The sequence below is a fragment of the Phodopus roborovskii genome, unplaced genomic scaffold (genome assembly GCF_943737965.1).
Source record: "Phodopus roborovskii unplaced genomic scaffold, PHOROB, whole genome shotgun sequence".
Taxonomy (NCBI): Eukaryota; Metazoa; Chordata; class Mammalia; order Rodentia; family Cricetidae; genus Phodopus; species Phodopus roborovskii.
Genome location: NW_026126636.1, coordinates 10,596,089 through 10,668,177, shown reverse-complemented (window position 1 = coordinate 10,668,177; position 72,089 = coordinate 10,596,089). Strand labels below are relative to the sequence as shown.

The window sequence follows — 72,089 nt, the reverse complement described above, 5'->3', positions numbered from 1 at the left end:
CCCATGTCTCTCTCCTGCGTGCTGGGATTATAGGCTTACACTGGCACACGTAACACTGGGAGTCCTTCAATGAAGAGAGCCCCACATTTCAGGAACTGAGAAGGGGAGAGTCCAGAGATGCGGGTTGAAAAACTTGAGGCAGGAATGACTGTGGATGAGGAGAACCTGGGATAAGACTATGGAAATCAAACTGGGTCTCAGAGGCCACGCCTGGGTACAGGTTATACTTTGGTTTTGTCCTCAGCCTGTCTCTTGAAGCCCAGAAATCTTGGGGGGAACTCCCAGGATCTGGGAACAGTAGGTGAGACCAGAGTCCTATTCCAATGGAAGTTCTCACAGCTCTAGAGACAACACCTGAGGATCATGCATGTTGTAGCATCTGTTTAGGTCGTCTTTACTGCAGCCAAACATTATTTCCCTTCCACCCACAGAGCTTTAAAAAGAAGTTTGTCCTGGAGGGCTGGTTCTCTATTGGGCAGTTTCTGAGCAAGCATAGATTATCATCAGATCTTCAGACTGCTCTGGGTGCTGAAGAAGCCTGCATAGGACTTTGACTTGCTGTCTATCTTCTCTTCTCACTTTAGACTATCCACTTGTCTTGTTTTTTCTCCATCTTAGAAAATCACTGTTGTCCCTAAGAGTCTTCTGTGTTCATGGATGTCTTTGTGTTGTTATCATTTTGACAAGTAAGTTACGGCAGGTGCTCCTGCCATGCTTAGCTTTGTTTAGCCATCCTTCTGTGTGTATTGTTTTGAGTACAGTGTGGGGTCTCTGTGGGAATGCATGTTGAAACATAGGTGTATTAACCACTATTCTGTTGCTTGATAAGACACTATGTCCAGGACAAAGTACGGAAGTTTATTTGGGCTTATGGTTCCAGAGGGATGATAGTCCATTGTGGTGGAGATGCATGGTAACTAGTGGCAGGCACCGTGGCAGTAGCCTAAGGCTGAAAGCTCAGCAATTGAGCCCCAAGCACAAAGCAGAGAGAGCAAAAAAGAAGTGGCATGTAGTCTTTTAATATTAATATTGCAGTTAAATAAGGATCAGGATAAACAAATAGGCCGAATAGATGTTTATTCAGAGAGAAATAACTTACAACCTAGACAGAAGAACACCAGCAAGCTCCACCGGATGCTCTCCTCTCCCCATCCCACCACCAAGAGAGTTCCCTGGCTCCTCCTCAGACCTCCTTCCACAGGTCACTTCCGCCCATGGCTCCGCCCCCCAATGGGCGTGGTCAGTGCCACAGAAGGAGACAAAGTGAATATCCTACTACATATTAAGTCCAAGGCTCAGAGACACACTTCCTCCAGGTAGGCTGTACCAGGAAACCTCCTCCAAAGGAGCCACAAAGGTTGGGAGACATTTCTCATTCAAACTACTACAAGGCCCATGATTATTGATTAAATCTTATATTTACTAGTCTTAGTTGGATCTTATGTTTACTAGTCTTAGTTGGATTCATCTTGGAACATAATCAGTGGTCATACACTCCATGTATACATCTTCACATGTATGTATCTGAGGGTATGTGTGTCCATGGTCATCTGTCTCAGCATGTAAACATCTTAAATACATGCATGCCTTAGGATGGAACCCCTGCTGCATGTCTACCATGTGTATGTATGTTCAGTGTGGTGCCATCTCCTCAACTTCTCTCATACATGGAAGATAACAAACTTTTAACACCCGTGTATAGTACTTACAGACAGCAGGCCGGTGGTGGGTGAGGACAGGTCTCATTTCATGAATGGGTTTTTTTTCTCTCAGTTTCCTGAAGGAACCTATAACAATCTGGGGAAAATATTATTTTAAAGGACAGAGAAGAGAACATGAGGAATCAGGAAGATTGAAAGGGGAAATGAATAGAGGAGAGCAAGAAAAGAGACACATCAATAGAGGGAGACATTATAGGTTTAAAGAGAAATCTGGCACTAGAGAATCTAAGCAATAGTGGAGAGGCTACCTAAAATGGCATTCCCTTATAATGGGAATGACGACTACCTTATGTGCAATCCTAGAGCCTTTATCCTATAGCTAATAAAAGCAGAGGCAGAGATCCACAACCGAGCACTGAGCCAAACTCCTGGAATCCAGTTCCAGAGAGGGAGGAGTGATGAACAAAGGGGTCAAGACCATGCTGAGAGAAACCACAGAAACAGCTGACCTGAGCAAGTAGGAACCCATGGACCCCAGCAGGACAGCTGGGGAACCAACATAGGACCAGACCAAATCCCCTGAACGTGGGAGTCAGCTAGGAGGACTGGGTAGTTTCTGGGGCCTCTGACAGTGGAACCAGGATATATCCCTAGTGAACGAGCAGACTTCAGGAGCCATTTCCCATGGAGGGATACTCCCTTAGCCTGGAGACACAGGCAAGGGCCTAGACCCTGCCCCAAATGACTTGACTGATTCTGATGACCCCTCTTGGAAGCCCTCACCCTCTCTGCGGAGTGTATGGGGGATAGGATTGGGGGAGTCAGTGGGGAGCATGTGAGGGTGGGAGGGAAAGGGAACTGGTATTGATATGTAAAAATAAGATTGTTTCTAATTTAAATCAAATTTATTAATGAAAAACAAAAACAAGAAATTATCCAGGCAGTGGTGATGCATGCCTTTAATCCCAGCACTTCGGAGGTAGAGGCAGTCTTGTAGTGAGATACATACTTTGTCCGCATCTGTGACATTGACCACGCCCATTGGCGGTGGAGACATAGGCGGAAGTGACCTGGAGAACTAGGTCTGAGGAGGAGCCCAGGAACACTCTCTCGCTGGTGGGATACTAAGAGGAGAGCAACGGGTGGAACCTGCTGGTGTTCATCTGTCTAGATTGTAAGTAATAATTGCCTGAATAAACATCTGTTCGGTCCATTTGTTTATCCTGATCCTTATTAAACCACGATATCTGGTGTCAGAAGCTTCAGAGGCAAGTGTGTGCTTGAATCACCCATAGCCCTGTGCACTGTCCACATAGGGCTATGGGTGGTTCAAGCACACACTTGCCTCTGCAGTCAGGAGACAGGGACCGAAGGGACCTGGGTGGGGTGATGCAGTGGGCGTGGTGGGGAGGAGGGTTGCAGGTGCAGGGCTGCAGTTCTTTGAGTAGGCTGCTAATTGCACCGTGTTGGTGGTGTGCCCATGGCTGGTGTCTTTTCCCATGTGCTGGGCATGCGCTGTCGGACTTGATCGCTGGAAGGCGGGATTGTAGATGGAGCCTTAGAGGGTAAAGCAGTATAGAGCCAGTTTTGTTTAGTTTTGCGACAGGGTCTCACTACATAGCCCTGGTTGTCCTGGAACTCTCCATGTGAGCCAGGCTGTCTCCTGGTCTCCCACAGATCTGTCTGCCTCTGCTCCTGAAGTGCTGTGATTAAAGGCATGTTGTCACCATACCCAGCTCGAGAGGCATTCTTTATGTGGCAGCTAACTAGCTTCATAACACCAATTTGGAAATAGCTGTGTTTTTACAAGATGAGATGATTCACATATATTTAAAAGAAAGCTGAGATTTTGTTCACATAAATTACCTTGAATTATAACTTTGAAATGCTCAGCAAGTTTTAATCTGGCCTTTATTTGTATTCTTGCCCTGGCCCTGCAAACACTAGTATAGAGATAAACGACAGTACCTACAGACAAACGCAAAACTGGTAATTTAAAGAAAACAAAGTCATCAAGCTTTTATTTCAAGAGTATGGTAGAATATAAATGGAAACAGATCACCCACAAACTTTTGCTAATGAGGGGCTCTATATTGGCATAGGCCAAGTAGTTCAAAAAGGAAATGGCTCACACACAGAGTTTATCTAGCAACCCGGCCCTGGTGTTGAAGTCAGGTGGCTACTGTTCTCTGGCTTTAGGGACACAAGAAGAAGCAATTGAAGAGTGTTGTGTTTGTCAGCATTCTCTAGATAAATAGAATTAAAAAGAATGTGTATGTGTATACACATATACACATGTAAATGCACACACATACTCAACAAGAGTGGCTTACAGGCTGTGGTCCAGCAAGTTCAGCAATGACTATCTTCTGATGAAAAGTTCAAGAATCCAATAGTTGTACAGCCCACAAGGCTGGAGGGTTCAGCTGTCTTCAGCATAGTCAGAATCCAGAAGAAGTAGGTTCCAACATCAGTGAAGGAATGCCTCAGCATCAGGATATACGTATGAACTGGCCAGTGAGAATGAGGGGGAGCAGGCAAAAAGCAAAAGCTTCTTTCTTCTATGTCCTTTATATAGGCTGCCATGAGAGGGTGTGCCCCAGATTAAGGGTGGTCTTCCTACCTCAAGTGATCCGATTAAGAAAAAAAATCCCTCCTGGATGTGCCCTGCAATGCAATCACATTGGCCACCAAGAATAGCCATCACAAGTATCAACTGGAGATTACCAAAATTAAAAATGTCTCTTTCAAAAAAAAAAAAACATCAAAACTGGGCACATAAGACCCAAACACGATGAGAGAAAATTCTCTGCCAGTCTTACACAGCCTGAGATCTCTGTGAATTAGAAACCATCCTGATCTGCAAGAGTTAGTTCCAGGACAGGGAAACTCTGTCTCGAAAAACAAACAAACAAACAAACAAAAATCACAGGAAATTACTATTTAAAGAAATAACCTAGTGCTGTCAAAGAAAACAAAGTCCAAAGTATTTACATTTTCACATTCACAGTCAAAAAGGAGGAGGCTACTATCTCTTATTTGGCTCAATGGGCTGTGAATTCTCTTCATTGACTTCATTTGTCTTCATTGTTTTTGAGCTTGCTGTTTAACCTGAACAACTTTCATCTGGGGACTGTGTGGTTGGTTCCCCACACATGGTTCTCATCACCTGGAGGTGGGTGTTCGTCAGCTCCGGCAGCGTTAGTTTCTGCTGCAATTACTATGAGCCCCTCAGCTGTCAGCTCCTCTGCCCACTCCCATTTTTTTCTTTTATTACTGAGATTATAATATAATTATGTCACTTCCTCCCATTCCCTTTCATCCTTCCAAACGTGCATGTACATCCCATTGTTCTCTTACAGTTCATGTCCTCTTTTATCATTAATCATTGTCAGGTGCATATATGTATGTCTATTTGCATATGTCACTACTTGCCAGTGTTCACGTCGCCACTATGATCAGCATCTTCTCTGGGAGTTGAGACTCTAGTACTTTGTCACTCTGTGGGCAACTCCCTGTAGCCCACCAACTCCTGGAAGTAGGACCAGAATATGCCCATGGGGACTCTTGAGGTCTTGTATTTTTAAAATGATATTTGCAACAATTTTTATGTTAAGACTCAAATATAATCACAGCGCTTTGGTACACATTCTGTTTCTCTGTTTATATAACATGCATTCTACTCTATTTCTTACTTAAGATCTTTTTAATTGACAAAGAGCAACAGGATATATTGAAGATGTACAATACAATATTTGATATGTTATATATTGTAGAATGCTAAATCAGGGTAATTAGAATAATAATACATCACAAGGGATTTTGTATCAGAACACCCAGAATCTTACTGGTATTCTGGGACATGATAACTTGTTATTAACCACGGTCTCCATGTTGTAATGATATACCCATTTATGTCTCCAGCTTACCTGATATTCAGCGCCTTTGGCCACTGCCAGTCTTTCTCTTCTCCTAAAAGTTCAGCTTTCTAAGTGAGATCATGTGTTTGTCTTTCAAGAAATAGGTTTTTTATGTGGAGGAAGATATTGCAAATACTTTAATGGGATTTCCATTTCTGGCAACGGTTGAGTGAGTTCCTATTGAATCAGTGAGCAAAATATGTACACGATGAAAAATATTTTAAAAAAACTCCACCAGTTGACCGAAATTCCTAGAGAGTGGAAAAAAGAAGATAATGGAAGATTTAGATGTAGTTTTTCCCAATTTTGGTCTTCATTGCCTTTGTTCTGAGGGCAGGCCATGAACAGCACCTGTGGGATGCAAAAAACAAACTTCATCATTTCTTAAATTTCTGGAGACAGGCAACAGGGCTCACTGTGAAGGATTGCAGTTCAGCTGGTAGGGATGTTTTAATCTCTAAAGAGCCAGAGAAAACGGGTGATAGAACAAACGCTATGTATAAATCGTGTCCAAATTTCGACTGATTATTTAGGAACTCATGAACTGAAACCCAGTTAAGACCAGAAGCACCGAGGCAGTGTTTCATTTTAGCTGGGTCAGCTGTCTCTAAACAATAACAGTAAAACAATATACTCCAATGGAACAAGGCAGAATCCAGAGTCTCTAAAAGATCTCATTTCTAGTGCACAGGGTAAAAATCCAAACTTAGCAGGTGTTTGAAGATATGGGGAAATATGACCTCTAAAGAAAGACCAAGTGATGCAGATAAACCCCCATGGTGACTTTGATGTCAGGATTTAGCTGGTAGATGTTCAAAACTTTTTAAGCAGACAGTCCTACAGATTGCCCTGTTATGATTTATATACACCATGTATAATGATAAACCAGAATAGTCAATATCAAAGGTGTTAAACATGGCACGTTTTACTTTTGATTTATGTGTATGAATTTTTAATCTATATGTGTGGATGTATACTATATTCATGACTGGTGCCCTTGGAGTCTAGAAGAGGGGATCAAATTCCTGGAGCTAGAGTGACAGATGGTTGTGAGTCCCCATGTATGGGCTGGGATGGAATCTAGCTCCTCTGGAAGACCAATAAATACTCTTAACTACTGAACAATCTCTCTGGTCCCTGATTTTTGACACCATTTGAAAATGTGAAAATATCTATAGTTTATAATTGAAGAAACTTAGGCCTGAGCCATTCCCCTGATCGCTTATTTAATTTTGACACATTTTTGTGCTGTCACAATATCTATAGTTTATAAATAATGAAACTGATGTTATCAACTTGTAAAATACACTGTCATGATTAGAGTCTGGGTCTCTCTGTTTGCAACACTATCTCCATCAATCATTATATCTAATATCAATTTAGAGATAATAATGGAGCAAGGACAAGTTTAAGTGAAATCAGTTAGCACAATGCTCCATTGCAAAAGATAAATTCACTTCATTTAAATCATTAACTAAATTGTACATCCACGTTGGAAGACAGGGTGGCTTCAGATCTTCGCAGTGTGTTTGTCTTTGCTTCTGTCCTAATTTATTTTTAACCTCATTTGACTCATCAACAATTCCTAATTTGTTGTTTCACAGAGTCATTCCTGTGACATAGTTTCAACTCTGAGCTAACATTGTTAAAAAACAAGATAGAGAACATGGCCTTAACCCTTGGGAAAGTGCATACAACTTAACAGGCATTCCCAATAATTCAAGGGTTAGGAAGGAGTTTTGTCTCTCTCTATCACTTCATCTTTTTCTGCTAAGACACGAACATAAGGAGAAAGATGTGGAGGTCAAAGAGAGGAATATTCAAGTTTGGAGATAACTTCCATATTTTAAGAAGTCGAGAAAGCATCGAAAGTTAAGGAATCTTGTGCCTGGGGTAATGGTTTTGTGGGCAAGAGCTTTTGCCTCATAAGCATGATGACCTTTTAAATTTGAATCCCCACAAAACAAATAAAATCTCAGGCATGTCTGCATGTGCTTTGGGGTAGGGCCAAGCCCAAGCTGATCCAAAGAGTTTCCTTCTTGGCCAGTAAGTCTGCCTGAAATGGTGATTTTCCAATTCACTCTAAACCCCTGTGATGAATCTTTAAGATGGAGAGAACTTGATGAATACTCTATATTCTATTCTGGCTTCTGCATACACATTGGCATGCATTCATAGATGAGGGAGACAATCTGAAGTTATTTCATTAGTAGAGTCTATGCCTCTGATTCATGGTATTGCGGGTTTAATCCCCAGTAGACACAGACACAGACACACACACACACACACACACACACACACAATTTTAAGACTTATGAGAAACCTAGGTGTCATGGTGCATGATTGCCGTCCCAGAACACTAAAGATGGGGATACCAGGAACTACATATGAAATTTGAGCAAAGCCTGGACTGCATGTGAACATGTTTCGATGCCCCACCCTTTACAAAAGTAGATCAATAAGGACTAACGTCCTTATTTACAAATCAAAATAACCAATGACAGAAAAAGAAGGTAAAGATGCCAAAAAGGCACTGGACACTGTAACACACACCTTTCATACCAGCAATTTGGAGACTGGAGCTAAAGGATTGGGAGTTCCATTTCAAATTGAGCTACATTGTAAGGCCATTACAATGGCGAGTTATTTTGTTTACAATGGTTGCATGTGTGTTTCTCCTCTAAAATGCATGTTTTATAACTCAGTACCCAATGTTCTGATAGCAGCAAATGGAGGTTTACTATAGAAATGAGTGTGGAGTTTCCAAAAAAATCTAAAAACAGAGCTTTTACATGACCCAGCTATGTCAGTCCTGGGCATAGACTCAAAGGACTCCACTCACACAACAAAGAGACCTGTATATCCATTTCCATTGCCGTTCTATTCACAATATTTAAGAAATGGAAACCAGTCTAGACATCCATCCAAGTTCATCAACTTATGAATTATAATGAAAATGTAGTACATATATACAATGGGATATTAGGGGATATTTAATCACACTGTGAACTTTGAGTTTGCATTTGCATTAATTAAATTAACCTTGGGTCAGAAGATCGAGTTAGCAAATAGTTGACATGAAGTAATCATAGAGCATAAAGGGCTTCCAGGATATATGGATAGTCACAGCTTTTTAGGGGTTGACAAAGCGAATGCTTGGGTATTTCCAAGACATCAGCAAAGAAAGAAGGTTTGCTAGCTGCGAACCAGCATTTTCAGTCTTGCTTATAAATAGAATGGTAGAGATTTAGCTAAACTTACCTTCAGCACTGGCAGAGCTGGTGCCCATGGGAACAGAATCCCTGTCATGCCTGAGTGGCCAGGCCTCTGCTAGAGAAGCAGGCCAGTACTTGTGAAGTGGCATTTGGTGGCTGAAATAGCATTAGATTAATGTGCAGCCACTGTGCCTAAGTTAAACCAATAATGGGATTCTACGCAGAGTTAAAGAAAAATACAAATATGAAATTTGAAGCAAAATGAATGGTACTAGAAAACATTAAGTTGGGTAGGCCAAGAACCATATATTTTTCTACGATTTAGAGCCTAGTTTAAATTTTCATATTTATGTGTGATTATCAGGAGAAAGCCAGGAATCAATAAAAGACCCATGAGAGGTAGGGGGTTAAAAGGTGATGTTGGGGGGATAGTAAAATACAAGTGATGGAAGGAAAGGGTGAATAATAGGGGTGGAAAAGCTTAAACAGGATGGGGTGAGGGGACAGGGAAGGGTGATGAGGGGTCATCAACAATTAGGGATTTATTAAAAAGACATATCAAAACCTTATCATTTAAAAACTACAAATTGAAAGATTAAAGAGAGTTTGAAAGAAGTAACCTACATAGGTGGATAATGGTGTTTACATAAACTATGGGTTGCCAAATGAAATCTCAGGCATAGAATATACGTCATGCTTTGTTGGTCAGGGAGACTCCAGAAGCCTCTATTGGCAGCTATTGTCCTTGTTCAGGGTTGTCCACCAGAACTTGATATAAGACCCTGTTATTGAGGACAGCATGTGCATTGGTTCTAATGCATAGAAAGAACTTTTTGGGTCAGGGATGGGAGTTTCCTTCCTTCAGGGTATTTTTACCATGCCAAAAGGTGCTACATTAGATTCAATTTGAGGTCCACGTCACAGAAGGGAACTCATAGCTGGTACTGTAAAACTGGTCAAAACTAGAGTTTAAAAAGAGGGTTATGGATATCGGAGGAGGACATCTCATTGTTTTTTTCTAAACAGATGTGGCATCAAACTGCCTTTGTGCCCATAGATTAGTCCTGTTGTCAACAAGTCAAGACAAGCTATCTTTGTAGTGGTCAGCACTTAACACAGAGACTCAGAATTTGTTCAAATGTTGAAAATAAATCACTAGTGAGTACTCAGCTATGGTAGAAAATTTACATCCCTCCTTCCCAAGGCTCAGAGGACATTTTAGAGTAGGGGAAGGTAAGAAAGTAAGAGCCATAGGATTTAAATTGAGATGAATGGTATGGCATGCTCTCTTCTGGACATGACATTGCCTTAGCACTCACACACTCCCTGTGATTATGGATACCTGCACAACTTGGATCCTGTCAACATGTGGCCCAGATGGGTGTGGAGCATAGGAGGCTCTAATTCTAGCTGGAGACCTGTGGGTAGGCTACAATTACCTTGGTACCCAAGCCACACAAAGACACAAGTAAGAAAGAGAGCTACATACCAATATCCTCATGGACAGTGATGTAAAAATACTCAACAAAATGCTGCCAAATCAAATCCAAGAACACATCACAGAAATCATCCACCATGACCAAGTAGGCTTCATCCCAGGGATGCAGGGATGGCTCAACATGCAAAAATACAACAATGTAATCTACCATATAAACAAACTGAAAAAGAAAAAATCATATTATCATCTCACTAGATGCTGAAAAAGCCTTGGACAAAATCCAACATCCTTTCATGATAAAGGTCTTGGAGAGATTAGGGATAACAAGAACATAATAAAAACAATATACAGTAAACCAACAGCCAACATCAAACTGAATGGAGAGGAGCTTAATGTGACTCCTCTAAAATCAGGAACAAGACAAAGCTGTCCACTCTCTCCATATCTCTTCAGTATTGTTCTTGAAGTTCTAGCTAGAGCAATCAGACAACAAAGGGAGACCAAGGGGGTACAAATTGGAAAGGAATAAGTCAAACTTTCAAAAATGAGTGTTCTACTATCTACTTGTGTCACTTTGATGCACAAACTAGCGTTATTTGAAAGGAGGAGACAATAACTGATAAAATGACTCCAAACGTTCTGGCTTTAAGTTATTTTCTTAATTAGTGATTGATGGAAAGGGGGCATCCTATTGTGGGTGTTGCTATTTTGATCTTTGGTCCTGGGTTTTATATGAGAGCAGGCTTGGCAAGCAATGCAAGGCAGTTGAGTAAGCAGCACCCCTCCGTGGACTCTGCATCATTTCCTACCCTGACTTCCCTGGATGATGAACTCTATAAAGTGGGTATCCAAGCAAAAATACCTTTTTTCTTCAAGTTTCTGTCATCATGGCATTTTGTCACAAAACAAAAACTATAAATGAAATAGTTTCTGATTACTGTGACTAATAAGAAATGTTTTATTTTGTCCTACTGGCTATCTTCTGCCCCTTGCTCTTGCTATTATGTGGGATGTCCTTCTTTATGCTGTGAATATGTGTTGTTTTTATTGGTTGATGAATAAAGGTCATTTGGTCAATGGCCAGGCAGAATAGGATCAGGGAGAAAAATGCAAACAGAGATATAGGGAGAAAGAAGGTGGGGTCAGAAAGATGTCATGCAGGCACCAAAGTATAAGATGCTGGAAATTTAACTGTAAGCTTGGTGTTACACAGATTAGTAAAAATGGGTTCATTTAATTGTGAGAGCTAATCAGTATTATGCCTGAGCCATTGACCAAACAAATCAAACAAATATAATTAATATTAAGCCTCTGGGAGTTTATTCAGTAACTGGTAGATGGAAAATGGTGTCTAACATCTGGGGTGGATAAAAGAACTCTAAAAGCTTTAAAATTTTCATATATATATATATATATATATATATATATATATATATATCAGAAACAATCTTATTTTACATACCAATCCCAATTCTCTCAACTTCCATTGTCCCCCACTGACCCTCCCATCCTACCTCCCATCCACTCCCCAGGGAGGGTGAGGCCGTCTATGAGGCTTCATCAAGGTCTGTCACTTTATTTGGAGCAGGGCCTAGGCCCTCCCCCATATATCTAGGCTGAGGGAATATCCCTCTATGGGGGAGTGGGATTCTAAAGTCCATTTGTGCACTAGTGATAAATAGTGGTTCTGCCCCCAGAGGCCACATGCACTGCCCAGACCTCATAATTAACACACATTTTCAGGTTAGATCCTATGCTGGTTTCCCAGCTGACTGGGATCCCTGATGCCCCACTCCCTCAGGTGAGCGTTTATGTGGGTTTCCCCCAGTATAGTCTTGACTCCATTGCTCATCACTCATCCCTCTCTACAACTGGATTCCAAGAATTCAGCTCAGTGCTTAGCTGTAGATCTCTGCAGGCATTTAAGGTAGTCATTTATCTCATTATAGGAGATGGACATTTAAGGTAGCCTTTCTACTATTGCTTAGATTCTTAGTTGGGATCATTCTTGTGGATCTCTGAACATTCCCCTAGTGCCAGATTTCTCTTTAAACCTATCATGGCTCCCTGTATTAAGCATCTCTTTTATTGCTCTCCTCTCTTCTTCCCTCAACACAATCTTCCTGATCCCTCCATCATGTACTCCTCCCTCCTCTTTTCCCCTCCTCTTTCTCCTCCATTCCTCACCCATAATCCCATGATCCCAATTTTTCATGAGGTACTGACCCATTCCCCTTCTCCTGACAACCATGTATGTCTCTCTTAGGGCCCTCCTAGTTTCCTAGCTTCTCCAGAGATGTGGATTGTAGAATGGTAATCCTTTTCTCTATGTCTAATATCCATATATGAGTGAGTAAATACTAATTTCTTTCTGTAACTGACTTAACTCACTCAGGATGGTTTCTACTGATTCCACTCATTTGTCTTCAAATTTTAAGATTTTTATTGTTGTTTTTCAACTGAGTAGTACTCCACTGTGTAAACATACCACATTTTCTTTACCTATTCTTTGGTTGAAGAGCATCAGGGTTGCCAGGGTTGCTTCTAGGTCCAGGCTATTACAAATAATGCTGCAATGAACATAGTTGAACAGATTTCCTTGTTGGATGTATCCTTTGGGTTTATACCTAAGAGTGGAATCGCTGGGTCTTCCAGTAGAATGATTCCCATTTTCCTGAGAAACTGCCATATTGATTTCCAAAGTGGCTGTACAAGTTTGCACTCCCACCAACAATGGAGGAGCATTACCCTACTACAATTCTCTCCAGCATAAACTGTCATGGTGTTTTTGATTATAGCCATTCTGACATGTGTAAGATGGTATCTCAGAGAGTGTTGTCTTGACTTGCATTTCCCTTATGGCAAAGGATGTTGAGCAATTTCTTAAGTGTCTTTCAGCCATTTTAGATTCTTCTATTGAGAAGCCTCTATTTGATTCTGTACCCCACTTATTAGCTGGATTATTTAATGTTTTGGTGACTAGCTTCTTGAGTTCGTTTAATATTTTGGAGATCAGCCCTCTGTCAGATGTGGGGTTGGGGAAGATTGTTTTCCAATCCTGTGTGCTGCTGTTTTGTCTTGTTTGACTGTATCCTATGCCTTACAGACGCTTCTCAGTTTCAAGATGTCCTGTTTATTAGTTGTTGATCTCAGTGTCTGTGTGTGATGTTCAGAAAGTGGTCTTCTGTACCAATTTATTTAAGCCCACTTTCCACTTTCTCTTCCAAGAAATTCAATGTGACTGGATTTATGTTGTAGTCTTTGATCAAATAGGAAAATTGGACTTAAGATTTTGCGTGGCAATAGATATGGCTCTATCTGCAATCTTCTATATGCCAGCATCTTATTATGCCAGCACCATTGTTCTAGATGCTTTCTTTTATCCATTGTATATTTTTACCTTCTATGTCAATAATCAGATTGTCATAGGTGTGTGGATTAATATCCAGGGTTTTCCATTGGTCTTTAAAATTTTCTGAATGCACAGAAAAGGAACCACAGTAGGCTTCATAATCTCACAGTCTCAGGCGGGCTGTGATTCACATATGCCATGGTATTCAGGCTTGAGCACAGCATGGTGGTCTAGAGAGGCATCACAGCATGCTGTGTGGCAGGGTTAGCTTTTAGTCATATAGGCAAAACTGTTTTATGGACAATGTGCTACATGTTGCTTGGTGGAGGCATAGACCAGAGTTGTTGCTATGAGCATGGCTCCCAGAGCTGGTGATAAATGCAACCCCACCATGTTGGAAAACTGAATGGAGCAGTGCCAGCAGCCAAAGCTGCCACTTAGTTCTAGCCATGCCCACTTAATATCTAAAACACTCTCTCCTTGTCAGAAAAAGGAGTACAGACACACAGGAAGAACAAATTCAGACCAAAAAAGCCTTCTAAATGGGTCACAGTGTGTTTGATAAATGTGCTTGGGCTTTGGAAAGAGAGGACATAAGACAAGAGTCATAGATTAAAAAATAATTTAAGGATAATAAACTGAGGTCCTTAATGGTCAAATAAAATTAAAACAATAAAATGGGACATACAAAGAGGGATAATACACAGAGAGTCGGGATTATATATAATGTATGTTTTCCTTAAGTTTTAACTGTACAGAGACATTTTATTGTGGGGGCTGATAATCAATGCCAACATGTGTGTGTGTTTGTGTGTGTGTGTTGACTTTACAACTTGAGTCAAAGTATATGTTTGTTTGGAAAAGAGGTTTTTTTTTATTCCACAAAAGAAGAGAAGCTATGGAGTCCTTGTTAGCTAATATGTTTTGATCAAACAAGATTCCCTGAAATGATGGCCTGCTTCAAAGATAAATCAGCCAGACACTACAGGCATATAGTTTGACAATGGATGCCCCAACATTATAGAAGAACTGTTGATGTCTGTCCACACAGACAAATATATCTATCATTGCTAGAGTTTCATCAGTTTCTTACAATGCACTTCCTGTTTACTCAGGTAATATTATACCCTTCTGGGATCTTTGAAGGAGTTTCCTAACTTATGATAAAAGATAAATTAGATATAAAACTTCAGACTCAGAGAGGGGGCTAGGAGAAAGAGAAGGGGAGGAGAAGAAATCACGTGGGGCTAGAAAGATTGAGTCCGAGGAGGAATAGATGAGGGAGAAGGTGAGAGAGAGAGAGAGAGAGAGAGAGAGAGAGAGAGCCATTAGAGGTTTCAAGAGAAAACTGACTCTAGAGAAATGTCCAGAGACCTACAAGACTGGCCCCAACTAACAATTTGAGCAATAGCAGAAAGACTACCATAAATGCCCTTCCCTGATAATGAGATTTATGACTAACTTATCCACCATCATAGAGCCTTCATCTAGTAGCTGATGGAAACAGAAGTAGGCACCCACAGCTAAACCCTGAGCCAAACTGGAATCCATATGCAGAGAGGGAGGACAAGACCAGACTACAGAAACACATAGAGACAACTGACCTGAACAAGAAGGAGCTAATGGCCCCCAGACTTATAACTGGGAATCCAGCATGGAACTAACTCAGACCCCCTGAACATTGGTCTCAGTTAGAAGGCCTGGGCAGTCTAAGCAACCTCTGGCAATGGAACTAGGATGCATCCCTGGTTCACAAAAGGACTTTGGGAGCATGTTCCCCATGAAGGGATACTCCCTTAACCTAGAGGCAGGAGGGAGGGCTTAGTCCCTACTCCAAATGACTTGACAGATTTAGATAACCCCTCCAGGAAGGTATCACCCTACATGTGGAGTGGGGGTAGATGGGATGGGAGGGTGGTCAGGAGCATGAGAAAGTGGAAGAGAGGGAGGGAGATATGGAGAAGAAACTGGGATCTATATGTAAAATAAGAAAAATAAATAAATAAAAAGGGGAAACATCAGAAACAAAACTTCAGACTCATAAAGATACAATAGATGATGGACTATTTTCTTTAATTTTGTAACTATAATTCTTGTTTTATAACTCTTTTGTTATATGTAATTTTACTGTGTTAAAATTAAAACTTCATCAACCAAGAAAAGGGAAGATGATGAGATGTCATTCTGTATGCTGCAAATATGGTTTGCTTTTATTTATTGATGAATAAGGACCATTTGGCAAATGGCTAGGCAGAATAGGGTCTGGTGGGAAATCCAAACAGAGAAACAGAAATAAACATGGCAGATTCAGAGAGATGTCATTTAGCCACCAAAGGGATAAGATGTCAGAAAATTACTGGTAAGCCACAAGCATGTGGTTTGAAATAAATTAGAAAAAATGAGTTAGTATAATTGTGAGACCTAGTTGGGAGTATTCCTAATTAATTGGACAAACAATTATAATTAATATTAAGCTTCTGAGTGTTTATTTGGGAACTTGTAGGCAGGAGAGAAACCCCAATTTACATTGGCATTTATCTCTGACAATTTTACTGCTCACCTCTTGGCCTCTGAGACTGTCTTAGTCTGTATTCTGTTGTAGTAGAATACTGGAAACACAGTAATTATATGATTAGAATTTTTTAATCTGTGGTTCTAGAAGATGTCATTTGCAAGAACACAGAGCCAGCATCTGGTGAGGCCCTTCCTCTATAACATGACAAAGGGCTCAGCAACTATACCTGCTAAGACTGAAGGAAAAAGATAAAATGGTAACTGGACATTCTTAGCTACTCTACCACTATGATGATGATGACTTTAATCCATTCACAAAGTTTTATTTTTGAATGTGAAATCTGTCACAGGTTGACAAGTAACATTTTGTACCTAAAGTAATATTATTTGATGAGTTGACAGGACATCCTAAGAGGTAAACCTTGCAAGATTGAAGTAAGTTGATATCCTTTGCTTTACCTCTAACATCCCAGTTATGAATGAATACAAACTCTGTCTTTCTAGGTCTAGATTACCTCACTCAGGATGGTTTTTTCTAGATCCATCCATTTACCCGCAAATTTCCAGATACCATTGTTTTTCCACTGACTAATACTCCATTGTGTAGATGCACCACCTCTTCTTTATCCGTTCTTTGGTTGATGGGCAACTACATTGTTTCCAGATTCTGGATACTACAAATACTGCCACTTAAAAAGGGGGATCCTAAGAGACACACACATGGAGGACCCCAGGAAGGGAAACTATTTAATATCCCTTGGATAAACTGAGACTGTGGGTAGATGGGAGGGGATGAGTGATGGGAACATATGGGATTAAGAAGACAGTTGGAGAAGAGTGATAATAGAGATATATTTGTAGAGGGAGCCATTATGGGGTTAAGGAGAAATCAGGTACTAGAAAAATTCTCAGGAATTAACAAGGATGACCCCAGCTAAGTCTCTTGGCAATAATGGAACTCCCCCTTTAATCAGATTACTGGCTACCCTAATTGACATCATAGGACCTACATCTGAAAGCAGATGCAGTGACCCACAAGCCAATCACTGGTCTTAACTTCTGGAATTACTTTGAAGAGAAGGGATCATATGAACAAGGTGGGTCAACACAATTATGGGAACAACAACAGAGACAGCTGATCAGAGCTAGTAGTGGCTAATGCACTAGGTACAAACAGCTAGGGAAACTTCACAGAACTGAACTAGACCCTCTGGATGCTGCTGACAATTATGTGACTTGATATGTTTGGGAGACCTTGGCAGTATCACCAGAACCCATTCCATATGATGGTATAACTTGCTCAGCCCTGATACGATTGGGAGAGGGACCAAGTCAAGCCTCGCCTTGGTATGACAGACTTTGTTGATTCCCCTTTGAAGGCCTTACCCCCATGAGGAGTAGATGGGGAATGAGAAGGGGGAGAAGGAAAGACAGAGGATGTAAGGAGGAATGGGAGCATCTATATAAAATTAAAAATATTTTTAAATAGAAAACAAAAAGAAGAAGTGTGATACAGGAAGCAAACTGATGGAGTCACAACTCAAAGTGAATATGGCTCTCTCATTCTTTCTCTCTCTTTTTATCTTCTTTCTGTCTTCATCCCCCTTCTTTTTCCATTTGCCATGTATAAAAATAACCACAAGCTCCCATGTTTAGACCAAACCCCAAGCGCCATGCCTATCCTGCCATAAAACTAAGAGAAAAGTTGCTTTGTAGCGGGAATTTCGACACCGCGACAAGAAAAATCAATGCATGCAGAAAATCAGTACCAGAATTGGATTGTCAACATGACTTTGTTACTCAAATGCTGGAATCTTTGTCAGTTGGGCTCTAGACTTGATAGGGATCTTGTTACCAGTCAATTTACAGTCCATTGGACGCAACTTTCTTCCCCCAGACAGCCTTCGCCTCTTAAATAGTCAATAATTCCCCAGAACAGAACACCTGTGTGAACAAAATGTTCAAGCACACATTTTGGATAACATTCATAATCCTCCAGTTTTGTAAAGACAAAGGATTTGTGACCTTATCACACATTGAAGACCTCACTTGTTAAAATTGTTATGATATTTAAATTTCAACATGAGTTTTTACAGATGAAATTCTTCCCTGCTTCCCACAACACACACACACACACACACACACACACACACACACACACACACACGTGTTGTGAACTTCTCTCAACTTCTGAAGTACCTGGGTTTGTAAGCTAACCTAGCAAGGCCTGGCTATGTTTTTGCTGTTGTTATTTCAGCTATTTTTGAAATCTGGTGCATATTTTGACAATGAGAGCCTATATTAATTGGGTACCTGAATTTTCTTCACGTATGTTATTTTATTTTTTGTTTTCATTTTATTCTTCTTATACAGTCTTGGATGTATATTTAGAGTTCATGAAACTTCCATAACTCTGATGTGGAAATATATGTGAAGTTTTCCAATAGTTGGGTATCCGTTGCAAAAGTGAGCAGATTTAAATTTACATTTTGGTGCAAACTCGTACTGCCACTTTGTAAATCAGTATGTTGGTTCCTCAGGAAAAATGGAAATCGGTCTACCACAAGACCCAGCAATTCCACTCCTAGGCATATACCGAAAAGATGCACATTCATACAACAAGGATATCAATTCAACTATGTTCATAGCAGCATTATTTGTAATAGCCAGAAGGTGGAAGCAACCTAAATGGCCCTCAACTGAAGAATGGTTGGAGAAAATGTGGTACATTTACACAATGGAGTACTACTCAGTGGGGAAAAAAACCAGTGGAATCTTAACGTTCACAGGAAAATGGATGGAACTAGAAGAAACCATCCTGAGTGAGGTAGCCCAGACACAAAAAGACAAACACGATATTTACTCACTCATGTATGGATTTTATACATAGAGCAAAGTATTTCCAGCCCACAATTCACACTGCCAGAAAAGCTAGGAAACAAGAAGAAAGGTGAGAGAGACATGTATGGTCCCCTGGAGACGGTGAAAAAGACAAGATCTCACAAGCAAATTGGGAGAATGGGAGAGGGGAGAGGGAGTTAAGAGGAAGAGGAAAGGAGAGGTGGGCATGAGTGAGCAGGAAGATTGAGTCAGGGGAAGAATAGAGGAGAGCAAGAAAAGAGATACCATAATAGAGGGAGCCATAATAGGTTTTTAAGAGAATTCTGGCACTAGGGAAATGTCCAGAGATCTACAAGGATGATTCCAATTAAGAATCTAAGCAATAGTGAGAGGCTACCTTAAATGCCCTTCCCTGATAATGAGATTGATAACTAACTTTTATGCCATCCTAGAGCCTTTATCTAGTAGCTGATGGAAAAAGAAGCAGAAACCCACAACTAAACACTGAACCAAACTCCTGGAATTCAGGTGGAGAGAGGGAAGAGTGATGACTAAAGAGGACAAGGCCAGGCTAGAGAAACCCACAGAAACTGCTGACCTGAACAAAGGGGAGCTCATGGACACCAGTCTGATAGCTGGGAAACTAGCATAGGACCAACACAGACCCCCTGAATGTGGGTGTTAGTTAGAAGGACAGGGCAATCTATGGGGTTTCTGGTAGTGGATCAGTATTTATCCCTAGTATATGAATGGATTTGGGAGCCCATTCCACATAGAGGGATACTTTGTTAGCATAGGCACATGTGGTAGGGCCTAGGCCCTGCTCCAAATGATATGACACACTTTGAAGATGGCCCATGGAAGGCTTCACCCTCTCAGGGGAGCAGTAAGGGTATCGGATGGGGCTTGGGGGTGACGGGGGAGGACAGGAGGCTGCAGGAACTGGGATTGACATGTAATACAACCTTGTTTCAAATTTAAATTAAAAAATATTGTAAAAAGTTTGGATTTGATGTATTATATCATATTTGAAATGCATATGGTGGTCAGTTTTTTAGTCTTAGACAAGGTATCTTTCTGCAACTCAGGCTGACAAAGTCCTATTCCACTGTGTGGCCGAAAATAAAGGTTCTTAGTAGGTGAAGGCAATTTACCTCCCCCAAAGTGTTAGAACTATGAAAGTTACTGCATGAATTTCACTTCATTGGGAATCCTGGTTTGGAAAAATATGTCCCAATTAAGTGCAAGATCACTGTGCTTGGCAGAACTAAAGTCCTGGTGTCATTTAAGTCTACTGAGGCACCCTGCCAAGATCAGAAAAGTAGACACTTGGCTAAGTCACTGTCCTTCCCTGACTTTCATTCTGAACCACAGGGTACAGCAGCAATGTTGTCCTCTCACTGCTGGGGTACAGCTGTGTGCTACCACACCTGGCACCTTTCCAGCTTTTGATGGTCATGTTTAGGAAGTACTTATCGTAAGCGTGATGTAGGTCTTATCCACTATGTGGCCTAAGAAAAGGGGATTTAAAATATGTGTATTTCTGTCTAGTAGAAGGTGAGAGTAATACACCTCCCCAAAAGTGTGAGGACAGTGACAGTTACTGCATGAAACACACTTCATGGAACCCACTGAAAACTGTGTGGGATTAATGACCCAAGTTCAGTGCCAGATCATCTGCTTGGCAGGAACAAGGTCCTGGTGTCATTCAAGTGTTCTGAGGCACCTTGTCAAGATCAGAAAAGTACAGATGCTTGCCTGTAATCACCTTAGTTACCTGCCCTTTCTCCTCAAACACTCAAGTATACCTCTGCTGCCAACATCAGATAGGCATTGGCTGAACATCACGAGAAGCATGATATCTCCCCTCTCTCACTCCATCTCTCTCTCCAGTAAACATAAGTTAAGTCTTGTAGAGAGGTAGTGGTCTCAGGACAGCCATTTCTGTCTATGCTTCTCATCTATACACTAAGGATGTGATTAAGCATCACCCCTTGCCTAAGTAATTTAGCAAGACCCTATGTACAAATTAAAACCTTAAATGAGTTGGTGATATACCACAGTGGTAAAGCACCTGCCTGATGTCTTAGTTATTTTACCATTGCTGTGGATAGATACCAAGACAAAGGCAACTTATAGAATAAAGTGTGTATTAGGGCTTGCTTACAGTTCCAGATGTTTGTACTCCATGATTATCATGGCAGAGAGCGTTGCAACATGTGGCAGGCATAACACTACAGCAGTAGTTGAGAACTCACATTCTTATCCACAAGTTCAAGGCAGAGAGAAAGACACCTTTCTTTGGATTTTTGAAATCTCAAAGCCCACCCCAAATGACATGCATATTCCAAAGGTAACAAGTCCTAAGTCTGTTCTACAAACTTGGGATGAAGCATTCAAGCATGAGTCTATGGTGTCATTGTCATTTAAATTAATATATCTAGACTCTGGCAATGAACAGTGAGGGGCTTGCAGCTCAGTGGTAACACTCATGAGAGGTTGAACAGGATCTGGAGAAATAAATCATTCAGAAATGAGTCTTCCTCAAAAACACAAGGAACTAGTTTTAGATCCCTATCACCCACATGAGATATGGCCATGGACATGGAGCATATATATGTAACTCCAGTATTTGGAAGGTAGAGTAGGTAGAGACAGGGCTCATTGACCAGTCAGCCAGCCTATCTGAACTGAAGAACTTTAGGTCCAGTGAAAGATTCTGTCTCAAACTACCTATATTAACTAACTATTTAGTTAATAAAACTAACTGAGTAGAGAACAACTGAAGAAGATACTAACATCACAGGGATGTTGTGGACAAAAGTTTCTGTCCCAAATAAAACCACAGAGGGTTATTTTACTTTTTATAAACTGTTTCTCTGATAGCTCAGGCTTCTTATTGGCTATCCCTCTCTTAATTACTAATCCATTTCTGTTAATCTCTGTATGTCCACATAGTCTTAGCTTACCAGTGATGCCCAGGCCCATTTCTTCCTCACCAGCAAAATGCTGTCTCTCTCATGACTCACTCTCTGTGCCCCTCTTCCCAGAGTTCTTCTAGCATGCTATCCAACCCTATACTTCCTACCTGACTACATCCTGTCTGTCCATTGGATGAAACAGCTTTATTCATCAAACAGTAAGAGAAACATATATTCTCAACATACAGAAGGACATCCCAATCACCTAATCTTTTTTGTCCAAATAAAAAGGGAGGTTTTAACTTTAACATACTAAATTATATATAACAAAACAGTTATCAAACAAGACTTATAATTAACAATATTTAATCCATTAGCATTTGGCAAGATTTAAAGAAAATATTTTATCATCTATTCTATCCTGTGAGTCTAAAGTTTTATATGTAACTTACCTTTTATCATAACTAAGAAAAAACATAACTATATAACTATCTGTCTTCAACTCCATCAAAGACACCAGAAAGATAATATATATACTAGAGTTGACAGAGACATCGTGCTGTCTGGATAGTCACCCAATGTACCTCTGAAATGTTATGGTACCCATCTTCAGCCCATAGGCCCATAGGCCATGGTGTCTGGGAAACTTTTTAATGAAGTAAGGAATTCGAAGATCTGTTCTGTGTTGTATTGGCAAAGTTCACACGTTGCTTTCCTCTGTAAAGCAGAGATCCAAAGGATCATCCTGTCCCTTGGGAAGTTCAGCAGGCACTTACATTTGTAACCCTTGCCCAGTTTGGACATGAGGCTTACGGTCAGCAGTTGGGGCAAGAGCAGCCCTTTGCCCAATCAGACAGTTTTGCCACACTGAAGGACAACTCCACAAGTTTCTTCAGTGCCCATCTTCCTCTCTGATGCAATTGGTACTGCCAGGAGCAGTGGTGTCTCCTTGTCATCAAAAACCCGAATACAGCATTTTAGATGCCATATTCTGTAAGTTTTTGGAAGGTGTTGAAGAATGCCTATCCACTTGATATGTACTTCTTTAAATTTTGGTTATTATAGATGACTATAATCTGTACATATTTAAATGAGCGGTATGAACACAGTACCTAAACAAGAGTAGAAACATACATATAACAAAATTGTCCTTAAATTTGTGTCAATAAAATAAAATTCATTCGAGTGCAAAGTATCCACTTTTATTCCATATCCCCTTTTATTCTTTAGAAAGAGATTGACTGTGATCATTAACCATTTATAATCAACCCTGTTTAAATGAAAACAAACATTTCTAAACAAAAGTTGGGAATGTGGGTTTAGTTCTCTCAAAACTGCTTCCTGTTGTGTGGTGGTAATGTCAATCCCCGGGGGATCCTGAGAAAACTCAGATTCTTGGCCAAATTTTAGCTGTAGTGGTCCACGGGACTGCATTATCTCAGTTGTTTTGGATATTGGATCACCTGGGCTACTGCTTCAGGAGACTTGCTTGATCATTACAGTTGTAAAAGAATCCACAACTTTTTATCTTCCGTGAAAACAAAAAGAGACACTCTATTCCAAAGTCGTGTGTCCTTAGATTTAATTTTTAAGTCAAGAAATCTTCAAAACATATGTGTTGGGTTAATCCACCAGCGTTTATAATCAAAATCTTTTAGCAGCTGTTGCTCCTTACTTAGCAACCCAATAATTCAAAGACAACACAATAACATATAGTATTCTTTCTTTCTTTTCTTTTCTATTTTTTATTTATTTTATATAACCAAGTCCATTTAAATGAAAACAAACATTTATGGACAATATTTGGGAATTTGGGCGATGTTCCTTCCAAACTACTTCCTGCTGGTAAGGGGCGCTGTCATGGGGGATTCGAAGAAGATTCAGATATCCTGGCTGTAGTCTGTCAGGCTGCTTGGTCCAGCTGTTTTGAATGTAGGATCACCTGGTACTCTGTTTCAGGCGGTCTGGCTTGATCAAACCACATTAGTATGGAAGGAATCCACAGCTTTTCATTTTCTGTGGAAATAAAAATAGAAATCGTTTTCCCCAGTAACTTGTCCTTGAACTTAAATTTTGGAGTCAAAGCATTTTTTTTTTAATTTAATTTATTATTTTACATTCGATCCCAGTTCCCTATCCCTCCCTCCCTCCCTTCTTCCCTTCCTCCTTCCCTCTCTTTTACCCTCTCTTCCCTCTCACCTGCACTCTAACCACCCTCCCCTCCCATCCCCCCACCCCAACAACATATAGTATTCTTTTATGAGCAGTTTCCCACCAACCTGCTCCCACAGTCACATCAGTCCCAAAAATAACACACAGAGACACTATAATAGACAGAAAGCTGTTGGCCTGTTACCAGCATTTCTTAATGGCTAGCTCTGTTTTAAATATTAACCCATTTCTATCAACCTAAGTGTCTCCACGTGGTCTTGCCAGAGAGAGAGAGTCCAGACCACTGATCTTCTAATGGTGTAATCTTGACTTCTCTCTACATTTCCCAGAATCCTCCTTGCCTCCTAGTCCAACCCATCTTGCTTGTATCTCACAAGAGAGATACAATTTACCTGCTGAGGAATAAATAGGTCTGGGCATCAATGGTAAACCAAGAATATGTAGAGATACAAAGATTAATAGAGAGGGGTTAATAATAAAGAGAGAGCTAGCCAACAAGAAGCCTGACCCATTGGTCCAACAGTTTATAATTAATATAAACTTCTACATGTTTATTTTGGACTAAATAGCTGTGGAACTTGGCAGGTCTTGAAATTACAGAGATCTGCCTGCCTCTGGCTTGCTTGGATTAAAGGCGTGTGTCCCCATACACCTATTCTATTTCTTTTTGAAGGACATTTTCTGTCCTTTTTCTTTTCTCTCTGAAGCTTAAAAAAAGGATTAAGAAAGTTCTAAAAAATAGAGCAGCCTGGCATACAGAGTGAATTCTAGAACAGCCAAAGTTATACAGAGAAACCCTTTCTCAAAAACACAAAAAATAAAAGTAAAAGAAATAGAGTAATTAAAAAAGCCATATAATGATGGAATATGCAGACAGTCAGAATACTAATGGGAGATGTCATTCCGTAAACATGTTTCTTTTATTGGTTAATGACTAAATCCCTGTTGACCAATAGGAAAGGAAGTTTGACCCATCAAAGCCTGAACATTCCTGATGCTAAAGAACATAAATTACATTCTTCTGTACCTACTTTCTTCGAACATCCTACATACTACCGAATACCTGGCACATATATGTCTAGGAATTGCTTTTACCTACAACCTAACATTTTAATTTGTATCTAATGATTGTAGACATTATCAGGTATAATTCTAAAGGCAATTTATTTGTCATGCATCCTCTGAGCTACACCAAGAGCTCAGGGGTGGCCAGCACCTATAGCCTCCATCCCCAATACGCTGGGATCTCCCCAGCAATCATGAATTAAGAAAATGCCCTACAGGCTTGCCTGTAGCCCATTCCCATGGAAGCATTTTCTCAGATGTGGCTTCCTCCACCCGGATGACTGTCCCTTGCGTCAAATTAACATAAAACTAGCCAGAACATCTGACAAGAGGCAAATAATTGAAATCAAAAGATCTCAGTATATTTTTTCATTTTATTTTACTTTTATTCAATTATTTTATTTTACATTTCAACCACGGTTCTCTCTCCTACCCCTCGTCCCATCCCCCACCACCTCATACCCTTCTTACCTCCCTCTTTGCCCACACCCAGTCCTCTCCTCCTCATGGGTAAGCAATCCCATGACAGGTGAACATAGTCTGGCTCAATAGTTTGATGCAGGGTCAAGTTCCTATCCCATACATTAACACTGAGCATGGCATCCTAACATGGGGGATTGACTCCAACAACCTGGCTCATGTACCAGGTTTGTATCATCATCCTACTTCCAGTGGCCCCTTGCATAGTCCAATCTTCATGACTCTCTACCCCAAATGGAGGGCCTAGTTCTGTTCCCTGTAGTCTCCAAAGTTGTAGGTTTAGGGTTCAAGTACATTGTTTTGTTAACATGACTTTTTGTTGCTTGTGGTGACCTGAATGCAAATTTCTTAGCTCAGACCTTGAACACAGTCAAGGGCTCAACCTAAAGTTGCCAGCACTTAAGAGCATAATTATGTGCTTTTAAAATGGCATAATTTAAATGTATCCCAAGATTGAAACCTTGAACACTTTTATGCCTTGATATTTCCACCTACAAAATGGTTCAAAAATATGCACTGCATTTTGGGAGACTTTGGGACAATTCAATGACAAAAGTATTTCATCTCATTTGAGGTTTTTTTTTTTTCAGAAAGTCCCCACAGATATCAAAGGGCTCTTGCTCCTTAAAGAGCAGATTCTCCAGCTCTCTGTAGCCATGTTTTCTGAATATTTTCCTCTAGGGGTGGTTTCCTGTGACATTTTCTCTGTCTATGTCAACTGCTGTTGTAATTATGCAGGTTATACTTAGGGAATCACATTGTTAAGATGTGGTATGGCTTCTTTGCCATGTCTAGAAGACTCTATCTTGTTTCATGGTCTCCTGGCTCTTTCAATGTAATCTAGTACCTTGCCATTTACTGACTATTGTGAACAGAACAGCATTGAACATGAATGAATGACTATCCATGCGTAGGAAGAAGAGACCCATGCATATATGCCAAGAATCATATAGCAGAACCATCCACTGAATCCCTCCCTAGCACGTGGAACCTCTTCACACTGATTTCTATCATGGCCCCAGCAGCAATTTTCACTGTTACCAACAGCAACCAAGTACCCTCCCCCCTTCACATTCAGAGACAGCATTTGCTGTCAGTTTTAAGTTAGCCATTCTGACTGTAGTGTGAAGAAATCTTAAAGCAGTTTTAATTTGCTAAAACTATTGAAAATATCCCTTTGCCATTTGTAGTTCTTCTTTTGATAATTCTCCATTTAGTTCCAAGCTATAATTTTTCTTCATATCCCAATTTTTCATTGCATTACTTGTTTCCATAGTATTTAGATTTCTAACTCTTTGCACATTGTAGATACCAAATCACTGTCAGATATACAGCTGGTAAAAATTTTTCCCATTCTTCTGAATGTATCTTAACTCAAATGACCTTGTTCTTTGCTCAACTTTAAATGTGCATCTATGTCATGCCCCTCTTAAGGCCTAGTTACTTTTATGAAGGAAGGGGTATTAAAAAATCATAAGAACCAAAGGTGATGGATGTCTATGTTGAGACAGTGTTTCTTGGCAGTGTTCACAATCATTGTGAGAGCTTCCAACAGGCTGATGGGAGATCAAGCCATAAAAAAAAAAAAAAAACCTGACATGAACAGAGGAGGTAGTCACCCCTATCTGAGGTACTACTGTCTGCTGGAAGAGAGGAAAAATCCATTTTCTCTAAGAATCCATTTTCTCTAACCTCCCTTGAGAGGTTATTCATGATCCAGTAGGTCCAGTACTCATAAATAAACTAGTAGCACTAAATGTCATTAATTGGTTTTTGAAGGACATAAAAATGGTGAGGAAACAGAAGTAGGGGAAGAAGAGTAATTGGAGATGAGGGAATGGGGGTGTACTAGTAATTCTCAAATAATAAAAAATATACCTCATAGTAATTCTGATTCAAAGCCCTAAAAGATGATAGATATAGAGTAAGGAATAAGGACTATGGCCATCCCAACATTTCATATAATACCTGAGATTATGCATGACAAGTTTATGCAAACCTTACCTAATATTAGGCACAACACTAACATGTTTTTGATAAATATGGGAAATTTGAACAGAGCTGTTGAATAATAGCATGTTTATCTAGATGATAGCATGATTTAGACAGACCACTAAAAAAATATCAAGAGTTCTCCATGAAATACACAATTTCAACATGCTTTTACCCACAGAACACTTTTATTCATATGAATTAAAAGTAGGGAAAATCCGACTTAGATACTATCTTGATGCATATCCATATGGAGCTTTTCCTATTTGTGTAATTATTTTAGTAAAACTTTGTTTCTTGAAAAAAGGCAATCTATAACTCCCCCCACACTGCATGTCCCCCCTCAAAAACTACAACAGTAATTTTAAGTAAAAAAGATAGCACAAAGCTTTTATTTGATTATTTTTGTTTCAACTTGGAGAGATAAAAATCAGAAAAAATGATGCTAAGCAAAATTAATATCTGAGAAACAAAACCTAGTGAACACTGTGAATAAACATGACATAAATCATGAAAAGTTACTCTAGTGAGAAATAGAAACCTTCATGTATGGACCATTACATGTAAAGTAAAGAATAATCTTCCTACCATGGGCCAGATCATTAATGATTAATAAGATCAAAGGTGAATGGACTCTGTCAACATTTCAACATTTTTTTAAGTTTCTACTCAAACTTGGAAACTGTAATCAGTCAAAGTTCATTTTCCAAGTTTTTTCTATCCATTCTTCTACTTCATATTCTCAAAAACGTTTGAACATTACCTAAGGATAGCCACCCTCCTCCTATTACCTCTATCCCTGCCCCTTCCCCCCTGTACATCCTCCTCTATTTGTTGTTGCTGAAATGCCCCTTATGTAACAAAGAAATTTGTTCATCACTGCTGTTTTCAAATGAATCAGCAATTCTTTTTTAAGCATTCCCAATTCTAACATCCAACATTGTAAATATAAACAGGCGTCACCTAAACAAGGGATGTTTGCAGAGTTAATTGAGAATGTAGAAAGATGGGCTTGGTTGTATGTAGCTCAGCAATAGAGTACCTGTCATGCATGTGCAAAGCCATTGGGTTCCAAGGCAAAGAGGAGCAATTGTTTAAGTCATCCGGGTTACATAGCAAGTTGCATGCCTGCCTGAGCTGTGTGAGTACCTGTTGTGGGGTGGGCAGAGTTGAGAGAAACTGGGGACAATAACACATGGGGAGCTGAAGGTGGATATAGGAAAACCAAATAAACAACATAAAAACAAGTAATGGTAGGTAATTTGTTAAGTAAGCAATAACTAAGAAAGCACCACACAATATGAAAATAACAACATGACATGAGTCAATACATGCCTTTAAATAATAACTGAACATTAGTGGTTTCAATTTCCAAACAAAAGACATAAGCTAGTAGGTTGTATTGCAAACAGGACCATATTTCCACATTTTCATACCTACAAGGAGCACATCTCATCATCTATGTTAAACTGAAAGGATAGAATGAAGCATTCCAAGCAAATGGAACCAGCAATCAAGCAGACATCAATCTTGATATCTGACAAAATAGACGTTGAAACATAAATACTAAGAACAGATAATAAATTCACTCTTTACTAAACAGGAAAATAATCCACCAAGAAGAAACTTTGAACATATACACAAGAAAATTGCTATTGGTTGAAATTGAAGATTAATCCCAAATAGTAGATTAAACCAACATATTTGACATCAATAGAATATTCCACCAACATGCTAAAGAAGGAGCATTCTTCTCAGAAATCCATAGAACTTCTGATAAAATAAAGCACATAGGAGGTACAAAGCATCTCTTGCCAAATATACAAAAACTGAAATAACTTCTTATATTCGATCTGACCATAATAGATTCAAGCCAGAAATCAACAGTAAGAGAAACCAAAGAAGTCATAATGTATCAAAATCTATCAATACATAGAAATAGACCTAATAAGAAAGTTTACAAATCTAAGTGACTTCATTTAAAAATATTAAAGAGAACTCAAATAATAAAAAATAAAAGAAAACTCAATTACATAAATTAATGAAGCTCTTTAAAGTTTTGTTAAATAAATCAAACCCTAAACCAGTAGTTGAGGAGAAATTGTTAAGATCACGACATAAATTGATGAACTGAGAAGTGAAAACAGTAGAGAGAGTCACTGAGAGGTTAGTTCAAAGCAGGACTGTACAATATGTCATCCATCAACACTCTATAGTAATTTCCCCTGAATTAAATAAAGTGTTCTCTCTTGGAAGTAAGCTCCTTAAAACTCAGAACATTATAAAGAGAACCTCATTGAGACTCAGGAAATAATTATCAAAAAAGTCTCAGGAAGTTCCTGAAACCAAACTGGTGCACAAGGCTCTTCTTTCTCTAAGTTTATAGAAGCAGGGGAGACTGTTGAGGAGACAGACCAACTGAGATGACTAGAAAAGAATCTTCAACATGTGACAATTCCTTCAGGTCAACCAGAGAGCTCCACGGTTCCAGTTTATGTGAAGCATCACCCATGCAACAGAGGGCTTTCAGTGATACAGCTCCCTTTGAGTTTACTTACTCATGTAAGTAAACAATCCTATACTCTGGTATGTGACCCTAATGAGCTCATTGGTTCACCAAGGTGGATTTGGATGGTGACATGACTTTGGTTTTTCACCATTATCCATCTTGAAAAGTAGGCAGTTCTTAACGTTTTCCTGAGATAAGTGTAAGAAATGGGGATAGCTGTGAGGGGTGAGGCTCTGCAATGATGCAATTGTTAGAGGTTCTCCCATCCTCCTGGAGTTACAGCCACCTTCTTCCCAGTACATTATTTTGTAAGTTTTATAAACTCATTTTGTATACAATGTTATGTCTGCATGAATGCCTGCAAGCCAAAAGCAGCCACCAGATCTCATTATAGATCATTGTGTGCCACCATGTGGTTGCTGAAAATTAAACTAAGGACATTTGGAAGAGCAGATGTCCACAGCCCTCCAAGATATTTCTTATGAAGCAGCATTTGAAATGCACACACAGCTGTCCACAGATTTTTTTTGTTGACTACCACACTCACTAATGTGATGTTCTCTCATCAAGTCTATCCATAAGAATGCAAGAAAGGCCTTCTTGCTACAACAGAGTAAATGTAGACAATCCATATATATTACAGTGTTTCTCTTCAGAGCTCACCCATAGTTCTGCAGGAGGAGAGCAAAGATTCAAACTGTTTCCCAGAGGTGCCTTTTAGGTCTGGTCCTGGAAGGCACATCCAGCTTTGAAACAGGGTTTGACCAGAAAAAGATATCTCATAGATTTTGTTGACTTCTGGAATCAGTTTGAAAAGTGAGGTAAAAAAGATATCTGCATGATTTGTCTTCTGGTCCTGAATGTAGAGTTTTATCAAGTACTTGAAGTCACAAGCATGCCAGATGGACAAGAGTAGATGTTACTAGTATCCCTGATAAAACATTTTTCTTGATATAGATCAATGTTTGGACTACAGGCTTGAAGAGGCATGCAGAAACATTATGTCATTTTCTATAAGGCTCTGGGGTTCATAGGGGCTAAAGAAAGTAGAATATGAAACTTATTTGTCTACAGTATGAGAGATGAATGTGTGTCCTCAAACATGAGTTACAGAAGGAGGTCAAAGGAGTTGTAAAGCTAAGTAATCTAGGAACAGAGATAAAATGAAGGATGCAATCACAGGCATGTACCAAATAGCTATTCTACTTTCTTTAGCCCCAGGTTCCCCTAAGGTGAAGGTGACCAGCAGGAGATACCCAGTGGGTAAGATCACCCTGACATGCTGGGCTTTTAATCTGTGTCCTCCTGTGGCCACCCTGGCCTGGCTTCAGGGTGGGAAGCCAGTACAGCAGCAGACCTTTGGACCTGGAACTATCCTACCCAGTGGGGATGGGACCTACCAGACCTGGGTGTCTATTTGGGTTCTTCCTGGACAGGAGCCAGAGTTCGCCTGCCGCCTGAGACACCGCAGCAAAAACATCGAGGTTCCTGACTTCCTTGGTGAGAACATGGGGCAGCCATCCACCTCAAGGGGGTGGGAGACAGAGGCAGGGAGAGCCTTGCAGTACAATCACTTACGCTTTCTTGGTGGCCTCCAGGACATCAAGCCAGGAAAACTGGTGGGGCCAATAGCTCTGCTTCTTCTCTGGTGGCTTCTGCACTTTGTACCATATTGGTATTTCTATCCTGCACCTAGAGCAGCAAGAACATGAAAGACAACAAGAGACCAGGTGAGCATCCCGTGATTTTGAACAACAGATTCTCTGGGTACTGCATCAGGCTCTTTCTAGAAAAACAAAAGGTTTTTTTAATCTTATTTTAACTAGTGTTTTTGCATCAGTTACTGCTGTAACATCTGTAGCTGCTTCCACAGTGGCCCTGACCCAACAAATGCAAAGTGCCCATTCTGTTAATCAACTTACTTTAATAGTTCTGTAGCTTCAGCAACACATGAATATATAGATACAAACTTATAGCTTCATTAAACACTCTAGAAGTTGTGGTATTGCACCTAGGGGGTATGGTACAAGCAACACCTCAGTTAGCTCTACAATGTCCTATTGGCTTTAGGTAGGTCTGTATTACTCCTTTAAGGTATAATCAAGCCAGATAAAATTAAAAATCACTTACAGGGAATGTGGCATTATAAAAATGTTTATTAAGATTTATCAACACCCAGGCAATCAATCACTGTCTTTGGCTGTGCTTACCTCAAATTCAATTTCCCTTTGGTGATGCCCCCAAGACTTATTGCAGAAGGCACAAGGGTTGGGCCTTTTTGTACTTAGTGAGAAAGAGGAAGAAGCATTTCTTTACGGAACCATTTGCTACACATTTTCAGTTTGAAGAATGTCATGGGAACCTGAGCTGGTCCCAGATCCACCTCAAGCAGAGGGCGAAGGGGGACCAATGATCAGGTGAGGGCATGCTCTGGTTGGTCCTGCCTGGAGGGGCAGGTCCACTATGTGCAGAGCCTACCTACCCAAGAAGTTCCAAGGAAATGGAGAGAGTGTTGGATTCTCTCTGTCCAGACACTCACCTCAAGCAGAGGCCCAACAGGGCCAAGGATGAGTGGAGAGCAGGCTCTGGATCATGAAGAGAGGGCAGGCAGGCTCTGGATTGCTCCAGGATTTAAGGACACTAAATACAGAGTTCCTGCTTTTCTGCCAGAGGTTCCCTGGGAAAAATAGAATGTAAAGGGGCCACCAAGGGTTGGATGGTGGCAGCATACACCTGTAATCCCAGTACTTGGGGGTGAGAGACAGGGGTATCTCTGAGTTCAAGGCCAGCCTGGTCTACAGAGTGAGTTCTAGGAGGGCTATATAGAGAAACCCTGTCTTAGAAAAAAAAAGTCACTAAGGGGATGCTACAAGAATTGCAGACTTTGAGCTACAAAATGTCAAATAAGAAAGTCCAACTTCGTACATCAGAGGCTGTGTTTCTTGGCTACCAGCTAAAGGGAGGCAAAAGGGTCCTGTCTCAAGGACCATCCTTTGGATTCCAACTCCAAAACTAAGAGACATGTTGAAAAGTTCTAGGTACAGCTAGATAGTGCTGCCTCTGAATACCATTATTTGTGGAAATGTCAAGACATCCATACACTAGCACAAAGGAAGGCACTAAACTCTTAATCTGGACAGAGACTGAACAAAAAAGGCTCTTTAGACTGTAAAAATAGCTGGCTTCAGCTTCAGCCCTACAATTTCTTTTCTTTTTTATTTTTATTTAATTTTATATAACAAAGTCCAATTAAATGAAAACAAACATTTATACACAATATTTGGGAATTTGGGCGTCGTTCTTTCCAAACTACTTCCTGCTGGTAAGGGGCGCTGTCTTGGGGGATTCGAAGAAGATTCAGTAGTCCAGCCCTACAATTTCTAAATGTCTCAAAACCTTTTTCATTTCCCCATGAAACAAAAGAAAAAAGGAATTTATCCCAAACTTTGGATCCACCTGTGTAAGAGCTGTGAGGGCTACTGATAACTTGGTGAAGTAAGTTAAATCTGGTCAAGATCTTATACTCATAGTACCCCATGATATAGTTGAGGACCTCCTCTGAGGAATACCAGCATGCTGGCTGGCTGTCTGATGCCTGTGTGTCCCGATACCAGCCCTACTCCTGGCTAACCCTTGAGTATGTTTTGAGAAACCCATCACTATCAATTCTGCTACCATCTTGCCTGATGCTGCAGGTGATTTTCTATGGCTATCACAAGATTAAAGATAAAACCAGGTGCATGGGAGCTGCAGAATGATTTGAGTCCAAGCCAAGTAGCTTAGTACAGAAAGTAGAACAATTGATCTGACCTGGATTCTGAGATTGGGAAAAGGAAATTCCACAACCATATACAGTCAGTATGCTTTTACTACTGCGCATGTCCACAATATTATCAGAGAGAAAGAGGGCTTCTTACCACTAGGCAAAGGCATTTAAAAATGTCTTGGCCCTCATGGAGGCTATTTGACTTCCCCTTCAAATTGCTGTCCACCATTGCCAGACTGATAGCCTAGCTTCCCTAAATGGCCCTAAGACCGGTGAGGTCTATTGATATTGTGATGACATAACATAAGCAGATGCTGTCTGAGACAGCTGTGAAGGTAGCTAGAATTACACCATGGATCCAGCAAACCCATGTCTGAGCAGTCTTCTCTTATGAATACCCCACAAAATTCTCTCTCTCTTTCTTTGTCTATCTCTGTGTGTGTGTGCCTGATTTCTCTCTGTCTCGCTTGTGTCTGTCTGTCACGGTCTCTCTTTTAATGTCCCTGTCGCTGTCTCTCTGACTCATCTTACCTATTTTTCTTGGACAATCCAAGACCACCTGCAAAGGCCACAGTGGCCTTTACCCTCCTACATTCTTTAAGGCAATCAAGACAGTCCTTCACAGGTTTCTGCAGAGTGACCTGGAAGACACTGATTCACTGACTCTCCAAGCTCTAGCTCTGTGAATTTAGGCCATGACAGTTTGACAATTCAGACTAACTAGGACAGGAAGCTCCCTGTTCACCAAGGGAGTGTCTGTCCCTGTTGTCTGTGACCATCACATATGGTCATATCCCCAGCTTCACACAGCTGGTCCTTCAGAAACAAGACTCAGCTCAAAGGCAGCCTACCCTAAGGTTCGCTTCCCCACTTCCTTGATACTCAACGAAGGGACTCTGATGTGCATCACTGACATTTTTCACCCCTGAGAATAGTAGTGAAATTAGTGGCATGTCCTCTCCTGACTCACAACAGGCCTGGCAGGTACCTTCACTTCTCCTTCCAACCACAATGACATAAGAGGTGAGTCAGTCACCAGATAAGATAGGAACACACTTGAGAGCAGAGCCATCAGCGCTTGTTGTTCCCATCTATGGTATATTTTCACACATCATTTGGGTAAGTGACTATAAGCATGTTCCAAAGTCCTTGGTATTCCTTCTAGGTCATGATGGGAATAAGAAGGAAAAGCAGGGGATACAAACACACAGATTAGGTGTTTAGAAGACTGCAGATAGACCCAAGTCTGTAGTCATGCACAAAACTATGGTCCAAATGGATCAAAGACCTCAACATCAATCCAAACTCACTAACCTCTTAGAAGAGAAAGTAGGAGGTACCCTTGAACAAATTGGTATAGGAGACCACTTCCTAAACATAACACCAGTAGCACAAACACTGAGATCAACAATTAATAAATGGGACCTCCTCAAACTGAGAAGCTTCTGGAAGGCAAAGGGCACAGTCAGCAAGACCAAAAGGCAGCCCACAGACTGGGAAAAAAATCTTCACCATCACTACATCTGAGAGAGGGCTGATCTCCAAAATATACAAAGAACTCACAAAACTAGTCACCAAAACACCAAATAACCCCATTAAAAATGGGTACAGAACTGGAGAGAGAATTCCCAACAGAAGAATACAAAACGAATGAAAAACAATGAAGTGCTCAACACCCTTAGCCATCAGGGAAATGGAAAGATCTCCCATGCTCTTGGATAGGTAGGGACACAGGTGCTCAGAATTGAGACTTTGTACTGATGGATTTCTCCTGTGATGAATATGAAATGACCTTCTCCATCTCTTTTTATTGATTTTGGTTTGAAGTATAACTTGTAAGATTTTAGGATAGCCACACCTGCTTGCTTCTTGGGTCCATTTGATTGGAATATCTTTTTGAACCCTTTACCCTGAGGTAGTGTCTGTCTTTGAAGCTTAGATGTATTTCTTGTATGCATCAGAAGGATGGATTCTGTATTTGTATCCATTCTGTTAGCCTGTGTCTTTTGTGGGCAAGTTAAGATCATTAATACTGATGGAAAATAAGGACCATTGATTGTTAATTCTTGTTTGTTTTACATTTGTTGGTGGTGGTCTTACTGTGAGTACATTTGCCCCACGTTATCTTTTGGGTTCTGGTAAAGTGGGGTTATCTATTACCTATGCCATTCTAAGTGTAGTTAACTTCCTTGGGTTGGAGTTTCCCTCCCAGAACTTTTGTAGGGCTGGATTTGTAGATATGTATTGTGAAAAATCTGGCTTTGTCATTGAATATCTTGTTTTTTCCAACTACAGTGATTTAGAGTTTTGCTGGGTATAGTAGCCTGGGCTGGCATCCATGGACTCAGTGTTTGTAGAGCATCCATCCAGGACCTTCTGGCCTTCAGAGTTTCCATGGAGAAGTCAGGTGTAATTTTGGTAGGTCTGCTTTTATATATTATCCAGCTTTTTTCCTTCACTGCTCTTAATATTCTTTCTTTCTTTCTTTATTCTGTATGGGAGGTTTTTTATTATTATGTGGCAAGGGAACTGTTTCTGTTGTTGTTGTTGTTGTTTGTTTTTGGTTTTGGTTTTGGTTTTGGTTTTTTAGTCCAGTCTATTTGGTGTTTGGTGTGCTTCTTGTACTTTCAAAGGCATGTCCTTCTTCAAATTGGGAAAGTTTTCTTCAATGATTTTGTTGAATATGTTTTCTGCTCCTTTGAGCTGGGCTTCTTCTCCTTCTTCTACGACTATTATTCTTAGGTTTTATCTTTTCAAAGCATCACACATTTCCTGGATGTTTTGTGTTAAGCATTTGTTGTATTTAAGGTTTTCTTTGGTCGATGAATCTATTTCCTCTAATTTATCTTCAGCACCTGAGATTCTCTCTTTGATCTCTTGTATCTTGCATCTGTAGTTCCTGATCGTTTACCCAGTTTTTCTATTTCCAGCATCCCCTCAGTTCGTGTTTTCATTATTGTCTCTATTTCAGTTTTTAGGTCTTGAATTGTTTGAATTTTTCCCTTCATCTGTTTGATTGATTTTCTTGGTTTTCCTTATTTTTTTTAAAGAGACTTGTTCATTTATTGCATTTTTGCATGGTCTTTTCCTTTATTTCTTCAAATTTATTGTTTGGTTTTTTCCTTCCATTTCTTTAACTTGTTTCATATCATCTTTGAGGGCCTCTATAGTTTTTATGAAGTTATTTTTTAACTCATTCCTTTCTGCTTCATCTGCTTAGTGCTCAGGTCTAGCTGGTGGAGAGTCCCTGGATTCTGTCATACTGATCTTTCTATTGTTGAGTGTTTTCTTGTATTGCTGTTTTCCCATTGTTTCTCTCTCTCTCTCTCTCTCTCTCTCTCTCTCTCTCTCTCTCTCTCTCTCTCTCTCTCTCTCTCTCTTTCCTGCTCTCCCAGAAGGAGTAGGTGAGTCAAGAGTTTGATGTCTGTAACTATGGATGATCTGAGCTCTCTTGGAGGTCTCTCAAGCAGAGGCCACATCAGGACCAATGATGTAAAGAAGGCAGACTCATGATAGTCTCAAGAACTCAGGCAGAGGGCAGGTAAAGGGGTCCAAAGGTCAGGTGAGGGCAGGCTCAAGATGGTCTTACGTGGATAGGCAGACTAGTATGTGCAGAGCCTAACAAAGAAGTTCCTCGGGCAGAGGGCAGGCAATGGGGCTCAAAGATCAGGTGAGTACAGGTTCAAGATGGTCCCTTGTGAATAAGTGGGTCCAGTATGTGCAGCGCCAACCCAGGAAGTTCCAAGGAGATAGAGGGAGTGTTGGACCCCCCACTTTGGCCAAACACCACGAGCAGTTGGCCCAGCAGGGCCAAGGATCCCTTTATACTTTTCTAAAAGTGATTCCTGAGTCTGAACTTCATATTCCACTCCCAATCCTACACAACTTAAATCCAACTGTAAGCAGGTGACAAGTATCCTTATCCTTGACAAAAAAAATCAAAAAACAAAAAAATCTAAGCTAATTGTAGGGTAAGGGGGCATTGTTTTCTTAGAATTACTTCTAGCTGTAATGGGGTGAAAGTTACATGGGACCCTGTAGGAAAAAAAAAAACTAAAGCAATGGTTAAGTCTCAAGAGGATTACTGTAATATTTATAGATGGTCTCTGAGTCACAGATGATTATCTGAAGCTCTCTGCTCTAAGTGTTGTAAAAAGGTAGACAATCTCCACTAGCTAATGTGGAATTGTCTATAGAAATTTTAGTACAAAACCGATCATTGGTGGTGTAGACTAGTTCAATGACATCGTGTGTAATCAATGTTGTGGGCCCCACCTTCTTTCTGGAGACTTCAGAGATTGCTGTTAGGAAATTTTATTGTTCACTGCAGAAGACTTAAACATTAATATCAAAACAGTAAGTTTAAAATTTATAGGTATCAATAAGGATGAAAATAAGTGTGAGGAAAATTAGGATTCTTTTAGAGAGAGCAGAGTTTTGACAATAATAGTTCCTAGATTTTTGTTTTCTTCTGTTTCATACCAGTTGGTTCTTCTGATATGAGACAGAAACTTTGAATTTTTCTTTTAACAACATGTTTGGATTTAGAGAAGGAGAGGCACAGTTCAACTCCAAAGTCAGCTTTGATTTTTAAGCATTGAGACTACCACTATACTGGGAAGTAAGGAAATATAGACTTTTAGATAGTAAGTTTTTTTCCCCTGTATATATATTAGTACAGTAAGTTTAGCTTTTAATGTTATTTCTTTATTCTGTATGTTTGGTGTTTTGATTATTATGTGGTGAGGGGCACTTTTTTGGTGCAGTCTATATTCTGTTCTGTAAGCTTTTTTTGTACTTTCATAGACATGTCCTTCTTTAGGTTGGGGAAGTTTTCTACTTTGGTTTTGTTGAATATGTTTTCTGAGCCTTTGAGCCAGATTTCTTCACCTTCTTTTATGCCTATCATTCTTAGGTTTGATCTTTTCATGGTGTCCCAGGTTTCCTGAATATTTTGTATTAAGAATTTGTTAGACTTCACATTTTCTTTGGTCATTGAATCTATTTTCTCTAGTGTATCTTCAACACCTGAGATTCTCTCTTCCATCTCTTGTATTCTGTTAGTAATGCTTTCATCTGTAGTTCCTGATCATTTACCCAGATTTCTCTCTCTTTTTTCCTTTATTTTTATTTTACATATCGAGCCCAGTTCCCTCTTCCTCCCTCCCTCCCTCTTTCCCTTACTCCCACACTCTCATGCCCCCAACCACCCTCCCCTCCTACCCCCCCACTCCACATGTATGCTGATGCCTTCCAGGCAGGGTCATCTAAATCTGTCAAGTCATTTGGAGTAGGGACTAGGACTTCTCTCCTGTCTCTAGGCTAAGAGAGTTTCCCTCCATGGGGAATGTACTCCCAAAGTCCTTTTGTGCACCAGGGATACATCCTGGTTCCACTGTCTGAGGTCCCTTAGACTTCCCAGGCCTTCTAGCTGAGACCCATGTTCAGGGGGTCTGAGTCATCCAATGCTGGATTTTTCATTTCCAGAATTCCCTCAGTTTGTGTTTTCTTCATTGCCTCTATTTCAGTTTTTAAGACTTGAACTGTTTGGATTGTTTCCTTCACCTGTTTGGCTTTTGAATTTCTTGTTGATTTTCTTCATTTTTTTTTTGTTTGTTTGTTTGTCTTTTCCTCCATTTCTTCCATTTTCTTGTCTTTTCTTCCATTTATTTAAGGGAGTTTCTCATTTCCTGTTATGGGTCTCTGTTGTCTACATAAAGTCATTTCAAGGTCATTGTCTCCTGCTTCATATGCATTGGGATGTTCAGGTCTTCTAGTGTAGAACCCATAGTCTCTGGTGGTGTCATATGACTCTTTGCGTTGTTGAATGTGCTCTTATACTGTGGTCTACCCATTTCTTCTCCCAGGGGGTGTAGATGTGGCCTGTGATTCATGGGTTCTCTTTTCCTCCAACTGATGTAGGTGGGGCCTACGTGTTAGGTGGTCATTCTTCCTCTCTAAGTGGGAGTAGGGACAAGGCACCAATGGCGGCAGATGGTTTGGGCTGTTAGGAGGGTGCCTCCAGGTCTCTGGGGCTTGTCTTCTGGTGAGGTTGGGGTCAAGGCTCCAATGGCAGCAGATGTAATGTTGAATGGTTTGGGACTGTCCCTGGGTTTCTGGGGTTTCAGTGGGTGGGATGGGAGTTCAACATGCCCTGGTTAAGGGCCTTCATGGGGGAGAGGCGCTATGGAAGTTCCTACTTTTAGAAGGCCACAGCAGCTCTAAAAGGCACATCAACCTCCATTAAATGCCACCCAAATGGAGTCTCAGTAGTGGATTACTGGTCAGAGACCCTCAGAAGGTGACAGGCTGAGGCTGTCTGAGAGCAATAGGAAGTCTCATTCTACTCATTGTCACACAAGACCCAAAGGGTGTGGACCCTGGAACCCAGGGAGGGTAAAACAATGTGACCCAGTCGACCTGAGTGTTACTTGTTGGATATTTTTAACACACCATGGTCAGAGAGATGGCTCAGTTCCTTTTCATTCCATGACACAGACACAGCACTATGAATGCCTAGGTTGGCCATGTCATTCTGTGCTTGCACATGCATATCTCTCCAGGTTCATCCTGGAGCCATGTTAATGATACTGGGTTCTCAACCTCCACTGTCCTGTACTTGTGGCTGTAGTTGTAAGTAGAGGAGATTGTCCCATGTGGAGCCACTGGAAACTACCAGGGTCTCTTTTCATTAGTTTTGGCCTCTTGTCTTCTTGCCAACCAGAGTCTGAAGAAAATAAATGAGAAGGTGAATCACGGGCAGATGCAGGTGGATCCGGGGGCTCAACAATGATGGAGCCTCATGTGCTCTAAGGGAGAAACACAGATGTTTTCATGTATGATCCCAGCTACAGAGCTCGATGGTAGACAGACATAGGACAGTCATGCAGCCCAAAGTTCTGTATCCCTCTACAGTCATTGACTTCCACTGCTGAGCCTGGGCCAATGCCCTGGAGGGCTTCCTGTCTAAACCTGTTCTACAGATAGATGAGAGCTCCCATGTTGCTTACCTGAGAAGCACCCATAGCTTGCCCTCAGGACTTGATGTGTGACCAAAAATCTTGCCCATGAGACTATGAACAGGCTTGGCCTTCATCTCGGTAGCCTGTTTGAACTACAAAGTGAACCATTTTGCTCAGATGTTTCCTGGTGACTGACATGAGGTATTGGTTTCATAAAGATGAAGCATGGATCTAAGAATGATCTAGGAATGTGAGGGGTCAGTTCCGCTTTGAAACAGAACTATCTCTTTTGTTCTTGGGTTTTAACACCCATTCTCCCATAAATTTTAACCATGTAGACAGGTTTCTTGAAGTTTAGGTGGATACTGATTTTTCTGGCTTATAGAAACTAGTTAAAACACCATGCTGAAACTAATCTGATGGGCCAGATGTGTTTGACATGTGTGTAGACTAGTTTGTGCCACATGATACAAGTTAGAAACACCTGTGTAAGGAGTAAGGTTTTTCTGCCCGCTGGTCTTGTTGTGCTGCCACGCCAGCCCTAATTAACACACTGAGACTCTGTATTTGAGATAATGTTGTTGGCTAGTTACTTGTTCTTTATCGGCTAGCTCTGTCTTAAGTATTAACCCATTTCTATTAATCTCCACATGGTCTTATCTTACCGGAGAGAGAGCCCGCCAGCGTCCTGCTCTCTCCATCTTCCATCTTGACTCCTCCTCTCTGCTTCCTCTTTCCTCCTTGTCTCCTAGTCCCTCCTATCTTCCTTTCCTATTGGCCAACAGTGCTTTATTCATTAACCAGTATGAGAAACATATTTACAGAATGACATCTCCCATCACACCTGGACAAATTCAAAGAACTGCCTCCATCAGCTTGGTCTGTGGGTACATCTATAGAGAACTAACTTGGTTATTGATTTATGTATGAGTTTCCAGCCCACTGTGGGTGGTGCCATTCCTAGGTTGGCAATCCTAGGCTGAACAAGTAAGAGGTAACTCAGAAAACCATGGAGAGCAAGCCATGATCTCCACCTCTGTTCCTATGGTTTAGATTAATGATACAGATTAATAATAACAATAGAGAAAAATCAATGAATCAAAACTTTATTCTTCAAAGTAATTAAGAGCCTTTAACTAGATTAACTTTGTTTTCTGAAAAAAATAATATTAATACTAGAAGTGAAATATGAGACCTTTCTATCCATTTCTTGAGTGCTCAAAAGTTACTTACTAACAGTAGAGTGACTTGGATGAAACAGACAAATTCCTAAAAGCTGAGAACCTACTGGTTTGGAAGCATGAAGAGACACAAAACTGATTTCATGAATAACCCATACCTGAATTTTAAAAACTGAAGAAAGCAGACAAACTAGGTGTAGATAATAAAGCACAGGAGGGCAACATATGGAAACCTACAACCAACCCTTTATTAAGTGGGGACACTGACAGCTAAGACCAGGATCAATACAAGGGTGCTGCTGTGGCCACTTATGTTCAATATTCCCTTAAGAGTCCTAGGCAGAACAATTAAGAAAGACAAAGAATTGTAAGGTGGCATGAACTGATCTGCAGAAAATTCTAATATTCTACAGAAGTTTCTGGAAGGGGTGAGCAATCATGCCCACCAGAGATATACTTCTATAAACTAAAATTCACCACAAACAATTGGATGTCCTATTTTGTCACATGCATAGAGACAGAAGTAGGATGAGGGTTACACAGGCTAGAGGGAGTATGATAGGCTTAGAAATGCTTCGGACACGGACAATAGTGGTGGTCCCATGACACCATGAATGTGCTGTATGATTCAAAATGGCTAAAGTTAAAATTTTTAAAGTATATTGAAAGGAGAAAGAATTATGTGGAAGGTTTCTCAGAATACCACTCTCGGGATAGAAACACTCTGATTGAACCTTACACAATGGATTTGACTTCTGAGCATCAAAGCAACTAGGGATCGAAACTATTTAGAAACCAGTTGTGTCTACAGAGAAACATTGGCAGTCCCTTCTGTAACTCTTCCTTGCTTTACATGGATGACCATTTTCTAGAGTTCACCGGTGTTAGATCAAACTATTGGAGCATATGAGAGGGTGTTTTGCTCTATGCAAACTGTACCATCCAACAGGGGATTCAGAGCATGCAGAACTTTGGAGGTTTCCTCAAATTAGTTCCCACAGATTCTGTTGGCTATAAGTTTGACCCACAACATATTAACACTTTGCAATTGCACTTACTCTATTGGTATCTTTATTTACTTTGGAGACTAAATCTCACTTTAAATCCTGCCCTGTCCTTGTACACACATTTATACAAGAATTACAGGCTTGAGTCATCATGCTGGCTGTACCTGAGTGGTAACTGACAACTTTTACCATGTAACTTTTCTCGATTTTATATACCATCAGTAAAGAAATGCCCTCACTCTGCTGTAGGACGAGAGGAGAGAGGTCACTCATTCAACACAGTCAGGTTGACTGGGAGACTGGTCTTTGAACTGATGGGGTTGGAGACCTCACACTGATACTCTCCAGCATCCTCCCTCCTGACAGGATCTATTCTGAGTCGGCACTTTGTTGGGGACAGCTTCATCCTCTCTGTGAGCTGCAGACTCTGGTTATTGAAGATCCAACGGATGGAGTTTCCATTGTCAGCTGAAAGGCAAGTGAAGACCACAGCGCTCTGTACTGTGACTGTGGTGTCGGTGACTTTCGTGGAGGGCTCTGTCACAGGCTCTGCAAAGAAGCAAAGGTGGAAACAAAATGATAGTGGTTCTTCAGAGAGCTGAGCCATCCCCTCTACAGTTCACACTCATCCAAGGCAGATGAGTTAGGGCTGTGGCTATAGTCATATCTTGTGCTCCGAATCTGCTACCCAGAGCCTATGTGACCATGATTCAGACACTGAGCTTGCTGTGAGTCAGTTTCCCTATAAGAGGACCAAAGTACATGATCATTGTCATGTCTGTGAGCTAAAGTTAATGTGTAATGGCCTGACCCTGGGATCTGAGCAGACTGCTCATATCAGCAGCATCTGTGACTATTTACCTGCAGAGTAGAATTCCCTAGGTTAGACCCTCAAAGACAAAAATCTGCCTGTCCTCTGTCCCTCTTCTTGGAGACTCTCGCCTTCCTGTGAAATCTCCTAAGCCCATCAGAAGAGTTGGGTTATGTCCTGACACCTGCCTACTCAGATTTAGGTGTAAGAAATGTCCAGATGTCTTACCTAACTGCAGCCATCATGGCAGTGCATAGCTGATCCCACACTCTATGGGACTTGGACAATCCGTAAGTACTTGCCCCCTGTCAGCTCTCAAAGGAAGTCAAATTCTAACCTTGAGAAGATGCTCTCCGGGAGCAATGAAAGATGGGGTGGAACTGAACTCTGAAGCCAGGGCTTTCTAATGCTCCCCTCTCTGTGAGAAGCCCATTGTTCCCTCAGTCAGGCCTTTTCTGACTCCCACAGGGTCTCCCTCAGGGCCACAATCATGGTGTGGCACATGAAGAATATGGGCTGAGGCTGACTGACATCCTTGGGTTGAGTTATCCAGCACAGTCTTTCTCCCTATAATATGTGTCCTGCACTAAATTCTTAAACCCCAGTGTGGGGACACAATGTACAGATGAAGCATGCATATCCCACATGGGATAGTCCTGTGTGTGTGACGTTCTTTCAACCCTACCAGCACCCAAAGGCCACAGAGAACACTTACTGTATATGTGGATAAGCCTGCGACTTTCTTGAGTTTTAAGGTGTATGTTTGAGGTTCGTAAGGTGTAGAATCCAGCGTCCTTCTGGGTGACATTCTGGAGCAGCAGGGATCCATTGGGGTACACAGTCTCTCTACCACTGTATGCAGGCCCCAGCAAACTTCTACTAGTGGCTACTAGGTACCATACAATCTCGTGCCTGTCGATGATGGATACCCCTTTGTACCAGGAAAAGGCTCGAACGTTCTCTGGGATATTGTGAACAAGAAGGAGAACATTTTCTCCTTCAACAATATTAGCTGGGACAGATTCAATGGTGAGCTTGGCGATGGTAGGAGGAAGCCTGCAGGCTACAAAGGAGGACAGAAAGGAAGAAAGACAAATTCATCAATACTGAGACCTTTGTCTTTGTGTGCTGAAAAGTTTAGGTCCGTCTCTCAGTGAGGTGGGTGGGAGTGTCTGTCCAACTCAGAGGAAGTAAGGAAAAGGCCTCCGTGACTCCCATGTACCTGGATGTGCCACTTTCTCTGTGTAGAACTCTCTCCATATGATCACTGTCCTCACACACAGAATATTATGGGATGGGGTGCACCCCTCACATCTTTCTCTAAGACCTCCGATCTTCACCTTCTGAACTCTTTAATACCTTCCCTCTCTGGATGCAGTAAACCCCTAACATCCCTTAGAGTTGGCTTTCTAGTCTGTCTTCCAGTCCACCAAAGCTGGGGTATTGTTTTAAAAAACTGGTTTGGTCTTTCTGGAAGGCCTGATGCCTGGTCAGGCTCAAATAAATATGGGTGGATGGAAGAACGAATGTCCCAGGGCCTTGAATATCCAAGTGTATATGACATTTTCCTCTTTGGCGCTACTGACACCAGTTACAACTCCAGCTTACATTAACTTATGCATGTGTGGAGTAAGTGTGTTGGAGGTGTGAGCAGGTACAAGTGTGGGTGTTTGTGGCGGAGCAGGTGTATGACAACCTGTGGGCAGACATTGAATACAGGTCACAGCACCTAGATGAAGGTCAAAGGACAATTTCAAGACGCCTTTCCTATCCTCCCACCTCAGAAAATTCTAGGCAGTCTCTGAGACCCCCTCCTCCCGCACACTATCAGGCAGTGTTCTCCTTACTTGTGAGCCACTACCAAGAGCTGTACTCTTTACAGGCAAAAACACAATGGGCCTCCACGGTAGCTGCAGCCTGCTCTGCTCTCCCTCTGTGGAGAATAGCTTTTGTTCCGGCATGTACCGCCAAGCTTTACAGCCTTCCTCACTCTGAGCTCAGCCTCCAGACAGGCAGGAGCTCTTCCCAAGGTAAGGGCTGACTGTTGTCAGGGTTAGTGTCCAAGGTCCTGCTCTGTCTCTTGCACTCTTAGAACTGCCTGGTGCCCCAATTGCCTTCTCTGGGTGTGAGTTCCAGTCTTCCAGACCACACAGTGAGCAACCAGACTTACAATCATCTCTGTGCCCTAGGACAACAGCCCACCCCAGGGCTGGCCTCTTCTCTGTTCTCCCAATGTGCCCTTCATGACACAAAATCCCAGCTGAGTACCTAGTCTGCCCTGTGTTCTCAATGCTCTGAGAAGGTGAGATGTACTTGCTGAAGGAAGATGATGGAGATGCCTATGAGGAATGGAGGGAGACCAGCGGGGTGATACCAGGAACAGGGAACAGAACCACTCTCACTGGACCCACCAGTCAAGGACCACCTGTGTGAGGACTGTCATACGGGGTGGAGTAGGAGGTGACCTGGGTCCTAAGAAGAGGAATGTGGCACCATCATCCCAGGGTGGTAACACAGGATCTTCTGGTTGAGTAGTGTGCATAGAAACACAGGAAGCAACCAGTAGGTCTAGGAAGGCTGTTAGTGACCTCCAGGTGTGTAGGGAAAGGGGTGGAAGCCAGGATACAAATTACGCTCTTGGCTCCTTGAAATGCTTTTCTGGGTGTTGATTCTGTGTCCTTCTGTAGCCACTTAAAGATTGCTGTGGGAACTGTTCTTCATGTCTGGGAACCAGCTAGGTAAGTGTCTGTTACTACTTGCCTGCAGGAGAAAATTCCAGAGCTGGGCCCCAGAGGAAAATCACTTGCAAGGAGCATTTGTGATCTCTATCCCTCAATGTGGGGAACCTGACCTTCCAGTGAGGTCTCATGTGCCCATCAGGATAATTAGTTAATGACCTGGGCACCTGACCAGCTATATTCTCCCTGCTGAGTCTCTGAAGTTGTCCAGGTGAGATCCTAACCATGGCTCTCAAGGAGCCATGGCTGGTTTTAAAAGCCAATAAAACCTTGTACCCTGTCAGCTCTAACAGGTAGCAAAATCAAGTAAGGACAAAAACGTTTCCAGTGTCATCTGGAGTCTAACCAGGGACAGAGATTTCTAGGCAGGGCTTCCTTGTACTCTCTATGAGGATCCCATGGCTTCCTCAGCTAGGGCCTGCCTGACTCCTGCGGTGTCTTTCTTTAGGACATGTGCGTGGTGAGCGCTCCAAGTGTCTGTACTGAGGCTGACATCCTGAGCCTAAGGTTACCCAGAACATGTCCTCCACTCTGCATGTAAAGACGGGTGAGAGGTTCTTATCTATTGCTGTTGGTCCACTCCATGTGTGTCCTGCGGTGATGGCCCAAACCCCAGGGTGAGGACACAGGGAGAGAGCAGGGTTAGCCCAGTCCTGCAATTCACTGTAAAAACTAGGGTAAGCCACGCCCAGCAGCTGGAGACCATGGAGCCCATCACTTACTGTTCACTTGGAGTTGCACCTGTGTTGCTTCAACTTTCAGACCTCTGGTTAAAGTTTCTAATGTGTACAGTCCTGCATCATCCTCAGTGACATCCTTAATCAGCAGGGATCCATTGGTGTACACCATTGCTCTCTTGTTGTGGGCAGGCCCCTGGATGACAGAATCCGTGGCTCCGCTGTATTCTACCATTTTAAAGAACCGAACGGCATATGCTCCTTTGTACCAGGAAAAGGTTCTCACATCTTCTGCCAGATTGTGAACAAGGAACAGAACACTTTCCCCTTCGGCAGCATTCCGTGGCACTGGTTCAATCATGAGAGTGTTACGGGATGTAGAAAGGGAGGCTGGAGGTTAAAAAGCAGAAAAGGCCGTTCTATGGGATCAGTTTTACTTGGTGGAAAGGTGAAAGCCTCCATCCTGAGCTGACAGATCCTTCACCCCGCCTAAAGATGCAGGTGTGGGCTCATCTATCCTACTTTGTGGAGGTCAGCAACATGGCCTTCATTCCCTCAGGGCCCCTGTATATGGAACTCTCTAAGTGGAATTCCCTCCTCTGCTGTCCTCCTCGAATGCACGGGATAAGCCTATGAGCCTGAGCTGACTCTACCATCGTAGTCTGAGTTAATTTCCATCAAGTTCTTCCTTGATACAGGGTGAGTCAGATAATGGAGTCTGATCAATGGCTGTTTGTCTCCACCACGTGAGCCCTGCACTAAGTTCTCAAACCCCAACATGGAAACAGAGTGTACAGAGGAGGGAGGCATGAGAGTCGTGTGTGTTTAAGCCCCACCTCGCATGGAAAATCATACAGGATCACTTACTGTCCACCAGGAGTTGCACATACATTAATCCTATTTTCAGATCTACATTCAGAGTCCGTAGAGTGTAGAATCCAGCATCTTTCCAGGTGACATTCTGGAGCAGCAGGGATCCATTGCTGTAGAACATCTCTCTACCACTGTGTGCAGGACCTGGTAGACTTAAATTCCTGGGTATTATGTGTCGGGCAATCTCAAATTTGTTAGACACAATCACCCCTTTGTACCAGAAAAGGACTCGAAGATCCTCTGGGAGATTATGAGCCACTAGAAGGACACTTGCCCCTTCTGTTATGCTGGGAGGCACTGATTCAATTCTGGGCTTGGAAGAGGTGGAAGGACACCCATAGGTCAAAGGGGAGGCTAGAAGGGAAGATAGAGATCAATCAATATGCAGGCATTTGTATTTGTCTTAGATGGGGCTCTGTGTCCTAAGCAGGCGTGTCTATTGTTCAGCCTAAGAACGTGAGTGTGTCTGTGTTCTATTGAGTGGAGGTCAGCACATGATCTCTGTGTCTTCAGTATCCCCACGCTTGTAATTTACTATGCATGGCACTCTCTACTCGGGTATCAAATTGCCCCCAGCTAACTGCCCTTGGTCTCCTGCCCACATTCAGTATAGCCTAATGTTGGAGTGATGCCTCCCTGACTTCTCCCTACACACCCAGCCTCTTTCTCTTGCAGTTTTGTTCTTGTGGTCCCAATAAACACCTAACTTCACCCTTAAGCTTTCTTTACTGGCCTGTCTTCATTTGGAAAAGGGTTTTGTGAAGACCAGGGGTAATCTCAATTTTTGCAAGGCGCAAAGCTAGGAAATGTTCTGACACCCATGCAAGATGGATGGATGGATGGATGCATGCATGCATGGATATGAAAATGAGCAACCGATGTTTCAAGGCCAATTATATCCAGGGTTTTATTTATGAAACTCTTAGTTTCATGACTAATGGATACCCCAGTTAGATTTAACATTTTACACTAATTTCTATTCCGTGTGTTTATAAATGCATGCAGGTGTGAATACCTGTGTATTCCTACATACATGTGCATATTGCTGGTTACATGCCACAATACCTACATGTGGAGAACAGGCCTTTCTCTGAACCATACTCACAGTGAGAACCCCAAAACACATGATTGAGTATAACGATCCTTGCACTGTGTTACCATTTCTCATCACAAACCCCAACAAGGGGACACAGCATGAAGGTGAGGTATGCACAATCATGCATGACAGTCCTCTGTGACTCTGCCCCCACAAAGCACTGAATGATCACATAGAATCACTTACCATCCACCTCGACTTGCACATGCAATGTTTCAGCTTTCAGCTCTGCACTGATAGTCCGTAGAGTGTACAGTCCAGTGTCTTTCCAGGTGGCATTCTGTAGTAGCAGGGATCCATTGTTGTACACCATCTCTCTACCACTGTGTGAAGGGCCCAGCACAGTAGAATTTGTGGCTATGATGTGTTGGGCAATCTCAAGTTTCTTGGACACAGTCATACCTCTGTACCAGAAGAAGGCTAGAAGATTCTGTGGGAGGTTGTGGACGAGTAGAAGAACACTTGAGCCTTCTGTAATTCTGTGTGGTACTGGTTCAATCACGGGCTTGGCAGAGGTGGGAGAGTTCCCACAGTTCAGAAGGGAGGCTAGAAAAAAGAGGGCGATGCCCATTGTTATTAGGATTTTTGTATTTGACTAAGATGTGGCCTTATGTTCTGAGCAGGTGTGTCCATTGCTCAGACTAGGTGTATCGGGGAGTGTCTCCCTGTTCTACTGGTTGGAAGTGAGTACATCAGATACATGTCCTCCGTGCCCCTGCACTTGCCATTTCCTCTGTATGGCACTATCTGTCCAGGTGTCATCATGGCCCTGGACCACTGCCCTCAGACCACTGCTAATATTCAGTGTAGATAGGTGTTTGGAAGATGCCTTCCTGGCCTCTCCTCTATGGACCTTGATACCTCACTCTCTGACTTTCTACTGCTTATGTTCTTTTCTCGTGTGGTTCCTGTCAACACCTGACTTCATCTTTTAGCTTTCTTTACTTTCAGTCCACTAGGACTAGGGAAATGGAGAACCTGGATTCATCTTATATATTTTAAAGGAACCATACCTAGGAAAACTCAGACACCTGTGGAGAAAGAATGAATTAATTAATGATGTCACATGACCCTGTATGCCTATGGATTTACTTATGAAATTAGTAAGTTTGAGGATACAGAGTTGAATTTTTCCATTGCTTTGATTTCTATACCCATTTATATTTGTGTGTGAGTTTGTGTGTAAGAACATGTCTCAGGGTATGGGGATGGGTGCAGGACACAAATCCTTGGAAGAGGACAGAGGACTTGTATTCAATAGTCTTTGCTTTGCAGGCAATAAAGCAAATGCTTACATCTACTCAGCCACATCATCAACACCAGCTTGAGTTTTCAATCTGGGATGCCAAGGTGAGAACATCAGTCTTCAGAATATTGTGGACATGCTGATGAAGTTTGGATAAGAACTATCCCCCTCCCCCATCACTTTATCAGACTCATAAAGAATAAGTTCCCTGCTGCTAAACCTCTGGCCTCCCCTGTGTCTTCTCCCCTACAAACCCAGAGTCTCCTCTAAGGTCCTCGTCCCCCTTGGGAGACTCCAAACAGTAGATCCATCCTCTTATTTCTCGTGGCATCCTCATCTGTGAGCAGACATCCCTGAGAGCCAGCGCCCCATAGCAGCAGGATACAAGGGTGCATCCCTAGTCTCCGTGGCCTGGTACATACCCTCCTGTAGCACATCTGAAATCAAACTCTACTACCCTTTCCCTGTCCGAGCTGAGACTCCTTCCAGGCAGAGGATTCTTTGTTCCAAACACCACTCTACCCCCTTACTCTCAATGTGCCCCATATCCCTCTAAACTTCTCGCTTTATGTTCCCTTCCTCCAGAACAAACAGTGATCAAATGGCTGATGAGCATCTCTGTATCCTGAGAGAACAGAAAGTCTCCCTGGGGCTGATCTCTGCTGTGTCCCGGCCCTGAGTCAATCAGCACCAAATTGGGAGTGTCTGTACTCCCTGTGGGACACAGAAACCTGTTTGAGCACCCAGTCTGTCTGTCCTATGTTCTCAATGCTCTGAAAAGATGGAGTACGCTCTTAACTGGGACATGACAGACATGTCTGTGAGGCTTCAAAGGCTCCAGATGAAGGATGCATGGGGTAGGGGACAGATCCATTCTCACTGCAGTCATCACTCAGTCTTTCTCAGGGACTCATTTCTGTGAAAACCCCAGGAATCTACACAGAGGCTGATATCCTTAGCTGAGTTCCCTACAATGCATCCACCTATGTGCAAGGTAGGGTCAAATGAAGGATTCTCATCTACTGCAGTTATCCTCTGCCATGTGTGTCCTGAACTGAATCCTCAAACCCCAACAATAGAGACACAAGCAGAGGGGAGGCAGACACGGGGTAGATTTGACATTTCTGTGTGTGTCCAATGGAATGAACCCCACCCAGCACCCAGAGTTCACACAGAATCACTTACTGTAAACATGAAGATATATGGTTGTTATTGATACAACTCCGACATGTCCATTTATGGTTCGGAAAGTGTAGAATCCTGTGTCCTTCTGGGTGACATTGTGGATCTGCAGAGATCCATTGCTGTACAATCTCTCTCGACCACTGTGTAACGGTCCCATCACAGTTCTATCCTTGGCCAGTGAATATAGTGCAATTTTAAGGTTCATATTCCTCACCCCTTTGTGCCAGACAAAGGCTTGAAGATTCTCTGGTAGATTATGAATGCGTAGAAGGACATTTTCTCCTTCAACCACTTGGGGAGGCACTAATTCAATGGTGACTTGGGCAGTGGTGGTCAGGTCCCAGCAGGTTAAAAGGAAGGCTATAAGGGGAGAGATACAAGTCACCAATATTGAGCAAGTGTGGCACTACTCAACTTTGGTGTGTGGGTAGGGATGTGTCCACTCTCCTTGATAGAGGTGAGAAACATGACCCCCAATCCCTCACTGCCTATTGTTTCCTCTATGGAATTCTGGACTCAGTTTCTGCTGACTCCCCCACTCGGTGGCCCCATATCCCTCCTCACATGGTGTATTTAGTGTGAGGAGCAACGCCTCTCTGACTTCCTCTTCTAGGAGATTATTGCTCAGAATATTTTTCTCTATTCCCTGTGTGCTTCCAGTCAACACCCGATTTCATCCTCTGGATAGTCTGGTGTTGGGTCCACTGGAAGCAGGGATTTTCAAGGACAGGAACTAGTGTTACCAATTTGGAAAGTTCAGTACCTGGAAATTATTCATGAGCCAGCGGATAGAGGAAGGAAGGAAGGAAGGAAGGAAGGAAGGAAGGAAGGAAGGAAGGAAGGAAGGAGAAATGTGTCTCCGTATGTTTATCTATATAGTTCTCAGGTGTGGAGCAAATAACAATTATTATACTCAAGTGTGATTTTTAAAAGTTTTACATTTGCTTACAAACTATATGTGTCTGTCGGTGAAGACACTTGTCTCAGTGTATGCAATGGTGGGGGTATACCACAGCACCTGTTGGACCAAAAATGCCCCAGGGTGTACATGTGTGAGTACACACTACAGAACCTGGGTGGAGGGCATAGAAGAGAGTGTTCTCTCCATCTACCCTATGGGATCAGAGAGTGAATTAAAACTGTCATGTCTGCACATACTGTCCTGTCTCAGTGACCCAACCCTGTTTGATTTCTAATTGCAGAGTCACACTGTCATGGTTGGGAACATTGGGCTTCAGAACATTGCAGCCAATAGAAGTGACTTTGAATGAGTAACATTTGAGGTTTTTCTCTTCCCCTCATTGCCTCCTATCCACTGAGAGCTTCAGGCTGCTGAGCCTCTGACCCTCACTCTACCTTCTGCCCCATGACTGCAAACAAATCCCTGAGTCTCCTCTGGGGCTTCTTTCATCTTTCAAAGACTCCAGCCTGCCTCTGAGTTCCCTCCCCTACACAGTCAGAGAGCGGGTACCCTTACCTGTGAGCAGGAGCCCCTGCCAAGGGGCACAGCCCTTGCAAGGAATCACAGAGTACACCCCCATCTCTCCTCTCAGTGCCCCGTCCTCCCTATGAGGAGAACTTCAGCTCCAACACAGCGTCCAGGCTCTGCTGTCCTTCCTCCTTCTGAGATGAGCAGTCTCCCAGGCTGGAGCACTTCCCAGAATTCAATGGGTCTGTGTCCAAGGCACAGCTCTGTCTCCTCCACTCTCTGTGCTGTCCCACATCTCCTTCAACTTTCCTCTCTTTATGTGTCTCCTCCAAGCAGCACACTGAGTAGCAATGCTGATAAGCATCTCCATGCCCTCAGAGAACAATGGCTCATCCCAGGCCAGACATCTGCTGTGTCCTGACCTTGGATCTGTCATCAGTCAAGAAGGAACCTCTGCTCTGCCTATGTGTCCTTGTGACACAGAGACACAGCTGAGTATCCAGTCTGTTGTATGTTCTCAGTGCCCTGGGGAAGTGGGATTTTACCCCCCCCCCCAGAAAAAGGTGACAGAGATGCCTGTGAAGGCTGGAAAGGGACCAGCTGAGCAATCAATAGGGACGAAGATCAATTCATCATCATTAGTGTCACCAATCTAGCTTCTGATTCAGGAGGGAGGCCCAGGAGCAGTTGTGTGAGAAGTTTCGTGTCCTCAGTGTTGGGAAAGGGGTGACCTGTGTGTCCTGGGAAGGACTATGGGCTCCCTCTTCCTATGGAGGATTTCAAGGTAACTGTCTTAGTTAGGATTTATTTCACTATGAAGAAACAGAGACTCTCAAGCAAGGTGGGGAGGAACAGGTTCATTTGGCTTACACATCCACATTGATGCTCATCGCTGAAGGGAATCAGGGCAGGGACCCAAATGGGACAGGATCCTGGAGGCAGGAGCTGGTGCACGGGCCATGGGGTAGTGCCGCTTACTGGCTTGCTTCCCCTGGCTTGATGGGTCTTCTTCCTTACAGAACCCAGGACCACCAGTCTAGGGATGGCACTACCCACCATAGTGTTGATTCTTGGGATGTTTTGTTGGATGGGTCCTTTGTTCTTCTAACTGGTGCAGGTGGTACTTGTGCCTCTAGGGCTGCTGATTTTGCAAAGGATGGTTGGCCAAGGAGAGAATGATGAGTTCATTTGGTTTGGGCAGTAGAGTGTTCTTGTAATTTACAGGGTATAATAGATGGTGGTAATGGTGATGGAGTGGGCTACCTTCAGGACAATTACCTGTTTTCAGGTGCCTGGGGCTGTGCTGGGAGGAGCGGGAGGTCACGGAATGTACCCTGGGGCTTAGGGTCTTGGGACTGGGCCAGTTCAGCAAGCAGACCAGTCATTCACCTCTTCTTCCAATTGGTTTGTGTGGTGCTTGAGCCTCTAAAGGCTGCTAATTTTTCAGGGAGATTGTGCCACCTCTTTTTTCCCCAGCTTTCTCAGGCCCTTCGTGGAAATTTATTTTCTGCATTAGTAAGGCATGATGTAGTTGGCTTTTTAAAAACTCTTTTTGGTCCCACCACACAGCCTCCAAACAAATACATGGAGACTTCTTACTTTTGAATGCCCAGTTTTAGCTTTGCTTGTTTCTAGCGTGCTTGTCTAACTTAAATTACCCTATTTCTCTTTAACTTTTGTCTCTAGACTTTTTCCCTTTATTTATTCTATATTTCAGCTTTATTCAACATACCAGCTGGGTGGCTAGTCCCTGGCATCCTCCCCTCAGTCTCCTTTTATTCCTCTCTCTTCTCTAGATGTCTCCTCCTATATATTCTATCTGCCCAACAGCACTGCTCATTTCCTCTTTCCTCCCTAGGTATTGGCCATCCAACTCTTAATTAGACCAATCAGGTGTTTTAGGCAGGCAAAGCAACCAGCTTTACAGAGTTAAAGAAATGCAACATAAAAGAATCTAATATATCTTTGAAACATTAAAACAGGTATGTCATGGGATAGACAAATGTAACACATCTTAAAGTGACATTCCAAAACAAAACTAGAAGCAAGAACTTGCTAAAAATTACCTGATGGCCCAAATTGTACAACAAGTATGATGGTCAGTTTGTGTCGCCTGACACAAGCTAGAGACACTTCAGAAAACTCAAAAAAAATTTCCTCCATCAGTTTGTTCTGAAGGTATATCTATAAAGCACTAGCTTAGATATTGGTTGATGTGTGAGCTCACAACACACTGTGGTTGGTGTCATTCCTAGACAGGTCATCCTTGCCTACACAAGGGTATGGTAACTGAACAAATGATAGAGAGCAAGCCAGGAAGCATCATTCCTCTATTGACTGTGCCTCTGTTCCCATGAATTAGAATAATGTTTCAAAAAATAATAATGGTAAAATCTCAATGAATAAAAATATTATTTTTATTAATGGCATTGACAAGTGTTAATTGACTCAGTTTTTGAAATATTGACATTATTAGTCAGATGGTGGTCACACATACATTTAATCCCAACACTTGGGAGGAGAAGGACTACACAGAACTACACAGAGAACCCAGTGTCAAAAAAAATCAAAACACAGATAATTACATTACTAATACTAGAAGTGAAATTTGAGACCTCACTTTCCATTCTTCAGAATATTACAAATTCCATTAGTACTCAATAGTTATGTGCTGTTTAGTGAGATAAATGAAGCAAATTCCTAGAAGCCCAGAACCTACAGAGATGGAAGCATAAAGTGACACAAACCTGATCCTGTGTATGACACATACCTGAATAAATAAAGATGTTTGACAAAAATGAACAGTTTTTTATGATGAAAACAGCCAAAGTAGAGGAGAGGATAAGCCAGTACAGCCAGGGAATCCCACACCTACTAAGTATTCAGTGAGCTCAATGACAGCTTTCCCTCTAAGACCAGGATCAACGCAAGGATGCTACTGTGCCCTTTTGTCCAGTGTTCCCTTAGCAGTCATAGGCACAGCAATTAAGCAAGAAATAGAAATTAAATGTGGCCAATCATCTTTAAAATATATCTGCAGATGGCATGAACTTATTTGTAGAAATTTCTAAAGATTCTGCAGAAAATGCTGAAACTGCTGAGCAAATATTACTTACATAAATTAGTATTTGCCTCAATAAATTGCATTTCTTGTTTTGGCACATACACAGAAACAGAAATAGATGGGGTTGCACAGAGCTGGAGAGAGCAGGATGGGAAAGAGGGATGGTCACATGAGAATATAAATGTGTTTCATGCCACTTGGCGGTATGCTCAAATGGCTAAAGGCAGATTGTGTGTATGTGAATGCATGTGTGTGTGTGTGTGTGTGTGTGTGTGTGTGTGTGTGTGCGTGTGTGTGTGAAACCAGGAAAAAGAACTATGTGTCTCTGGATGAAACAGTAGAATCTTCCTTTACAGGAAGGATTTTGCATCTGTGCAAGGAACTGTAGATCAAAGCTACTTAGGAACCAACAATGTCCACAGAGAAACAAGGGCAGTGCCTTCTCCTGTCACACTTCCTCCCTTGACCTGGATGATTGCTGTCTAGAAAGCATTGATGTTAGATAAGGTTATTGGAGCATATGAAAAGAGATTAATCTCTGTGCAACTTTTAACAGGGGACTAAGAGCACCCAGAAGTTGGGGCAGTAACTGAAATTAATCCCCACAGATTCTGATGGTTGTCTACATATTTGATCCACACCATAAGCTATTAACCCCTTTGCAATGTTGATTACTCTATAGATAGCCTTGTTTTCCTTAGAAGAGAGAGTCTAACTTTAAATCCAGCCTTATCTTTGTTCACATATTTATCCCAGATCTGGACTCCAGAGGAGAACAAATTACAAGAAGGACTTCTGTCTTTTGTTCCTCCCCTTGGAGACCCTGGCCTTTCTGTGAGTTCTCATAATTCTATCATGACAGTTACCTAGTGATCCTGGCAGGTAACCAACTAAACCCTTCATGTAATTCCTCTGAGGAATGTAATTCAGTGACCTAGCCTAACCATAGCTCTCATGATAGTACACTGGCCGACTCCATATGCCAACAAAGCCTTGTCCCTGTCAGCTTCCACAAGAAGTAAAAACTGAGCAGTGACCAAAAGTCCCCAAGTGTCATCTGGAGTACAGGGAAAGTTAGAGATTCCCAGTCAGGGCTTGTTGGTGCTCTCTGCAAGGGTCCCATAGATTACTCACCTGTGGCCTTCCTGAATTCCACAGTATCTTTCTCAGGAACATGTGTGTTATGAGTGTTTTTTCCTGCCGCTCTGGTCCCAGAATCGCAGCAGCCCAAATAACACACAAAGACGCAGTAATAGATATAAAGCTGTTGGCCTGTTTCTAGCATTACTTATTGGCTAGCTCTGTCTTAAATATTAACCCATTTCTATTAATCTAATTATTTCCATGTGGTCTCATTTTACCGGAGAGAGGGCCCGGACCTCTCTTCTCTCAAGTCTCTACATGTTGACTACTCCCTACTACTTCCTCTAATCCTCCTTGTCACCTAATCCCACCTATTTTGCTTTCCTATTGGCCTAATGGTGCTTTATTCATTAACCAATAAGAGAAACATTTGTACAGAATACATCTCCCATCACATGTGCATGGTGAGATTTCCAAGTGTCTGCACCAATGCTGAAATCCCGGGACTGAGTTTACATAGCACAGGTCCTCAAATCTGTAAAGGCAGGAAAGGGGTTCTGATCTATTGCTGTGTATCCACCCTATGTGTTTTCTGCAGTAAAGGCCCAAACCATAGCACAGGAACATAATGCACTGGGAGAGAGTGAAACATTATTTATGATTTGTTAAAACTTGACTGAAGATTCAGAAATGCAAAGTTAGCCTCATGCTATACAGTTGAGCCAGTGGTGACACCTATGACAAGACCTTTCAGCCTGAGCTAGAGGTGAGAGCTAGTGACCAGCTGCTTTGCTAGGGTCTTTTAGTTTTCATGTTACAAGGGAGATCAGGCATAGGCCTGTCCTGACAGTCCAGTGCATCAAGTAGGATATCCACACCCAGCAGTAACGTGCTATAGAGAGTTACTTACTGTTTACAGGGAGTTTTACATCTATTATTTCCATCTCCAAATCTCTGTTTGAAGGTTCTAATGTATATAAACCTGCTTCAGGCTAAGTGCTGTCCTGCGGCAGGTGGGATTATTTTTGGTGTATAGTTTATCTCTCCATCTGTGTGTAGTCCCCCCAAGTGATGGAATTCATGGCTCTGCTGTTTTCTGAGATTTGAAACATGGGGGCAAACCACACTAATTTCTACCAGGAAAACATTCACAGATCTGGCTGGTTATGTAGTAGGAGAAGAACGTTTCCCCCGTTAGCAGCAGTCTGTGTTACTGGCTCTGTTGTGAGTAAGCCAGGGTTGAGAGGGTTGCAGTGATAATAAAAAGCCTTAGCCATCAGCCAATATTTTTATAATGAATATAGCCTTCTTGTGTTTATTTGTGGCTAAAGCAGCTGTGGGATCTGGTGGGAAAGAAAACTCCAGCAACAAAATGGCACCGACCCTTGGAACAAGATTTTCCACATAAAACCTGACAAAAACTTAAAAAGGGATTCTAAAAACAAAAGAAAAGAGGCAACCACAGCTTCTTGGTAGCAGCATTCTCTCAGGGAGGCTCTGTTTGCTAGACACAAGCAGAAGCTGGTGGCTACTTTAAGGGAGGCTTCCTGACTCAACATTAGCAACAAAAAGCACAAGGCTCTTTTAAGAGGCTCTGGTTCCAGACAATTAAATGGTGTTTATGAGAAGCTGGCAGCATGCTGCTTAATGGCTGTATAAACAAGAATCCAGTAACTAGCAGTAAACATACTCCCACCATGTTAGAAAGCCAGAAGCTAAATGTCCTCTTTAATCCTAGTAATACTGTTTAACAGATCCGTATGGTCAGAAAAAGATAGAGATATACAGTAAAGACAGATTCAGATCAGGAAGAGCCTCTAAAGGATTTACAGTGTGTTTAAAAATATATGAAGCCTTGGGAAAGAAAAGAAAAGGAATAAAGTGATTTAAAAAATAGAGTAGCCCAGGGTGGCACATACCTTGAATCCCAGCAATCCAGAGGCAGAGGCAGGTGGATTTCTATAATTTCAAAGCCAGCCTGGTGGACAGAGTGAACGCCAGGACAAGCAAAAATTACACAGAGAAACTGTCTCAGAAAACAAAAACCATAAAAGTAAAACAAAATAGAGTAATAAAAAGCCACTTAAAGAGGAAAAGTGCACAGAGTCAGGATACTGTATGTTATTGTGTTGGCTTTCGAGTGTTTGATTTCTGAGGAAGGAGCAAAAACTGCTAAAAGACATTTTATTTACATGCTGCTGGATTAATCCAACTTACATATTTTAAAAATGCTATGACTTCAAAATTTATGTCTAAGGATGGGTTGACTTGGAAAAGAAGTTCTGTTTTTGTTTACAAAGAAAATGAAAAGCTGTGGGTTCCTTCCAGACTAATATGGTTTGATGAAGCGAGATCCCCTGAAACAGTGGCCCAGGTGATCCAACTAACCAAAACAGCTGAAATGATGCAGCCTCATAGTCTACTACAGCCTGGATTTCGACAGGTTTCTGCGTTTTCTCAGGATCTCCATGGCATTATCAGTGCCCCCCCCAAAACACCAGGAAGCAGTTTGGAAATAATGACACCCAAATTCCCAAGTATTATTTATAAACATTGTATTCATTTAAACAGAGTTGATTATAAATGGTTAATGACCACCGTCAATCTCCTAAGGAAAAAGAGAGAGAATGTGATATAGAAATGAATTCTTTTCATTGGTATGGATTTTGGTTTATTGATACAAGTTTAAGGCCAATTTTCTTATAGGTATATGTCTACTCTTGTTTAGATACAGTGTTCATATTGCTCGTTTTTAAAATGTAATGTATAATCAAATACCATTTATAGATAGTCACCTATGATAGTCAAAATTTATAATCATGTTAGTTAGGTTTTCCAGATATATAGAGATATATTTCAAATGGATAAATATGCTTCAAACCTTTCAAAGACCTACAGAATATGACATTTAAAATGGACCAGGGTTTTTCATGACTATGAGACACCTACCTGTTCCTGGACACCTACCTGTTCCTTCATAGAGGAAGATGGACATCTAACAAACTCGATTTGGAAATGCTTTCAATATGGCAAGACTTCTCAATTGCTTTTAATTAATTTTAGCTGGAAATCTATTTTTTTTTGTTAGATACTAAGAGTGCTACACTGGCTTGTTTCCAAGGTCCATTTGATTACTCTGCGGTAATACCAATCTTTGAAGGTGAGGTGTGTTTCTTGTTGCAGCAGAAGGATTGTCCTTCCCAGGCAGTGAGGCTTTATTTATAGTCAATCAGATTTCCCTATAGTGAACTCCAAATTTCCTGAACCATCCATTTGTTTTATTGATGGTCATGACCCACAAGGATTATCCACAGCTTTGAAACATCCTCATGTTTCTTTACCCCAGTGCTCCAAGATCCTGTCTCAGCTGGGGATTGGCTTCTGCTCTGATTCCAGTAGAGCTATAAGAGGCAGGTGCTGAAGGTGCCTGGGAGGCATTCGGTAAGTCAGGAATTTGGGGAGCAATGTGGAAACCTATTACAGTGGAAACTCCCTGGAATCTACAAGAGTGGCCATAGTAAAGACTTCTAGTAGTGAAGGATAGATAGGCTGAGACACAGAAACCCATCTGGATACCCAGTCTGCCTTGTGTTCTCAATGTTTTGCAAACATAAAGCTTGCTCCCAGAGAGAAGGTGGCAGATATATCTCTGAAACTCTAAAATTACCAGGTGAGTGATGTGTGGGGAAGAAAACAAATCTATTCTTAATGGAGCCAACCATCAAAGTGCTGACCCAGGTCAAAGGTCCAGGATATGTCAGGAGTCTTCAATCCTGGATGTGTGGAGTCTTCAATCCTGGATGTGTGGGAGGAGGTGATCTGATTCCTGGATGGAGGCAGTGAGCTCTTTTGTCCTATGCAGGGTTTGCAGGAGTCTCAAAACCACATTCCCACTTCCTCCTTGATAAGCTGAGTAATTGCTCTTCCAATGTGCTCCTTGGGCTTTCTGAGACGCCTTGAGCCTCTATTTGATGGATTCCCCTTGGATATCATATATTTACCAAAGGGAACACATAAAGGGAAAAATGGAACATTATCCCCTGCCAAAGTACCAAACACAGTAAGATGAGAGGCAGTCTGGAAACACTGTGTCCGTGATTTTCTAGTCCAAGGAAAAAACAGGTGAAATAAGGCTACTAGATAAGGTCCTGGTTCAAGAAAAGTCTTTTCTGCCCATTTATTGTGTGTCCTGATGCCACATCTAGTGATCACTATGGGAACGACAACTCGTGTCTGGAAAGCTGTCAGATCAGCATAGCCTGTAGCCTTTTCCTGCAAGAGAAAATTCCCCGAGACGGATCTTCAGAAGACACTTGTCTGGAGGATCTGTGTCCCCTCTCCCTGTACTTGGTTGCCCTGGCCTTTCTGTGAAGTCACATCAACCCATTCAAATATATTAATAATGGGCCTGACACCTGCCCTGCTTAGCTGTCCCTCTTCAGTCTCTGGAAAAGATGTTCAGGGGACCTAGACTAATCATTTATTTCATGACAGTTCACTGGCTGGTTCCAAATGTGCAGGACTTGGGCTACTAAAAAGCATTGTTCCCTGGCATTGGGAAGTAAAAATCCAACCTTTGCAAAATGCTCCTCAGGGATAGCTAGAGTTGAATCTGGAGGAGAGGTCTGCAGCCAGGACATCCTGGGTCTCACATCTCTGTGAGGAGCTCAGATTTTCCTCCACCAGTACCGAAGTTGATTCCCTTTGGGTCTGTCTCAATGACATATTCCAGTGAGAACCTCAGAGTCTAGACATTACTGAGCATCTGTCCATCTGTCTGTAAAGTGAGGTCAAATGAAGGATTGTGACCTATTGCAATAACTCTACACCATGTGTGTCCTGCAATGAATACTCAGACAACAAAATGAGGATTCAGTGCACAGGAAGGAAAGCACTGGCCACTCTACTGTGTGTGTGTGTGTGTGTGTGTGTGTGTGTGTGTGTGTGTGTGTGTGTGTGTGATGGAATGAACCCCACCCAGAACCCAGAATTCACAAAGAATCACTTACTAGACACATGAAAGTACATGATGGCTCTTTGCATAATATCTCCATGTCTATTAAAGGTTCGAAGAGTATAGAATCCTGTGTTCTTCTCAGTGAAATTTGGGAGCAACAGGGATCCATCACAGTACACAGTCTCTCTACCACTTTGTACAGGCCCTGGCACACTTAAATTTCTGTTCATCATGTACATTGCAATTCTGTTGTTCCTAATTATCACCCCCTTTGAACCAGGCAAAGGCCGTAAGATTCTCTGGCAGATTGTGAACAAGAAAAAAGACATTTTCTCCTTTGGCCACTTGGGGAGGGACAGATTCAATGGTGATATTGGTAGAGGTAGAAATGTGCCAGCAAGTTAAAAGGGAGGCTAGAAGGGAACAGAGGAAAAAAACATCAATATTGAATGGGGATGATTATCACTCCACTCAGGTGTTTGGTTAGGGGTGTGTCCACCCTCCTTTTTAGACAAGAGAAACATGAATTGCATTGACTCAAAGCCTATGGCTGAGTCACTCAATCTTTAAGGAATCCTCTGTTCAGGTGTCTGCCTGGTTCCCCCTCAGTCACCCATATCCCTTCCCACATAGAGGACATGGGTGGAGCAATGCTTCTCTGAACTCCTCTCTGGAGGGTGCTCACTCACTTTCTGTCATTTTTCTCTGTCCCATTTGTGATTCCAGTCAACTCATGGCTTTATCTTGCAGATACCCTGACATCAGGTCCACTAGAGCCAGGGAATTGTGAGTAAATGAATTAGTGTGACCTTTTTTTGGACATTTTAGTTCTTAGAAAAGATTCAGAAAGAAGTGGATAAAGGAAAAAGAGAAGAAAGAAAAAAAGGAAGGAAGGGAGGGAGGGAGGGAAGGAGGGAGGGAGGAAGAGAGGGAAGAATGAAAGAAGGAAGGAAGGGATGTTTTCCATGGGAGTATCTACATAGTTCCCAGGTTTGGAGCTAATAACAATAATTATACTAAAGGTGATTTAAATGATTTTATTTTTACGTGTGGTGTGTGTGTGTGTGTGTGTGTGTGTGTGTGTGTGTGTGTGTGTGTGTAGGCAAGTGTCTGCATGTGCACAAGGAATGGTATTGCCAAAAATCTGCGTGGAGGAAAATGTCTCAATGTCTGAAAGTGTGGCCATATCCCAAAATACCTCTGTGGCTAAAAGAGTCTCAATGTGCCCAGGGAGGTGCATGCCACAGCACCTGTGTGGAGGGCAGAGAAGAACCTGGAGGGGTCCGTTCTCTCCATCTACCGTGAGCGAACAGAGAACTGAATCCAGGTTGTCATGTCTCTACACACTGAGCCAACTCAATGGTCCATTACTGTTTGATTTCTATCTGGAGAGTAACCCAATCATTGCTTCTCTGACTTTGGGCTAAGATCAAGTGGAGAGTCATCCAGTCATAGTTTGGGACATCAATCTTCAGGATATTGTGTCCAATGTAATGGACTGTGGATATGGTATTGAGCATACATCACCTCCTTTCTGCTGAGAGCTTCAGGCTGTACCTGCTGTCCTGTGGTCAAGGTACTGCCTTCCAGCCTGCCTCCAAGTTTCTCTCCACCCACACAGAGATTGAATACACTCACCTGTGAGTAAGAGCCCCTGCCAGGGAGTACACAGAGGACAACTCCATCTCTCTTCTCACTGTACTCCCTGTGGTGAGAAGAAAGGCAGCTCTATAAAGGCACTCAGTCTTTTACTGTTCTTCCTTCCTTTAAATTGAGTTTCCTCTCAGGCTGCAGAACTTCCCACCACCCATTGGGCTGTGAGTGATGGGGTTTGAATCCAAGGCACTGCTCAACATTTCTACTCCCAGTGCTACCACACATCCCTCTCAGCTTCCCTTTATATTTTTCCTACAAGCAACATATTGAGCAAGAATGCTATTAATCATCCCGTGGTCCTCAGAGAACAGTGGTTCATACCAGGGGTGACACCTGTTGTGTCTTTGCCTTGGGTCTGTCAGCACCAGAGGGGCCTCCATCCTGCCTATGTGTCCTTGTGACACAGAGATCCAGCTGAACATGCAGCCTGCCTTGTGTCATCAAAGCTCTGGGAATATGGTATTTTTATAATCCTGGGAGGAAGGTGACAGAGGCATCTCTAAAGGCTGGAAAGATATCAGGTACATGATGAATAGGGATAAAGATCAGTCACCAACCAAAGTTCTGAACTAGAAGATAGGCCCTGGAGCAGTTGTATAAGGATTTTCATGTGCTCAGTGTTTGGTAAGAGGGGACAAGATGACCAATTGTCTTTCAAAGTATTGAAGCCTCCATTTTACTATAAAGGTTTCAAGGCAACATTCCAGCAATATGTGTTAGCTGAGCTGTGTGTTGGGTGTGCAGATGTCCTTTCCAATCTTCCTGAGTCATCTTTGCCCTTTGCCTAGGTTATTCCCCGGTGGTAATCCTGTCTTCCCCTATAATAGATGTCAGGAAAGAGGGTACCTTCAGGTTTTCCATAGAGAAAGGTCTTCTCCGAAAAAGGAAGCAGCCAATAGATCTGAGCAGAGTCTACAGAGGGAGCTCGGAGTTTGTAGGGACAGGAACCATCCTGAGTGAGGTAACCCAGTCACAAAAAGACAAACATGGTATGTACTCACTCATATATGGTTTTTAGACATAGAGCAAAGGATCACCAGCCTACAATTCACACTGGCAGAAAAACTAGGATAAAAGGAGGAACCTAAGAGATTCATACAAGGTCCCTCACAGAAGGGGAAAGGAATGAGGTCTCCTGAGCACATGGGGAGTAGGGAACAGTGAGTGACTCTAAAGTCAAGCATACCATAGAGGCTAATGTCTCATTGCCTGGGAAGGTCCCCCTCCCCAGACAATTCTCCACTTCACATTCCAACACAGTCCAGGCTGATCTAGGAGAAACCTGACATGTGTACAGGGGAAGAAGATCATAGCTGGAATCATGGCACATACTGAAATTGAATTTCTGCCTCTATCCATAAATTTGAGCTTGATGTTGTCGCTTCAATGATCCACATTCTAATTTCTTTTCACTTTGGACCTATGGACACCGACAGCCAAGTTCTAGACAAGGGAGATTTAGGATATTCAGTTATTAGTAGTGAAATTGGTGCTAAAGTGCTCTTGGCAGGATACAAAGATTTCTGTTGAAATGTCACGAGTACAGAACACGTGGGTGGGAGTCAACATTGCAGGAGAGATTGAGGGTTGACTCTGGATGCAAATGAAATTCTAGAGAGATATGATCAGGTGATCTGAACCATCTGGAGCAAACAAAATAAAGCCACATTTGAAATCAAAAGGAAGGGGAAATTCTTTTCTGTAGATGGCTATAGTATCTGTGCAATAACCTTAGTTGAGAGGTTCCTCCAGAGCAGTGGCACAGATCAGTGAATGAGTACTCCAGTAGCATTAACAAGCCCTGACCCATCTCCAGCACAACACACAAAACAGCCGATGTACAGTCTCGTGTGTGCACTGAATCTGAGATGTCCCCTGTTTCTATCACCCTGAGCTGATAAGCAGGATACATCCTTCCAGCCCCTGACTAACCTAGGTGTCTCTGTGGTGGGTCTCTGTAGTGAAAGCAAGAAGGACCAAGGGTCCTGGATCTAGCCATCTGCGTTTAGGAAGGTGTAGTCATGGTAAAAAAAAATTAATAGCAGGTAATGTTCAGGTTGAATGGGTTTCTTGGGTACTCACTACATTGGAGATTTCACACTCAGAGTACTGAATCAACCATGGCATTCAGTAAAGTGAGAGTCCAATTGCTGTCTTATATTCAGCCTATCACCTTCTGAGACTCTTTGGCCATTTTTCATCAATGGGTAAAATGTATTATGACTCTCTTGTTCATGCTCTAAGGCAATCCTCCTCACCCTGCATGGTTAGAGTTGCTGCTTGTGACAATGAACCTGGGTATCAATACTGTGCAGGAAACAGAGGGTCTCCCTGTGGGACTTCTGACCCCACCAATGACCTCTTTCAACCAGTGTTGGTCTTTTTAAGCTCAACTCTCAGTCCATGTCTTTAGATAGCTAGGCAAAAGATGACTTACAGTTAGATGCTGAAGGGCCATAGTACTCAGAGATGGTGTGTTTCCTGTTCTGTGTGGGAGAAACCGTCTTTGCCATGTGTGAGTTGAGCTGCACAGCATGATGATATAGACCTAGGATCCAGAGTTAGATGCCCATTGCCTCTCCTGTTCCTCACTGACCAACTGCCTGCCTGTCACCAAAAAGTGCTGGGTTTCTCCTACTATGCTGATGTCCACTGCTGAGCCATGGAAGAATGCTGTCAAAGCCATTTTTTTTTCAAGGAAATCCTACATGTTAGACAGAATAAACTTCTGAAACACCCACAGGCTTCCCTCATGACTTTATATTGCAAAAAAAAATCACACATGAGACCAGGGGTGGGCTTGTTATTGAGACAACTTCCCAGGTTGCACCATAACGTGGGACAACCTTCTCGGGTGTTTGGTGATGACTGAGACCAGTCACAGGTCCTCAAAAGAAATGAGTCTCAGAATGATAAACAAAAAGCAAGGATATAGAGTAATGGCGAGCTTGAAACAGAACCATTGTCTTGATCTGTAATGTCCTCTCTTGCACAATAAGGACCATAGAGAGATATTGCTTGAAATTTAGGTGGTTGTGTTCTTCCCTCCTTCTTTTCTTCTTTCTTTTACTTCTTACTTTCTTTGTATGTGAATAAATTTTTACTGCATGTATATCTGTCCACTACAAGCATGCCTGGAGCTCACAGAAGACTCTGTTGACCCCTGAAGCCTTAAGGGAGACTTGGATTGCCCTGGAAATGGAATTACAGACTGGTAATGAGCTACCATGCATGTAATGGGAAGAGACCCTTATTCCTCTACTTGAATAATCAGTCCTTGTAACAACTCAGCCATATGTCCACACTCCGGGTGAATGTTTTCAGAAGCAAATCTAATTGATAGAAGGTAGTGAGCAAGAACTTTCTGGAACTCTGGCTGGAAGGGACAAGTGTGTATGGCAGATCTTGGCTAGGGATATGAAATGCTATCTTTCTCCATATGAGACAATTGTTATTAATATCAATAATCAGAGGACTGCTTCTCTGAAGAGAATAATGAGGTGTGATCAGAGACTGATGTTGATTTAAATGAATGACTATCTGAGCAGAGAGCCCTGTGTTAGATGCATGATCTTCTCTAAGGTAAAAAGCAAAGCCCTGTCCTTTGCCTTTTGGGAGTAGTGACAGTGGCAACCAGAAAACACATGATTTCCTGTATAATCGGTGGACTGGGGAGTCCTAGAATTTGGCAAGAATTCTCCATAGTTGAGTACTTTAGTTCTAGAGTCAAAAATAACTCTCCATGTGTTTTCATGACATAGAACAGACATCTCCTCAAGCTGATGATGGACATGATTAGCATCTGTGAAAAACAGCTGCTCCTGCTCCACATATCCCTGAGGCCTCCAGGATGAGGACACTGGATACGTGACTTACGCAGACAACTTCTCTATCACCCATGGCCTGTGGGACAGATGTATACACTCTGGTTTCTGTGAGTGACAGCACACATTGTCAATGAATGTTGCCATGGTGATAAGGTAACCTCAAATATAGACATGGCCCTGACACTGGGACAGAACAGCTATCCAGATCATCACTTGCCTACAGGAGAAAATTTGCCAGACTTAGTTCCTGAGGCTGTGGAGTCATCCAGAAAACCTCTGGCTGCTGCCTGTACCCTTGGGGATCTTCACAGTCCTGTAACACCTCGTAAGCCTACAGAACAGTTTGTTAACAGTGTGAGCACTAGTGAGGCTGGGTTCTCCATGCTGAGTCTCAGAAGGAGATGCCCAGGAGATTAGTGGATGGTCAGGGACTGTGTGGAAGCCCCTGTAGCTGGAGTTAAGTGAGGTTTTAAACATCTTCACATAGATGCTGGGAACTGAACTCAGGTACTCTGCAAGATCAACGTGTGCTATTAAACATTGAGACATCTCCCCAAGCCTCCTTCCTCAATTTCTTCTTTATTTCCTTTGTGGTTCCAGTCAAACCCTGAATTCACCTTCTACATGCCAGTCTGCTTCCTTGTCCATTGCAATTATGGCTTTGTGAGGACAGAATGTCCCTGCTGTATTGGGACGTTCCAGTGCCTGGTAAAAGCTCATACTCCTGGGAACAAATGAATTAATGAATGATAATTTGAAGGAATCTCATGTTGGTAGATAACAAGATAGGCTAATATCAGATTTTGACATTAAATTTGAAGTTACTTATGAATTTATACATGTGGAAAGAGGTGGGGAGAGAGAAAGGATGTGTTTACCCATGCATACCTCAGTGTATGGGTAAGAAAATGCTACTGTACATATATTGAGGTTAGACTATAAGAGGTAATTGGTTCTCTAACTCCATGAAGTTGAATCTGAGAATTGAAGTCGGCTTGGCAGCAGGTGTCTTCACACACTGAACGATCTTCTTGGCACATCCCACTCACCCTGTTACAGTTGGGAACATAAGTTTTCACTAAATAGTGACCAATGAGAATAAACTTCGATAGAAAATGATCTGGTTCTTTCTTTCCTAACTCCTTCCCATCACCAAGTGCATCCTGCTACTAAACTTCTGTCCTTCTCTGCCCTCTTCTCTTGTGCTGTGAGAGCAAAATCCTAGTCTCCTTTCACGTTCCTATCTGAGTTTCCCTCCTACAATCTACTGTGAAGCCACGGTCTCTACAACGTTGTCAGGACACAGGTATAAGGCTTCAGGCCAGGGTCCCACAGCCTTAGTCAGGCCCCAACTCCTGCAGCTCACACTAGGACAGAGTGCAGGAACTGTCTCTGCTCTGACCCAGATGCTTTCAGTTTGCAACACCTGGCTCCTCCGTGGTCCTTACAATACACTGAGCTAAATACATGGTGTGAAACTTCCCTGTGCTCCTGTAATATTATAAAAGGTTAGATCTTCCCTTAATTCCAGAGATTGAGAGAGGACTGCTCAGTGGTGCTGCCTAGAAATGGGGACTGTTATCAGAAGACCTCCCTTCATGATCACTACCATGGCGGCAATTTCTTTTTCTTTTACTCTCCCTAGCTCTCTTTTGTTTTCACTCATTTTTAAAGATTTGTAAAACATTTCTAGAATTTACTACATGCTTAATGTATTTACATCATTTGAACACCTCAGTTTCACCCTCTACCTCCTCCCATGCCTCCCACTCCCTAGCTCTCAAATTCAAAATTGTGACTCTTTTGTAATTACTATTATCGTTAATACTTGTGTTTATAGCTGACCATTTGTGATTGGCTAATCTATCAGGGGCTCATCCATGGAGAAAACAGATTTTTCCCTCAGCACTCATTAACTGCTGTAGCTTTTTACTTTGGGTGGATCCCTGAGAGATTTTTTCATGCATGGTAGCATGCAAGATGTGTTGTCAGTGTTTAGGTCTTGTTTGGACAGCCACGTATTTGAGAATTTTTGGGTGCAGCTTCCTTGTCATATATAGAACACACAACCTCACAGTAAACATCCTGGTCCTCTGATTCTTATAGTCACTGTACCTTGTCTTCTGAGATAGTCCATGAACTTCAAATGATGGGGTTGTAATACAGATAACTAAATTGGGGTTGAACACCCTGTGATGACTTTGTTCTATCTATTTGGAGAAGTTTTAGATGTCTTTTATAGTCTCCACCTGTGCAAATAGAGGCTTCATTGATAACTATGGGAGCTACACTTAACAGTATGTGTAAAGATGTATCCTAAAAGTTTATCTAGAAATTATACTGGTTAAAGAAAGTGGCCATAATATATCCTGCTCTGGGTTCCATGACCTCACTAGACAAATGTAGTTGTCTAGGATTCCAATATCAGAAATATTTCCCTTCCTGTCAAGCAGACCTTAATTCTAATTAGAGAGTTGTTGGTTATCTCCAAGATATGAGTGCAGCTTTTGGACACTGAAGGGTATCATACCATGCTATTCATTTCTGTGATTTGTAGACATCACGTCCGAGGAGGGCTATTGATTATTTCCCTCAGTTTACTTCAGGTTCTACATTCTGCATTCTGTGGGTTTTGAGAATCCAGGGCAGTGCTCATTCAGGGTTCTGTATCATAAAAGACACGTTGGGAGAACACAGCACAGGGCAACCTTGGGTTGAGCTGTTGTTGCCCTAGGGCACAGAGGTGATTATAAGCCTTGTTGCTCAAATTGAAAAGGAGTGGAAATTGTGGAAAGCCCTGTCCTATTCCTGGGTTTAATGAGATTGTGTCCAGTGTTTCTCTCTTTTGGATGATATTGAGTGTGGCCTTGTCATATGTAGCCTTTATTATAGGTACAGGTTATAGTATAGGATTATTCTCAGGTATGTCTATGAACATTGGAAAGGGATCAACTGAGTGATACCTAGGAAAGAGGACAGACCCGTTATCAATGGAGTCACCAGTCAGGGTGCATTGTCATGGAGGATTGTGTGTGAGAAGATTCATATGAGTGTAAAACAGGAGGCTCTAAGTCCTAAGGATAGGACTACATCCACCTAGAAAGATTTTCAGAGGAACCCTCTAACTTCCTGTGGTGGCTGAGCCATGCCTTGGATTTCTCCATGCCTTTCCTGGAATGTAGCTAACCTCTGTCTAGGTGAGGTTTCTGGACGGAGGAGGTGGAAACCAAGACCCTCTGGTAGAGTAGTATGCTTATAAAAATGGGAGCGTCCACCATGTCTTTCCAATACTTTGGGAGTATACAGCAGGTGGCAACTAGTATTCAATAGGTCTACCCATCAGATTAATAACTCTACATGATGGGAAGCCCAACTTGGAAAAGACCTTAGTATCACTGACTGTGAATGACCAGTTGTTTTTTTTTTTTTCTGTTATTTTTCTCATGTGCCACTATATTTATTCCCTAAAAACAGCTATGGGGTTTTTTCCCACTGTTTGTTTGTTTATCTAAAGTATATATCCTGTCTTTGGGCAAACATATAGCTGTGGCTGATCAGAAAGATGATCTCGGCTTAAGTGTACAATTTTGATGAATAGAAATAATACTAAGATATTTTTCATTATTCAGACTGAAATAGGAAAGTAATAGTATTCTCAGTCATACAGATGATAATTTTAGAATTCAGAATAAATTCAAACCAAAGTGGTTGTTGCTGAAAACAATAAGCAAGGACAAGTTCTTAGGTGTTTATTGCTGATTCAAGGATAGGCTTGAATCAACTCTGGTAGACATAATCCTCTGCAGTAACTTTGAGTAGGGAACAATCTGGTATTTCCCCCTCCTCTCAACATTTCCTGCTCACCAAGAGCTTCTTGATGTTGAATTGTTGCCCCATTTTGTCCTCTCCAGGTACTCTGCGAGCACAGACTCTGAGTCCCATCTCAAATTCTTATCTCAGGAAATTACAGTTATTCTTTGAGTTCCCCTTTTCTTGTCTCCTGCAGTCAGTGCATGGTCACCTCACCTTTGTGTTAGGACACAAGTCTACAGCTTTAGGCCCAATTCCCATGCCCTTAATCAAGCCACATCACCTGCAGTTTACTCTAAGCAGAGTGTAGGAGCTATCTGTGCTGAGACCTGACTAGATACGTTTCACAATACGTGGCTCCTCCATGCTCCTTGTCATATATGATACACTGAACTGTATTACATGGTGTGAAACACGCCAGCACTGCTAAGAGATTATGAAAGATCCAACCTTTCCTTTCTTCTAGGGATCAGGAGAATACAGCTCAATGATGTTGCCCACAAATGGAGGGTGACCTTAGAAGAATGTAGTGATATTTTGTTTATGATATAACAAATAAAGCTATGACGATCAGAGTGTGAAGTTAGCCACAGTGTTAGAAGCCACACCTTTAATCCCACCACGTGGCAGAGACAGACGGA

The 72,089-nt window shown here is 42.0% G+C and overlaps 1 protein-coding gene across 1 annotated transcript; it reads right to left on the bottom strand.

Annotated features, from left to right (window-relative positions):
- Positions 1-43,194: 43,194 nt before the first annotated feature.
- LOC127238442 (carcinoembryonic antigen-related cell adhesion molecule 3-like) lies at positions 43,195-71,535 on the bottom strand. The gene is given in 10 exon segments (XM_051207059.1): positions 43,195-43,545; positions 44,523-44,870; positions 47,268-47,612; positions 48,090-48,449; positions 49,378-49,737; positions 51,623-51,982; positions 62,208-62,427; positions 62,429-62,568; positions 63,794-63,809; positions 71,503-71,535. Coding segments are annotated over 10 exon segments (2,466 nt in total). The 3' UTR covers positions 43,195-43,261.
- Positions 71,536-72,089: the final 554 nt, after the last annotated feature.